General features: G+C 32.5%; 1 protein-coding gene, 1 long non-coding RNA gene and 1 pseudogene across 2 annotated transcripts; all 3 read right to left on the bottom strand.

Annotated features, from left to right (window-relative positions):
- Positions 1-31,487: 31,487 nt before the first annotated feature.
- Positions 31,488-37,387, bottom strand: LOC129308929 (G-type lectin S-receptor-like serine/threonine-protein kinase LECRK3; annotated as a pseudogene).
- On the bottom strand, positions 36,824-38,643 carry LOC129310064 (G-type lectin S-receptor-like serine/threonine-protein kinase RLK1). Its single transcript, XM_054951900.1, has 2 exons — positions 38,626-38,643; positions 36,824-38,389 (listed from the first exon to the last, which is right to left on the bottom strand). Exon 2 carries the CDS (start codon positions 38,380-38,382, stop codon positions 37,390-37,392), a length of 993 nt encoding a protein of 330 aa, XP_054807875.1. The 5' UTR covers positions 38,383-38,389; positions 38,626-38,643; the 3' UTR covers positions 36,824-37,389.
- Positions 38,644-46,923: 8,280 nt separating this feature from the next.
- On the bottom strand, positions 46,924-49,747 carry LOC129310004 (uncharacterized). The gene is made up of 2 exons (XR_008592989.1): positions 48,069-49,747; positions 46,924-47,967 (listed from the first exon to the last, which is right to left on the bottom strand). It is a non-coding gene; the product is annotated as an uncharacterized LOC129310004 (long non-coding RNA).
- Between the last annotated feature and the right edge of the window lie 22,342 nt (positions 49,748-72,089).

The following is a 72,089-nucleotide window of genomic DNA, read 5'->3' as shown; positions in this document are numbered from 1 at the left end:
AACACATCTGTAAACATATCCTCTAGCTCACAACATCATTTTCACAGCATACACACACATATAGACATACAGTGGGCTAGATCTCAAAATCACACATACACACACATTCACAAGTGATGCATAAGGGTTGGTTCTTATGGAAACTTATATACAAACCACTACTATTATACTTGATTTCATTACACCAGCTTACAATGGGCCTTTTAAAGGAATCTCTACTCAGCCTGTTTCCTTTTCTTTTGGTCTACCACTACTAAAACTGTGAAAAGTATAAATAACCATTGGTGAGATTAAAATCTTATTAACCAATATAGCTCATTCAATGTCTATTAGCACAAATAACTATATTAAAGTAATAAAAACCAAAGTATAGCATATTTATTTATCATAACATAGCTTAACTCATAACTTTCTCATATAAACCATTTTTCACACATTTTCACACACTAGCATGATCATTTATTCACCGATCCTTCAAAATTTGCTGACATGAGACCATAGACTCTATTAGGTCAATCACTCATTGACCTGAGCACGCTTTCGGTAGTAGAAACACTTGGCCAAAGGTAATCTATCCCACCTTCGGATTATGGTTTTCCTCATTTCACAGACTTATGATAGAGGTGTCGTTGACACGTAACCGTACCCTAATGGGCATTAGAGAGTTGCTAGACTGCCCAGATGTTCCATGGTAATAGTCCCAATATAATGTTGTACCGGATTACCCATGGTACCGGCCCGTATAATGCTGCATTGGATGTTCCATGATACTAGCCTGACCATATGGATTTGTTCACTTACATCCCCCCTACACACGCATTCACATATATTCTAGGTGAACTCTCACCCCATATGATCATGCTTGTTCACATTCACAACATATCAATTACTATTTTCATAATTTTCATTATATACTCATACATAAATATGTACATATACATATCAATCGAACCAATAACTTTCAAATTTTATTTCACAAATCGATTTTCATGCTAAAATTGTTTACAATACCAAATTATACACAAAACTCATAAAACAACAAATTCACCATTTCATATTTACTTCTACATAGTTATAATAGCTAAATTAATATAGCAAACTATATGGTTACCTCAATTTTTCTATCTAATAGAAAGGGTTACCCATGTTACACAACCCTATTCAAGTTCCTTTTGCTATTCAACTCGTTGCACACAATAATTTACATAATTTAGGCACCTAGAGTCAATGACCTCATCGACTAAAAGTGCCAACTACAGCAATTTAAACACCTAATCACTATCATCTCCCTTAATCACATTCATTCACGTGCATTACTACCAAATATCACTCACAATAAATATCAATTTCCTCACCACCAAATTCTTTTACTATTCTCTCTCTAGATTAGGTCAAATCAAACCTTAAACCTTTAAAATTTTATTGTTCTGACTTAAACCAATTACAAAGTAGTAGTTTAGTCCCAGAGGACCTTTCTATTATTATGGGGTAAGAATTATCTCCTTAAAATTTCCAACTTCAATTTCTCACTAATTTAAATTAAGAGAAAATACGGTAGAATTGGAGGTTAAGGCAGTACGAGACTTACCTAATAAATAACAGGTCAAAAACGTCGTCCTTTCACCCGAAAATCATTGCCCTAGCGGAGTTTGGCACCTTTTCCACACTTGACCCCTCTTCACCTGATCTCTCTTATGTTTTTCACGAGCTGGACAGATTCTCACTTATTAGAGTTTTGCACCATGCACCGTGGCGCATCCACCCTCAGCCATGGCGCGTGGCACAGTGAGGAAAATCCTCACTTTGCTCACCGCTCTTGTTCGCAATGTCATTCCTCCACTCATATATATTCATATAACATTCCAATGAGTCAATACAACATTTCACTATCCAAAATTATTAATTCATTCCTTAATCAGTCATTAAAGTAGGATTAGAAATTTGGGATGTTACAATTTCTCTAATCCCAGTCCCAATCCAAACCTTTCAATGCTTCTTACTGAATAAGGCTTTAAAATGCACTTGAGTTCATTGTTCCAATTCATGCTTGATTTGGCTAGATCTATGCATGTTTTGGCTATCCATAGTGCATGATAGGATTTAGTGGATTCAATTCAAACTTGAAATAGAATAAATCTTGCTCGAATTAGATTATAAAAGTTAGACAATACACTGTAAGTCATTTCACGTTTGAATAAAAAATGATTCACGTATGTTTTGGCAAGGAAGTGTAGGAAGTGTCTTAGAGATGCTTCTATGATCTAATTCAGGCTTGAGTGCAATTTGTTCTCATGCTTGAATTGTCAAATGTGTCAACTTGAGTTTGCCTTAGTGACATTTCACTCTTGAATCAGGGTGTGATTCACGCTTGAAATGTAAGATGCCTTTTTTGGGTTCAATCTAAATGTGTAGAGCTTTAGAATTGAACAAGCCAAATCAAGCTTGATTCAGTGTTTTCAAGCATGTTTTGTCTCATAGAGAAGCTAAGTGCTCTTGTTATCCATTTCACAGTTGGATGCATAGGTACCTACATGTGATTTGACTCATAAAAAGGCTAACTGCTTCTACCTTTCAAATCACGCTTAAGAGCATAATAGTTCCATACTTGAACTATCATGAGTGAACCAGAATCATTTAACTTAGAGCCATTCCATGTTTATTTTAGATCAATTCATGCTTCAATTGGCTTCTGACATTTCATTAAATTTGCAGGAAAAGTGGCTTTTTTCTAATATTCTTTAGTTCTACACACCTCTAAGGGCTATAATCTCTTCCTTAAGTGTTCCTAATGGTCTAAATTACCTAACAGTATAAATAAGACCTTATTTAAGTGAGTGAGCAACACATTCGTTGATTACTAAGGGTTTTTCATTGAATTCTTGCCTACGTTTTGTCAGTTTTATGAAACAACTCTCATAAGTTTATAAATTTTTTTTGTATCATATCTAATCTTTTTAGAAAGTCATTTTGTGAAAGGATTATTGTTTTTCCAAAAGTTGAAATCTTAGTAAGAGATTTTTCTAAGTGTATTGTAACAGCTTGCTGGTGTAGCAAGTGTTGTTGTTGAATTAAGATTGGTGTATTCTTAAGGACTAGATATAAGCAAGTGGCAAAGCTAAACTAGGATAAATCTTGTGTCTTGCTTTTCTTCCCAAAATTCAAAATTCATCAATTTCTAATTTGCACTTTATGTCTGCTTTCTTTAAGTTAGGAATAAGTCTAGTTACATGTTTGAACATCTAATTTACCTTACCTCTTAGGTGTCATCCTGATCTAGTATATTGGTGTATAAGACACCATTTATTTTGCTAGGCCACAATTATGTTTTTAATATTGATATTGCCAACATTAGGGAACTAACTTTGTAATATGAGCATGTGACTCTTTGTTTTTGATTAAACTCATATCCAGTTGTGATGATATAGTTTTAACATTCATGGCTATATTTTATTGTGATTAAATGCTTTAAAAAGAATTTTAGGGTAAACTATTAGATTATAGTAAATTATATTATTTTACTATATAACTGTGTTGAGTGGCTGTAACTCAAATGTAGGAGTCCTAAATGTATGTGCCAATATGTGGATTAAATTTTTTCTTTGGCATGTTTGTGATGTGGTCAAGTGTCTTACACTTTAGCTCTTGGCCTTGGATTTTGGTTTAAGAAGTGTAACGTTATTTGGAAGTGTGTGTTATCCCTAAATGGGATATCATGGATAAAATTCTTATATAGAGGAATTTTGTGTTGAACAAAAGCCATTAGCTATATTATTCAGAAAGCTTTGTGTGGATACTTGAATCATTTGAATCGGATATGTGTATGAAAAGTTATGCCCTTTCAATGTTTAATTGCACTATTTTTGATAAATATAGTGCTATGCACCTTGGCGAACGGCATAGAGGGGAGAATATCCACTCTAAGTCATGCACTGTGGCGCATGGCTAGTATCAAGGGAGTGTCACTTTATGTCTTCTACTACAGTGGATGATGTGTTGGCCGTGGCAGGTGGCTCCCTTTTTACAAAAATGCCTTAGTGCAGAAAACATGTGCTTCCTCTCCTTCATCATCCAAGCATTGAATGATTCTATAAGGTTTGTTTTTTTGTTGTTCTATCTCTAGTGCTCAAACTTGTTATCTTGTCCTATCTCTCTTGTATGGTCCACTCAATGGCATCTGTCCACATAAATAATAGGTTGAGCATATAAGAATCTTTTAGAAGACCATAGATGCTTACCAATGCCTTTTGTTTTTCGCTATAGGCTTTTTAATAGTTGAGTCTGACCCCATAATCCCTTTCCAAGCCTTTTCATACATCATAGGGCACCTTGTCAATGTTGAACCTTAACTCATCTACTATAATTCCTAAATTCATTTTGCATCTCTTACTATGCAGGACAACTAGGTTTTCTAGTGCAGTGTGGAGATGTTCTGGCTTAAATGACGTTATTTGTAGCAATGAATTTTCCTTACCCACCAGATTGGCTAAGATTTTCCAAGGACAATCCTCTACCTAACACTTTGCAATTATCCTCTTCTTATTGTTCTTCACCAAGCTGTAAGAAAAGTTGTGAGCTACATTATACTTGAACAACATATCTCTAAAGTCATCACCATGAGGAAATGTTTGCCCAATCGACATAAACAAATCCTTCCACTTCAAGCCATCCATCTTAGGTATTGGTGTAGGCAAACTATGTTCAACTAAGCTTTCTACATTGCAGGATCTTTGTGTGTCCTAAATGCATGAACTTGGTGGCACACTTTGCAAGGGAGAAGGAGTTTTTGTTGTTACCAAATTGGGAGGACTCAATAAATTTCCCTCTGCAGGTCCAACAACTCCAGTATGCTGTATTAACAAGTGTTGAAGGGAAATTAACAACTCAATGTATGTCAACTAATAATTTTGTTAATCTAAATTTTAAAATTACAGGAAAGCCAATTCATAACTTACTCTTGTTGGATGTCTAATTGCGGTATTTCTCCAACATACACATGATCATTAGTTTTGTTGTCCTCAATTAGTTGATCAACTCCAACATCATCTATAAGATCTCAGAATGTCTCTCCAACTAGAATCACTTTGTACTTCATGTTAAAATCCCTATATTCAAGATATAGCTCATTTGCTACCATACTTTTAAGTCCTTTGTATGTCACCTCTTTATTTATCCATTTTCCAACTACAACACCACCCACATAAATCATATTTCCCCTTACACTTTTAAATTCCCCCTCAAACAGAAGATGTAGTATAGTTCGTTCCCAGATGAACTAGCCATTTATCACTAGTCTCTGCACATGTACATGTTGAAATTGAAATTACTTAGCAACACTTTATAATTGGACATGTAAACAACTACAGTAGGCAAATTTACAACTCATACCACTGTTAATTTTACAAGTTAATAATTAAAGTAGGGAAATTTACAACACTTGGCAAATGAATAACAAAAACAAATATAGCGAAAAGGGGGTGATAATGATAGTGAAAAGAATCATATTTCATTATCATGGGGAAGAGAGGACAGATGCATGAAGAAGCCAAAGCAACTCATTCAATCAATTATGCAAGAGAATCAGAGAGGGATTTTTGAAGCCCATTATAGAAGAGAATCAGAGGTTAGAGAAGTTACTAGTTGATCATGATATTAGAGAAGGCAAAAGAGAGGGGGAAAGAGAGAGAGAGGGCCTTCCCGCATGATTTTGTCTCTTCCTTTGATTTTCCTTCACTATAGATTATGCATTTTGTTTTCTTTTTCAATAGTGACAATCAGATAATTTTAATTTGTATTTTAATTTCAATTCAATACCCTTTTACAGTGAATTTTCAGAGTTTTTAGGGCTCCCTTTTTAATAAAGTGTGATCAAGGGATCTAGAATGAGATTTTCCCTTTTAAAATCTCTCAACACCCATGCCAATCTAATATACCCCTCCCTTGTTGTGCTCAGCTTCTTCTTCTTCATGGTTCTAGTGGCGTGTGCGAGAGTGAGATTGAGAAAGAGAGATTTTTGGAGCTAGGCTCTATTATATGATATTTAGAGTATGATTTAAAGATTTCTAAAGTTAGGTAAATATCCAAAATATTTTTCTAATTACTTTCTTCCCTTTCGTTTTTGAATTTTTGATAGTGAAGATTTGAGGCTTTTTATAATTTCAAATTTGGGATTTTTTAGCCAATTTATTTTATTTTAAATATGTTAATGGAATTAGATTAAGTGTTTAATGAATTTAGATCTGTTCAAATGTTTGATTTTGAGGATTTGAGGTTAGGGTTTGTAAGAAAGTTGAGGTTTAATGTGGTTGATGATATTCTAATGCTTGGGTTATGTTTATATAAGTTGGAATTGAGATTTAATTGGTTTAGAATTTATTATTTGGACTCAAATTAGAACATGAGAATTTTAGAGGAACTCTAAGTAGTGTAAAAAGAGAGTTTTGATTTTTGAAGTTTATTATTATTTGGAACTCTAGTAATTTACCTAGAAATATTGGTTAAAACTTGATTATATGGTTGAATTACAAGTTTGGATGATTTTTCTATTTATAGGAGAATTAATGCTAATTTTTGGAGTATTTTTGGTATGAGCAATCTGAATATTGGTTAGTTAAGAAATTGTTTCAGTTAGGAACTTTAGGTAAAAGAATCTTACATTTAAAATTTCATGATTATTAGATTTGATTTGGGTTACCTTGAAGTACTTCAGATTTTTATTCAAAAAAGGACTTTTTGACATGACTAGGAAAATTGAAACTTGTAAGCAATGAAGCACCGATACGGGTATGAGTATTGGATACAATACGGCATGATACATGGATACGACAATTTTTAAAAATTTTAGGATACGAGTATGACTATATAAATAATTAAATATTAAATATTTATATACATATATATAAATAATTAAATAATTAAGCAATATCAAGTGACAAAAAATAATGATAAGCTTAAATTAATAAATATTAAAAAATTGTAAACTATTTCTTGCGTATTTTAACATGAGAAGAATTAATAGAAATTTAAAATAAACAAATAAAAATTATTTAAATTCAAGCTTGCAATTATTGTAATTGCAAAGACTATATAAGAAAGCCAATTTTTTTTTTAAATAGAATCATGAAAGGAAAAAAAAATTAGAGTTAATGGATGAAAAGGAGAAACCAAACTTTTTTTTTTTTGTTAATAGCTCTCCTATCGATCAAATCACTTTGTCTACATAATAACAAAGAATAGCAGCCAAGATCAAGACCTCTTGAGTTGCGACTGAGGAGGAGAGATAAAGAGCAACACAATGACTGAGGAAGACACTGAAACAGTGACTGAGGAGGCGGAGTTAGAGAGCGACAATGGCTTGGAGAGACAAAGCAACAGAGGAGAATATTACCTCGCTCGAGCTCGACAGAGAAGGAGGGAAGGACGGCGATCGACGATAGTGGAGGGTCGCTGGGTCAGAGCAGAGTGACACGAATCAGGTGAAGGACTTGGGAATGAAAGGGATCGGTCAGTGTTTGTGAAGTAGGGCATCCAGGGAAAAAAGGCCCGAAACTAGTTGCGTTTCATATCCTACCCGCATCGACCCGTGTCCTTCGACAGTCGCCCGTGTCCGCCCGTTCGCAAAAAAAGAAGGGACATGTTGCATCTGCGTACAGGACAAGTATTCGTGTTGGATACATATTCGACAAGGACATGGCGCTGATTTTGGCATGTCCGTGCTTCAGAGCTTGTAAGCCTTTTAGTAGTTTCTGGAAGTGATTTTGAAATAAATAAAAGATTATGAGATGTTTAGGATTTACAAATTCATTTGGTAGGCTTGAATTGAAATTTCAAAAGAATGATTGGGAATTTGAGTGAGATTCTAAAGATGAGTATATTGGGTATTGAGCCTTAAATTTAAGAATAGGAGATTTTGATGAAATGGTACCATTGGATGGTAAATTGGAGTTCTGATGGATTAGTTGAGCTTCAGATAAATTGAAATTAGATTGGAAAAAAAATTGACATTGACGTGAATTTTGAGGATTGAAATTAGAGTTAATTTAATTTAATCCTTTTAACTTTGTTTTAATTAATTGTGATATGAATTAGGTATATTTGCAATTGTAAGAGGTATTTGGCTCTTGAGAGCATTCAATGGTTGGTATTGTTTAGCTAAGGTAAGAGGTAACATTATATTATTCTTTCTTATACTGAAATATTTGTTGTTTTATTATTGTATAAATATATACACCCATGTGGAAATGTTTGTGCACATTGAGCACTTGTTGATTTTTTTATTATGAGGTCATGTTCGAAACCTTCTAGCATGCTTGTTGCTCTTTGAAATCATTAATATATATTATTTTGTTCCTTTTAATCATGCTAGAGATGATTGTACTATTGTTATTTAGAGACTATTGATTTGAGAATGACTGAAATCCTTTTCAAGCTTGATTGTGTATCTTTTGTTATGAATTGAAATGAATTTTATTGTTTTCAAGATTGGTTATTTTCAAATGATTTTTGGAACATGATGCAATGAGAAAATGAAGTGGTTGGTGATTGATGTGATGACTATATGTGAGGGGTTGAGACTTGATATTCTGATTGTCACGTGGTACGCCTCCAATATGTGCATAGTAGTTAGCTTTCCATGTAGTTTCCTATTGCCTTGGTTTGGCTCTTGGGACAATGGGAACCTTTTTATGGAGGGGAGTCCTACTCTGTTGGCAATGTACGTACCTTTAGTTGAGTGTATCTATAGTTTAAGCTCTAGTTAGCAGTAATAAGGTGTAAGGGGAAAACATAAGGGTGTGGATAGGATAAGCATCTCTTTTTTTAATTATTATTTGATGTGAATTATTTTGTTTATAGAAATCTAGCACTCCCTTATTTGAGAAATGGTTTATGAAAGGATTTGTGAAAATTAAGTATATGTATCTAAATATGGTTTGCGAAATGGTTTTTAATTGATATGTTGGTGTAGGTAGAATAATCAATTATTGTTGAGGCATTAGATCTTACATGTTACCTCTTACCATTTTAAGTAATATATCTTATAGAACTTCAAGGAAGGCACTGGGGAAACGAGCCATTAGCTCCTTATCTCTTTTTGGCATGTTATTTTTGTTTCATGTTTCTGTTGCCATGACCTAGTACTAAATTGTATAACTAATCTATTTTGGAAAATTTTGGGATTTTATTTGAATTGTAGAAACTATTTAAATTGGGGGTTTGTTGTTGGGTTGTGAATTTTTTGAGAATAAACTGTGAAATTGGAAATTTGGGCTAAGCCTATGATATTCAAATTGTTATATTCAGTTTAAAATTATGAATTGTTTTAGTTATTATTATGGAAAATTTTGGGCTTGTTTTGGACTGTTGGCTGGGTTTGAAATGCCCAAAGCCCAATGGTAATTATTATTGGTATCCCTGTTGTTTTTTTTTTGACAAATTTTTGAAAAAAAAAACATTGAAAATATTGATGAAAATATTGTTTTATTTGAAATTGTTGTGAAAATGTGTTGGAAACTTCAAGTGTTACACTTCCAAGCTTATCCTATACTTAAAGGTGAGAAAATGGGCAAGCCCAACCTTACAGGACCCATCCTTTAAGGGCTCAGGTCCTTGAACTTAGTTTTTCAAAAAATGATTAATTTTTGAAGCTTAGCCCTTATTTGAAGAGCTTAAGATGAGGCTTGTAAGCTTGTTTTATTTAAAAAATTTAATAAAATAAAAAATTTAATAAAATAAATAAACACAAATACATATATAGAATTTTAATCAAGTTTTAAAATGAAAACAGAAATTTTCAATCTAGATCAATCTTATCAAATCTGATAAGTACAAAAACTTATGTATCATATAATACAACATTAAGTAAAATCAAGAAATAGACCTTATAAAGTAATCCTGTTTAAGAAATTAATAAAAAATCTATCAATGTTGTATTAAAATAAATGACAAAAGAACCAACATTAATTATTTTGACAACACAATATTTGAAAAACCATCAATCTTTTTATTAACAAGGCTTGGAGGGTCATCTAAACCCAAGCTTTTTTTTTTTAGAGTTTATCAGGATTGGGCCTAAAAGCTAGGTTTCCTAAAAAACTATTAATTTTTCAAATCCGAACCTTTATTTAAACATGGCTTTTAAATTTGGCCGTTATTCCTGACTCTACCTATACCTCTTGTCTTGAACTCTATACCATGTCATTTACTTAATCAAAGTGAACAATAGATATAAGTTTTCACAAGCCTTCATTTCTTTATTTATTCAACATTTCAACCTATGTCACAATATAATAAAACAGTCAATTTAACCATAGTATGTGACAATTTAATTCAATTTATATAAGAATATTAAATCTAGGAATGCAAAGTGAAATGCAAAGCCAAGACATGAGTGGAGATACACACTTAGTTCCAAGTTAAAGGTAAGATCACACCCCTTAGAGAGACAACTTTAAAGTGTGCTTTTTTCAAATAAATCTCAACCTGCATTGAATCAAAGAAAACTAATTCTACCAATTATCTTGGCACTTTGAAAGACATAATTCCAATGCTCAATTGGAATGTTTGGAAAAATGTTCCTTTTATGCCTGTCGCACCCGGAAATGCGACGTGGACAGTGCGAGAACGGAGGTTCCAACCTTCGGGAAAAAGACTGGAGAAATGGGAGTCGCCACTAAGATTTTGAGGAAAATTTCGAAAAACCATTTAAAGGTGGATAAAAATGGTCTGCAAAAACAGGAAATAGGTTCGGGAGTCGGTTGAGTGTGGGGAAGGTGTTAGGCACCCCACAACACCCGTTCGTAAGAACGGTTACCTGAAGTTTGTTGTGCGATCTTAATATGGTTTTAAAATTATTTTAATTATCCCTTTTATATTCATGTGTTTGATATAAAAATGATAACAATTAAGCGAGAAATATTTATTTATTTACGGGGAGGACTTGACTCAGAATCTGACTCTGAGGCCTACGTACCCTGTGATGAGGATCAAAGTCCACGTAGTTCGGACTTAAAAGTTTGTTGGTAAAAATATTTTTTTTGAAGAGAAATTAATTAGAAATAATTCACCATTTTGCAAATAAAACAATTTCTGAAATTTTGATATGTGTGTTTTAATTTGCAAAAAGTAATTTAATTTTAATTATTTTCTCAATTTTTGAACTTTTGGAAAAGAAAAGGATTTAAATTTTTTTTATATTTTATGATTGAAAATTTAATTGTAGTTCTTGTAGAGCCTTATTGGCTCATACGATAGCGCAATCATTCTAAATATTTGCAGAGATTTTAAAATCTCTCACAATAAAAGAATTAAATTTATTTGATTGATTTAATATATAATTTATATATATATTTTAAAAAAATAAATCGCTATATCTACAAAGTCTTATTGACTCATACAATAATACGATTATCTTATGGAAATTTAAAAATCTCACATGATTAAAAAATAAATTGGTAAATATGATTACAATTTAAATGCATTAATTTGACTAATTAATTTTTCTAAATTGTGTATTATATCATTATTTTACAAAAATTATTTATTTATCATAAAAATTGAGAATCTCCATATCTGGGAGGACTTATTATCGCACACGATGATATGATTAATTTAAATCCCTATGAAGATTTTTAAAATCTCTCATGAGAGTTAAATATTTTATTGATTATAAAAGAGAATTAATTTTGATGATGAGTCTTTGGAACCCATATGATTATAAAAATTGATCCTCATACCTGTGAAATTTTATTGATCTTCATGATATATAATCATTTTAATTGTTTACGCAGATTCTTAAAATCTCACATAACAAATAGATAATAAAAAAAATATTTATATTTGCAATCGGTGCATAATATGAATTTAGCATTTAAAGGAATAGAAAAATAAACTATTTTGACATTACACTCCTCTTTTGATTTAGAGATATGTTCCTCAAGGTTTTGTTTTAAAATTCGTTTAATGCTCAAATATAAATTTCAAAAGAAAACAATGATAGTAGTGGTAATAGCATCCAACAATTAAAATTAACAAGATCCATATATTTCCATCAATCACCCAATTTATCTCCTCTAGAAATCAAAATCAAGGTGACGTCTCAACAATCAGATTTGGTTCATATGCTCTTTTATGTTATAAAAAGTATATTTTAGATATAATTTAACCTTAGTCTGATAAGAATATGAATTCTTTTAATTCTCCTTTTATATATTTTAACAAACATTCCATGGGAGATAATATTCACACAATAATATAAAGTTACTTTCTCTTTAAATATATTTTTATTATTTTTTTTAATATTCATTATCAATATTTAAACTTTTGAAGCTTCCAAATCTCCTTATTTCAACACAAGTAAATTCCCCTAAAAAAAATCAGTCCCATGACAGCATAAACAATGCAGAAACTCATGCACATATTTGTTGCAAGGAGAGAAGGGAGGAAGGGGTTTAACTCACCAGAAAAGAATACCTAAATAGACAAACGAAGGATGGGGATTGAATCCTCTTCATGCACTGCATAGACGGTCCGGAAGAAGGCAGAAAATCCTCTCGACCCATTGTGCTCTGGAAGAAGAAAATGCACTTCTCAGCACTCTCTGTTTCTCTTCTCATTCTCTCTCTCGTTCAAAGCTTCCCAATTTTCTGCTATGTTCTGCTTTTTGTGCTCTCTCCTTCCCCAGTTTTCTCATCCGTTTCCTCTTTCCTTTTCGTCTGTGCTTTCTCGTTCTGCTGTCCATCTCTGTTTCTACCTCTTGCCTCCTTTTCTACTTCGTCGTCCAGTATTTTTTCTCATCCGTTCTTGTGCTCTCGTTTTCTTCTTCTTTTTTTCTGTCTTGCTCTGTTTTTTTTCATTCTCGGTCTTCCTCTCTCAGTCTCTCTCTCTTCTCATTTTTCTTTCGTCTGTCTCCTCCTCCTTCTTCCTTTCTTTCCTCTAGTTTTTATCCTTGTCTCCAGTCTTCCCCTCCAATTGTCTCGGTCTCTTCCCTCTTCTCTTCGTCTCCAGTCCTTCTCCGTCTCTACTTCTCGTGATCTCTGTCTCTGTCCAAGCTTCTCGTGCTATTTTCTTCCCTCTTCCCTCCGTCTCTGTTTTCTCATGTATATCTCACTCGGTCCCCCATTTTTCTTCCAGTTTTCTCGTCTCTTTTAAAACAAAAACAGGGAAGAGCTTACTTGCGTTTGAGGAGAGCTTACGTGCTGTGCGTGTGTCTCCTTTCTGTGTGTATCAGCTGGCATGTCTCTGCTCTGTTTCTTTTTTTTTCTGTAGTGTGCATCTCTGTGTTTTCTTCAGCGTGTACGTCTGGTATCTCCCTCTGCATTTTTCTGCTGTATGGCCGAAAGCTCTCTCGTCTCTAACTTGTTCCACGTGACCAATACTTCTCCTTTTTCTTTGCTCTGCATTTTCGTTTTAATCTTTCTGCCTCTGTGACTCTGGTTGCTGTTCACGCGTTCTCTGTGCACGTTGGTTTAAGTCTTTTTGGCTGTGATGAAATTACAACCCCAGCCTTTAATTAATTAAATTTTTTTATTAATTTTTATTATTATTTCTTTGAAATTAGATTAAGAATATATTATTTATTTTTGAAAAATAGAAAAATTTAAGGAGAGAAATTTAAACATAGTTGGGTCTTAAAAAGTTAATTCCCACTATCTTTAAATGGTTGGGGTAATTGGAGAGAGATTTTTAAAGATTTAAGCAAGATTATTTTTTTTTAATTTTGGTGTATTATAATCCTAAAAAGGATTAAATTTTATTTTGTATTTATATATATATTGGTTATTTATTGTTAATTTTAAAAAAAATGCCCGGACAAAATACAGTGTTCACAATGCCTATACCTAAAATATCCTTAATAAAAGTTAATACCACATTTAGGCAAATACGCACAAGAGATGCTTAAAGACTCAATCAAATTCATAAACTATACCTTATATGCTATGAAATGTATGCAACTAATGAGGCTTATCACTTACCTTGATGATTCTTAGCTTAAAATGTCTTCTAGGGATGGAAATTAAAATAGTAAACCCTAGCATCACTTCTTCATTCTTCTAACGTGCTCCCTATTTCCTCTTTTTGATTTTCACTCGCAATTGTGTCTAATTAAATTAGATTTTACATCATCCGTTGTGACGCATTGTGTGTCTAATGTAATGGATTACATAGTGAGCCTAGTCCACATTTTTGCTCCTTCCCTTAGGCCTGGCTGTCCTAATACCCATTCTAGCCCAATCATGAGGTTGTCTAAATATTCAAAAGAGTCCATTAGTTATTCAAAAATATCATTAATATAATTAATGCCAATTTTATTGATTAACCCTTCATTATCTTATTAATCTAGAAATTTGGAATGTTACAAATTATCTATAAGTACCATATATTTATTCTACGATAATAGTTACATATTTTGCTAATGTTGCATTTGCTATAACTTCATAAGCAAAATGAAGTTCTTGTAGGTACACAAATGGATATTGAAATAAACATTTTGTATGGTTCTATGAAACCATTATATGATATATTTTGTTCAAACAAATTAAGCATGCAAATATAAGATATCATGATGATTTTTAAAATAATTTTTCTTATGTGATTTCCACAGTGTATAAAAAATAGAGTATATACTGACAATTCAATGTATTCATAAGATATGTTAGAAGAATATGTATGATGAAAATGCATCATGTATAATTTGGCTTAAAATAAGATTGCTTAAAAAAGTATTGGTAACAATCACATTTGATAAATTAGTATTCTATATTGAGATACAATAAAAAGATATTATTACTTGGCATAGGGCCAAATATGCACAAGGTAAGTTTGGACATAACCCCTATCCAATGCCTAGCTCAATGTGCAATTCAAGCCAGCCTAATGCTCGAGTGTTCTGGTTGTAAAGTTTTCACAAGCCTTCATTTCCTCTTAAATTGAATCTTGGCATAGGGAGTTAAATTGATATCATCAAAAGGGGGGGGGGTTGTAAAGTTCATATTGTTCTTTCTTTTACTCAACCAAGATTTTGTCTCACAAGATAATCTTGTAAGGTTTTTGATGACATAGCTTCTATATTATTTTGTAATCTTTTTCCTTCACCAGATTTTTGTTCCATTGGGTCTGTCCTAGTAAAGTTTAAATAAGGCAAAATATTTATTTATGGATATTCAAGGAAAAGTATTATGAATAATATTATAATTTAGTGTGGATGTCCATAACACCCAAGGGTTGTCTTTTAGAATTCTACACTTAAATTTAGATAACCTACAACACTAATGACCTTTTGAGAGTTTTCCATAATTAATGCATATAACCTCCAAATGTTATATATTCTACCATCATGTATATTTATTTTATGTTGTAACTCTAGTTATAAAATTGAAGGTCTTGAGGCTTGTAAATTTGGGGAATGTACTAAATGATTGTAAGCTTGATGAAGTGAATAAGAACTTATTATTTTCTCCCTATTTCTCTCTCTTGTCTTCTTCATCCCCCTCATCTTAATCTCTTGTAATTTTTTTATTTTTATAGCATCTCAACAATAATGTTTCACTGGCTATCATTATTACATCAAATTTGCTTTGTTTATGTTCTAAAACAATTCCATTAATTAAAGCAACTATTAATGCATAATACACCTACGATGCCTTAAAACAGTCAATACTTTGTTTTCATCAATTTTTTCACTGCCCCTGTGCAGAAAAAATGTTTTAAGCGAATTATAGTTGACTAAAGTTTACTTAAATTTTAGTCCTTATATCGTGTTTTATTTGCTTAGCTTATCTTATCATTATTATATACATTCAAAAGTTTCCTCTTGCTTGACACAATTAATTAACTTAACTTAAGATGCTTAAGTGTAATTTTTTAGGAAAATTCAGAAAAAAAATCTGATCAATACTGTTATTAAGAAATTAACTGTAATATTTTTCTGCGTACAATGAATCTAGTTCTTTTTTTAAGATTGTGAAATTTAATTTTAAATATTTCAAAAAAATTAATTTAAGATGAAATTAATGAAATAAATAATAATCAATAAATAGTAATTTGGATTTTTTATTTTTTGAATTGATTTGAAAAATTATGCACAAGCATTTGGTATTAAGTTTATTATTAGTATTAAATGAGAGGAAACTTTTGATTATGTTTGAAGGGTTAAAGAATGAAAAAGAAGCTTAATAAAAGCAAAAGATAAAAGTGAAGTTTGATATAAAATTAAGGCACTTAGGATATAATTCTGCCGATTCTGGTTTTAATCTTGGTTTATTTAGAACATATGTGGTCTGACAAAGAAGTCATCAAAGTGATCATATAGATATTTCATAATCGAATAGTGAGTGAGTGTGGGTGTATCATCATTATTGTGTTGACAAATCAAACATAAAATAATAAAAATAATAATATAGATATTATTTTACTTTAAATGAAAATTTATTATTAAAATTTATATATAATTAAATAGTTGATTACTCAAAGAAAATATCTCAACCAACGCAAAAATTGCATATATGTTCCTTGATTTAACTCATCATGGGAATATGGTTTGGCCCATAAGAAAAACATTTAATAAGAACACAAATATGACCAAATTTTCATTTTCACTTCGCCATGTTATTTCATTTACAGTCAAATTTTTCGCTACAGAGATCCCCAAAAGAATGTTAGCCAGAAGACTAAAAAGCCACAAATAAATGAGACCTTTACCCTCTGTTTGGATGGAAAGAAAAATTGAAAGAAAAAAAAATGAGAGGAAAGAAAATGGAGAGAAGAGAAAACTGGAAAAAAAATATTATCACTTCTTCTATTTGGATGAACAGGAGAAAATAGGAAGGAAAGAAAATGAATAGATATCATAATAACTATAATGCCCTTATATCAAAATATATCATGTTTCATGTAATTATATTTGTGAAAATAAATTGAAAGCAGAAATTATATTAAAATTAACATAATCAAATTAATTTAAAATCAAATTATTTGTTAAAAATATATTTTTATATTATATTTTAAAATCAAATAATTAAAATTAAATTAATGTAATTCTAGACACTTGATCTAGCCAATGGCTAAATTATTTAATTAAATAGTTAAATTAATGTAATTCATAACTATAAAAGTTAGAAATTATAAACAAAACTGTTTAATTAAAATTAAATTAATGTAATTAAGTAATCTCTTGAGAGTCAGAGTGCAAAATAAATAAGAGAAAGAGAGAGAGAGGATAGACGGTGGAAAAAAATTTTACTCCCAAAATTTCTCCACTTTGAGAGAGAAAAGTTGGAAGGAAAAAACAGTAGGTCCCACACCCTATTTTCCTCCCACTTTTTCTTTCCTCTCATTTTTTCTTCCCTATCCAAACAAGGAAAAATCTGTTTTCTCTCCTGTTTTCTCTCCATGTTTTCTTTCCTCTCATATTTTCTTTCCAACCAAACAGAGCATTAGAGTCACAATCAATGTTCTAATAACCAGAATGGGAATTGAACCATTTAAGGAATACTTCCTCCATTTAAAAATGTAAAGTATTTTTTGAGGAGTTAGATGTTTAAAAATGTAAGGCATTTTTAATTTTTTGAAGTGTAATCATTGTCTTTTTTTCAAAAATGCCCTCATTAATAATGACTTTATATTTATTGTAGGATGTTTACTAAGGATAAATATGAAAAGATAGGGTTAGTTGAAAAATAGATAACTATTTTATTGAGGAATGAGATTTAGTTAAAAATGTCTTACATTTTTAAATGGAGGGAGTAGTTCACTCAACCATGGTTGGGCCAACCTCAATCAAAATAAAATTTTTGAAAAACACAAAAACAAAATAACTTCAACAGTAATATTTATCCAAATATTGCCGTATATACTACTTTAATTTGTCCAAATATGTCCGGTAATATTTGTCCATGTCACTCTCATACATGCTAAATTAAACTAACACAATCTCATACTTGTCCAACTGAAAATATTATTTATTGTCTATTACAAATTACCAAAATCATCAAGTATATATGCAAATAAGTTGTCTAACTAAGCTAGTACAAATTTTCATAATTTACAAGAGCCACTAATAAATCATATATATAATAATAAAAATAACCCAAAGATCAATAAAAACAAAAACTAACATTGTTTTGCGTTATTGAAATTAAAAAAATAACCCATCGATTTTCCACCCGTTTTTGCTGGTTTTGATTGGTTCTACAATATTAGTTCACTTCTTGATAGAGCTGGTAATTAGACAGGCTATGCTTATTCAGGTCAGACTTAATTCGGGCCAGGCTTATTTGAATCATGCTTAAAATATCCTACCTATTCTAAAAAAACCCATACAGTCAAACCCGGCTCTAACACTTTTAGGCTTCGAGCTTATTTAGATTGGCCCTAATATCTAAAATTTTTTAAAAATATTTTTTTATTTTTTAAACCAATTTTAATTTTTAAATAATTTTGTTAGGTGTAAAATATTATTTTAAATTTAAAAGAATAAAATAAAAAAATAACTTATCAACTTTGCACCTAAGTAGCTCTATTACTATTTTGTTGTATTATGTGTAATTTATTTATGAATGTTTCATTTACTTATAAATTAATGCCTTAATTATTTAAATATTACTTTTATCATGGTCATAAATAAATATTTTAAATATTTTAATTAAGTTATATTATTTTAATTATGATCAAGTTAATTTTAATTCAATCACATTTAGACTATTAATTTAAAATTATTGCTTCGAATAGTTTAAAGTTTTTAATAACTTTCAGGTAAATTGTACTTTTTGTTTTTAAGAATATGAGAAAAATAAACACCATTATATTATATGAAAAAATTATTTAATTATGAGTAAAATAATATTTTTTGAATTATTTTTTATTATATGAAAAAATTATTTAATTATAAGTAAAATATTATTTTTTGAATTATTTTTCTTTAAATTTTTATATTATTTAATCCTTACATACAAGGAGTATTTACTCTAATTTATTCTTAATTTTTAACCAAGTTTAGTATAGATAATAATCAAACAATTATCTAATAATATTGTTCTATTTATTATATTTATCTAGTAATAGAGCTAAAAATTCATGCATGCACTAATTTTATTTTTAAAATTATTTTAAATTTTATGTTTACTTTAAAATTAATTATCTTATTTAACAAAAAATATAAAATATATTTTTTGGATACGCTAATGATATATATGATTCAAAACTTTTTTTAAAAAATTAGGTCTTAAGATATAAAAATAAATATAAAAATATATTTTAAATATTATTTTGAGATATTTTATTGATTAAAAATAATAAAAATATGAAAATATAAATATTTTAATTTTTTTTGAAAAATAACTATAGTAATGCATTCAAATATATGGTATTTTAGTATAAAATGACATAAAGTTTTAAAAATTAATTAATATTTATTATATTTTATATACATTTTTAAATATTTATTTTTTATTTTGGTATTCAGGCCAAGCCCAAACTTGATCGGGCTTGGCCTAAATTTTCTCAAACCTATTTGGACTGACTTGAATATTAAAAATTATTTTTTTTGCTCAGCCCTAAATTTTTTGAGTTAATCCATCGAGCTTAGCTCAAATTACTTGCTCTACTTTTTGACCAATTTTGAGGAATTTTGAAACAAACATATTTCTAGTTTCTAGTTTGATCGATTGATTCAGCTGATTCAGTTCAATTCTAATAATACTAGTCACAATCCATTTGACAAGAGACATTTTCTTATGAATTATACAAGAAATAGCTTCACTTAATTAAGTGTTAAACTTTTATATTAGTAATAATGCATGACTATTTCAAATCCTTAAAATTATGAGCAAGGATCATTTTCAGATTAAAGAAAAACCTGAATGAAATTTTAGAGATTATTTTCATTTTCTTGACTTAAAAATATGAAATAATCAATATAAAAATTAGTGAAGTATGAAATCACTTTTCAAATTATTTTTTTGACCAATCATTTTTTAGATTATTTAAATTAGCTAATTTTCTTCAAAAAAAAATTTTGTTTTGTGAGAATGAAGTGTAGAAAGAAGAATGATATATACAAATGCACATGCGCATGCTCTATAAGCACTATTTGAATTTGGAGGCATTCCCTACCCCCGGTGAGCTTCTAAAATTTGAGTCATCTAAACTTTTCTCTTCGATCAAAGAAATAAACAAGATGAAGCACCCTATGTTACAATAAACATCAAATTAAGGAAGCAATGCCGTAATTGATATTTTCTTTTGAAAAAAAAAGGGAAAGATGAGCATACTTGTTGAGTCTAAAGCAGAAAATTACATAATAATCTTAATTTTAAACTTAAAGTAACACTAAATTAAAATCTCTCTATGAAATAGAAATTCGCTAGGTGACCATAAATTCCACATTACATTATTTGATTTGATAGTATGAAAATGTTGTGTAGAAAAAAACATGAAAAGAAAAAAAAATGGAAATAGTGTGTCGTGTAATTTTTTCCATTTTCTCATTGATTAAGGACCACAATTTTATTTTGGTTGCATTAACTTTTTTGTACTCATAAGCTATAGAGAGTAACCATAAGCTATGAACTCCTGATTATTGGATTTGATTTTTAATATTGTATTGTTGGGTTTAGGTAGATCTAATTCATGATGTGGACACAAATCAATGTGAATGATTGAACGTTGTCCCTTAAAAGAAGTTGACAGAAAGAACGAGAAAAAAATTGCGTGTTGTATAATTTCTTCTATCATCAAATTGATGAGCAGTGACCACATTTAAATTATCATTGCATTATTTTGATTTGTGGTTGGTAAAAATGAAAATTGTGATTTTATCTACAACAAGTTTGAGATATTTACAAGCTATTTTGTTTGAAATGGAGTGTAACTTTAAGATTTACTCACTAGTCAAGAATACGTTATATCTGCAAATAAAAAGTGGATAGATATAATCAATTAAAGTTTGATGAGTGGAGGGATATGTGTTTTTTTTAAGGGAAATTTTCATGAAACACACTATTTTTAACACCAACAAAAAAATAGTAATAAAAAAATTAATAACACTAATTTTTTTCTCTATAAATCCACTTAATAAATTATATTGTGGAGAGAGATCAATATATATTGATTCAATTGACAGGAGATCTTGAAAAGTAGCTACAATTCTTTACCATTGTAGTGATACAAATCACTTTTAACTATTTTTCTTAATCCATGTGAAGTAGTTAAATGCTTTCTATATTTTGGTAATTCCTGTTTGTTTGTTACAAATACCGGCACTAATATAGATAATAATGAACATTGATTAAAATATGGATAATAAACTGTATGACTAATTGAAGACTCTTTTGGTATGCTTACATGAGCATAGTTGTTTAAGTTAATAAAAACGTGATTTGATTATCACATATTTGATGTATTTATAAGTGACGCCACACCACATACATACATGTTGGACGATTTATAAATGCTTTCTCTATAATCTTATTCTTCATAATGATCAGAAGAAAAGTTATAATATGAAGGTTGGATGTCGAGATGAGGCACGACTACTCAGATTATTTTTGCACAAGTATTGGTCTGAATCTACTGATATTGTGATGACCTTACATGATCATCCCATGAGATAAGAGCTATTTTATTATGTGTAGATATCAAACCTTTACTCAATCAAATGCTGTATATAAATCACTTTTTAAGAAAAAATTGTGATGCTTTCTATGAATTACTTTGCATTATTCATCATTTTACGTTCTTCATCTGGTAAAAATATTACGTTCTTCCTATTTTACTTTTTTTTTTCTCACAATTTTCTTAGTAGGGTAAAACATTATGCTATATATGAGAGAGAAAATTAGAAATTTTTTTATTAATAGTAAAATATTTAACAAGGATAAATTAAAAAAACTTTTCCTTTTTAAACAACATCAATAATTTAATTACCACATCTTAATTCTAGTGAGGTAATTTGTATGTAGCAAGGAAAAGAGTATGTAATTAGTACTTTGGGACCCTTGAAACTTCTAACTTTATCGTGTTGCAATAATTGTTTCTTTTTACTATTGATGCGTCCTGCATGTCTTGTTCCAATAGTTTTTTTTTATTTGTTTTCTTTTTTGTGGACCTTGTGTGCAATAATAATTGGTTGTGGCGGAAATTAAAGCAGCTTTTGAAAATGAGTACGCGCAACTCTTTTGAATTTTGATGGTGTTTTTGGCTCTATTAAAATCGTTTGCAGTTTGCTTACAAGTTTTTGAGATTTTCTCATAAGCAAAGTATGTCATATACTTTTGACCCAAAAAAAGTACGACATATGCCAACAAATGAAAGTTGATAGCTAAATATAGACAATTAAAGTTTACAAACTTTCAAGGCCTCCTCAAAAATCAAGTATGCCATATGCGTGTTGGCTTAAAAAATATATATATATGCCATATACATGAGGTTGATTTATTATAATTTACATGGCACTAAAGGACACAAAACAATATAAAAGATTGAATATGTTGTCCCCTAAAATTAAAGAAGTTGATACAAGGAATGAGAAAGAAATTTGTGTATTGTATAATTCACTACTAAAAAAAAAAATTTTTGGTGGTGACTTTTAACGGTAGTAAAAATAGTCGCTGTCAAAAGTTTACTTTTGAAGATGATAATTAAAAGTTTTTGTTAAAAGTAGACTAATGTCGCTTTTAAAATTCATTTTCAAAAGTAAATTTTTTGTGGTGACTTTTAAATATCGTTGCTAAAAATAGACCTTTGGCAGCAACTTTTAATTATTGCTGCTAAAAATAAATTTTAGAGATAATAAACTATCTTTGCCAAAAGTATTTTTATAAAAAAATAATTAAAAAATTAAAATAATTGATGTGATTATTTTTAGTCCAAAAGTATTTTTATAAAAAATAATTAAAAAATAAAAGTAATTTATATAATTACTTTTAGCGGCAACATTTTATGCCGCCAAAGTATTTTCATAAAAAAATTAATAAATTAAAAATAATTTATATAATTACTTTTAGCGGTGACAAACACTTGCCGCCAAAAGTATTTTCATAAAAAATAATTAAAAAATTAAAAAATAATTTTATAAAAATGAATTTATGTAAATACTTTTAGCGGCAAAATTTATTGCCACCAATGGTATCTATATATAGAATGAGAAATAAATAACATTGGAATGTTAAAGTTATATATAAGTACTTATTTACATACATATACATAAATAGCACAAGAATGTTAAAGTTTTATAGATGCTATAATATGAAAATGGAATTGCAAACTATTGGACATAATGTGCACTTGATGCTTGGCTTGGTATACAATATGCTGAGCTCTACTTTTCACTACCACATGATTACTTAAATAAGATGCTCCATATTTGACGGCTATTTAAAATAAGCAACAAATAAAATAGATGAAGAATACTTGATGGTTTTTTGAATTATAGATGACGTTATGTATAAACTTATTAAAATGCACAAGATTTACACTGATAATGCAATTAGCTCAAAACAATGACATATAACCTAGTTGGCAAGTTAACAATGTTGAGTACACATAAATCAACATAAGGAGGCAAATGGTAGGATTTATAATATAATCCTATGCCTCAATACGTTTTCCTTGATCTGGATTAAATGAGCTAGGCCCTAAAAATATTGAAGAATGAGAGGTGAGTACAACTACTCAATAACCAAGATCCATCTCATCTATATAGTTACATATCGATTAAATACAATTGCAAATGGAAATAAACTCACATAGATATCACATATGATAAATATAGCCACAACCACAACAATAACAATCATGTGACCGAGCATAAAACACATGTCATCATGTATATATATCAATTATGCACAACCTGAGGTCATAAAAATAACAACCATGAGCCTTAACATATGTTGGACCACAATAATAACAACTATATAACCGAATTTAAATGCATGATCAATACCAATTTTATCCTCTTGTTACCTCTGATATGAAACCGGTGGCTATCAATGGCTATATCCTTAACTCAGATTAATTTAGCCTTCCACTTGTGAGAAGCTGCCAAGCTAGGTTAATTCACTCTCTTGTGTACCACAGTTTCCCCTAATAATAATAGCCATGGGTTATCATACCCCTAATCTAGCCTCTTCATGAATTGGTGGAGATTAATTAGGTTCGAGTCTCTTATAGAAAAAGTGAGGCATTCCTGAATCAACCATGGGATAAAAGTTACCTCCTAATTCCAATATTCAGTGCCAAGGCAAGCTTCCGATTCCAACAATAAGTTGTTAGTACCATGTGAGTTTACCAATCTAGTCCTCTCCCTAGGTGAGCTCCCGCCAATGATCATGCCATGCACATCTTGACACTTAATGTCATTTTAACACAATTATGCATACCTTGACACTTAATGTCATTTTAACACAATTTATGCACATATTCTTACTCATATATTCATCACACTCCATATATCAAATATCACATTTTCCTTTATTTTACAATGTCACGCCATCAATCATAATCATTAATCACAAATATGCAACATGCATGAGGTTCTCCATTTCCAAAACTAAACTCATCACATTGCCAACATTGCATCAATAATTTTCACAAATCAATTAAGTTTTAAATCATTAATTTCAACAATTTTTTAATTAACATACAACTATATAAAATAGATTCCTTCAGTTACCTCAAACCTTTAAGAGATCAAAGGTTTGCCTCTCAATTTAACCACTTTCAAAGCTTCTAACTTAGCTTAAATGGTGTCAAATGAGTTACTCTACACTCATACCACAAGAATATCATTATTACTCCACTTTTGATAATTTTCACTACTGAAACTTCACATTCTCCATTTTTACCAAAATCATAAATTCACTACCCATTATATCCAATGGGTTAACTAGATTCCATTAACTCACATGATCATTATTGAGTCATTAGACCATCATTAATAATCAACAAACACTCCCAACAACCCTAGTTATTGCTAATTTTGGATATTAATGGCTCCCAATCACTAACCACTTATAAAATCATTAATGTAAGGTTTAAATACTCTAAAAAACTTCCATTATATCCAGTTTAATCAATAGGTTCAGACCCATAACTCATATAGATAAAACATTATCATTAACACTCAAACCTTAACTTAACTCCTCACAAAAATGGAAGAGAAGGGAAGAGGAAAGCATAATACACTTACCTCGGGTAATAGAAGGCTTCAAGTTATCACCAATGGTCTCTATTGTTATGCTCTAGTAGAGTAATGGGCATGCCTTTTGATTTCTTTTACTTTTCTCTTCTCGTTTTTCATGTAGGCATGAACTGATTTAACTAAATTTTTGGTTGTGCGTCATGGTGCACGTAGCCTCCCATTGCAACTCATGCCACAGAGAGGCTCTTCCTTGTTGTTCTACCTCTGTGCAATGAAGCAGATGTTCCTCACGCCTTGGCAGGTGGCACAGAGGACCTTTCTTCAATTTTTCTCCACTTATGATGCCTAGGTAGCCTAACTTTACTTTTGAACCCGTATTTAGGACTGAAATCAAAATTAAACACATTTATTAAACCTTTCTAGCCACACACCTTGTCAATAAACTTAATTACCCTCATTAGGCTCAATTAGCTGAGTTTAGCTTTCCAAGATGTTACAGCGATGTTAGAGACTATGCTCCTTAGCATTTGTGAGATGTGACATTAGAGTAACGACACCCTAATTGAGTGTGTGATAGGGGGAATCTATTGTTTGAAAGTAGGACAAAACACATGTGGCTTGGTAGTTCTACCATAGAAGGTGAGCTAGGATTAGTTTATACAGAATTGGTCTAATGTGTAGCCTACAAATTCAATCAAATGTAAATGTGAAGGTATGATTAGATAGTATGATCATGCATGTGATGATGAGTAATTAATGGTATGTATATGCATTAGTATGTGATTAAAAATAATAAGGTTTTAATTACTTTTTTATGGTTTTACTTTTTAACATATAGTTTTGGATTATTTTGATTATTGGAACATCTATCTCACGCTATGGTTACTATTTTATAGGTTTAGATGCTGGTAGTAGCAAAAAGAAAGGCTCGGGCTAGGAGTAGTGAGACTATGGTATTGCCCCTTTTGAGTTTGTGTAATAAATTTGTATTGTTGTATATATCAATGTTTGTAAGTTTCTATAAGAATGCATACATATTATTTTAGTTGCAATTGTAAATTTGTATGTTCGTATATTAGCCTTGAAATGTAAAAATATGTGAAATGTGATAGTGAGGGCTGAGATACTAATATAAGTACATGATTTTTTGTTTTGGAATGGTTGTAATGTGTGGAATTGGCCTGTGACTGATTATGTATACACATGGCCTTATTTTGATGTGAATGAGGGCGTTCAAGTGGCCAAATTTGGATATAATTGTGTTTTGTTATTATAATTTCTCAATTAGGTGAAAAATTTTTCGTTGGATGTGATCAAGGTCTTAGCAGTGGCCAATGACACAATGTGGTGATTTGAGACACTCGGGTAAGGGAAAATGACAGAAAGTGGTCATTTTGCATCCAGGATTCCAATTTTCAAATGAAATGTTAGATTGAAGTGAAACTTATATCATTAGTTAAATTATGGAATAAGTTACATGTGGGCTCTTGAATCACTCCAATCGGACCTTGTATGTAGAAATGGCACACATCAAAAATTCATCTCAAACAAACTGTCATGACAGAAGATTTTGTCATATGCGCCGTTGTGCATTTGTCCATGCCGCAGTGCATAGTACAGAATAAAAAATGAAGGCTTTGTGTCATATGCAACACCATATGGCAAATAGCTGTGGCATATGGTTCCTTTTGGATGAATTTTGCTCTTGTTTTCTAGTTTATAGTGTTTATGCATTCTTAGACGCTTTCCTAGTGCATGAATACTTATATTTTGAAGTTTTAACATGTTTTCAAAAGATTTTTGGGATCCTAATCATTTTAAAAAAAATATTTTCTGTATTTTTATTTATGAATTTTAGGTAATTTAGGAGTTTAAGGACTCCTAATTTTAGGTAATTTAGAAGATCACTTTCACTGGTCACAACCTTGTTCCATTGGATGGCTAACCGCAATTAATGGTTAAACATCAATTCTCACTCCACTTTGAAAAATCATACATAGATCCAAAATCATAGTCATAAGTACATGAAAGAAATTTGAAGCAACCGATTCCAAAAGTATAAAGTTCAATATATTTGAAATTATTCACTTTTTAAAATTTCAAATGTTTGTGTGGTCCAATTCATCCGTGACTATTCTTCACTTCTCAAAATTTCAAACGCATATGGTTCAATTCATTTGACTGTTCATCAATTCCTAAAATTTCAAAGGCAGGTGGTCTAATTCATTTATGATTACTATTCATCACTTCTTAAATATGTCTAGTTTCTCGAAGCATTATTAATTAAATTGAATGGTTTTTTCACTCATGAAAAAATGTGATGTTGCAAGGGTGTGTAAATAAAGTTTGGGGTCCAATTCTTTGGTCACTTGTCACTCCCATAAGTTGCCATTTTATATTAATTTTCTTCTCAAAACATTACTATTGCTAGTATTGTTCAATATATAGCCGGGGGTCACATAATTTGGGCTAGAATTGATAACTAAGCCCTAATTTTTATGAAAGAAAATGTGATTTATTTATATATTTATTGGCTTAGTAATATTTTAACAATAGTTTCATAAAATATTACATGTTAACCATTTAAATTTAATCTAATAGTTTGAGACGTGAAGATGAGATAGAGGGGAAAAAAGAATCGGAGAAGATTTTCCTCCTTCAGTATGTGTGACAACCATAAAAGGATACAAGAGAAGCAACAATATAGAGAAAGTTAGTCATTTTAACAAATTTGGTGCATTAAAAATATAACTTCAATGTGCTTTGAACATTTCAATTCTCACTTCATAGCACCGAATTAATTGTAATTGTCACTAATAAATGAAAGAATTAGAATCTACAAATTCCAAAGGTCTTGTAGTCCATGGCTTGTCATTTCTCAAATTTCCGCGTTATGAATTTTCCTAGCCCATCGAAGCATTGCTAAATGAATTACGTGGGCAATTATTTGAAAAATTAATCATACTATTGTTACATACTAATTGTTGTAATAAAATAAACACAAATCTTTTTTTTTTGAAAGAAAATACTCAATGAGAGAAGTTTCATTTTCTTTGTGGAAAGTGGGGCAAAACTATCCCAGACTTTGGGCATAAGTTCTCAATTCAATAGGTAAACCGAGGTCCAAAAAATTAATAATAGAGGGGGAAAATGAAGTCAGTTTCATAGCTTTTTCACAGAAGAAAACTAACTCCAACAATGGTTGAGTTGTCAATTTTATTTTAAAAATTTAAATACCCTTTTTGTCACTTCAGACTTCACATATTGTCAGTAAGAAAAATATAGTGATAAGTTATTGCTTGCATGCTTAATTCAAAAATGATATGAATGCAATTAAGTAAAACCTACCTTTTTATTTTCTGCCAACGAAAGTAAAACCTATTGATGTTAAAGGCATGTGGTCAAATAAATTGTACCCCTTTAATTTTTGTAAGTCATTTTTATCAACTTCATCAATACTAATGCAAAAAGTATGATGAATAAAAGTGTGTAGAATTTTAAATATGCTCCTATATAATAAATTTAAAAAGTGATTACATGTTATTTTTTCTCATAAAGGATAATTTTGAAAATACTTTTAAATATTACCTAAAAAGCTACACCATGACTTATAAATGAGATCAAATAAATTTTTTAAAATGTGCTTTATAAATAAGACTGGAGGGAGTAATTTATACTAACATGGGAATAACTGTCTGGTCTTAAATGATAAAATGTGAAGAGATATATATATATATATATATACACCTAAATTTTTCTTGGGGTAAATAAATTATAATATGTTATAAAAAATCATACTATTGTTACATACTAATTGTATTGTTGTTTATTTTAAATCTTTTTCTTTGAAAAAACACTTAATGAGAAAAGTTTCATATTCTTTGTGGAAAGTCGGACAATACTATCTCAAGCTTTGGGCATGTCGGGGGTGTAAAAAGAGAGGTAAACGTGGGTCCAAAAATTAATAATATAGGAAAAAAAAAATGAAGCTGTCAATTTCATAGCTGTCATAGAAGAAAAATAACTCCAACAATAGTTGAGCTGTCAATTCTATTTCAGAAATTTAATTACCTTTTTTGTCACTTGAGATCATATATCGTCACTGAGTATAGCTATACTGAAAAGTTATTGGCTGAATATTCAATTCTCACTCCACTTTAAAAAAATCATTTCACCAAAGTATGTACTGATAAATAAAGGATATGAACAAAAGTAAAAGCTACTAATTTTAAATGTACGTGGTCCAAAATAATTTGTAATTTATACTAACATTAAGTCCAATCTACAATGACAGAATGTGAAGATACACACACACCCCCTTTATTTCTTGAGGCACATAGATTTTAATATATTATGATAAATCATACTATTGTTACATGCTAATTGTTGTATTAAAATAAATACAAATATTTTTCTTTGCAAAGAAATACTTAGTGAGAAAAGCTTCATATTCTTTGTGGAAAGTGGGACAATACCATCCCAAACTTTGGGCATAAGTTCTCGAGTCAACAGATAAACGTGAGTCCACAAAATTAATAATATAGGGGGGAAATGAGTTGCTAATCTCATAGCTTTATCATAGAAAAATACTAACTCCAAAAATGGTTGCGCTGTCAATTCTATTTTAAAAATTTAATTACCCTTTTTGTCGCTTAAGACTTCACATATTGTCGCTAAGGAACTGAAAAGTTATTTCTTGAATATTCGATTCTCATTCCACTTCAAAAAAAAAAAAAATCATAGCACCAAAGTAATATGCTCACACAAATAAATTATATGAACGAAAGTAAAAGCTACTAAATTTTAAAGTTATGCAGTCCAAAATAAATTGTAATTTATACTAACATCAAGATAATTGTCAATCTTGAATGACAGAATGTGAATATATATATATATATATATAGACACACACACACCCGATTTTTTCTTAGGGTATATAAATTATAATATATTATAACAATTCATACTATCGCTACATTCTAATTGTTGTAAAAAAATAAACACAAATCTTGTTCTTTGAAAAAACACTTAATGAGAAAAATTTCATATTCTTTCTGGAAAGTTGGACAATACTATCCCAAACTTTGGGCATAAGTTCTCAAGTCAACAGTTGGTTCAAAAAGTTAATAATATATGGAAAAATGAAGTTGAAAGTTTCATAGCTTTGTCGTAGAAGCAAACAAACTCCAACACTGGTTAAGGTGTCAATTATTTCCTCCAATAAAAAAAATATTTTTAATTGAATCTCACCTCTTAATAAAGTAATTACTTACTTTTCAACTAACCCTATCTTCTTATATTTACCCCTATTAAACACCTTACAATAAAAATAAAGTCACTCATCAATAAAGGCAATTTAAAAAAAAATAATGATTACACTTCAAAAAACTAAAAATATCCTATATTTTTTAACATCTAATTTCTTAAAAAATGTCTTACATTTTGAACGGAGGGAGAATATTTTAAAAATTTAATTATCTTTTTTTTGGTCGCTTGAGATCATATGTTGTTACTGTGGAAAGATATATCGATGAATTATTGCTTGAATGTTCAATTCTCACTCCACTTAAAAAGAAAAAAAAAATATCACGTCATCAAAGTATTGAACTGACAAATAAGTGATATGAACAAAAGAAATTTTGGTCGAAGATATGATCAAAATTAAAAGCTACTAATTTTAAAGGTATGTGGTCCAAAATAATTTGTACTCTCTCTGTTAAAAAAATATAAGGTATTTTTAACCGAATCTCACCTCTTAATAAAATAGTTATCTACTTTCAAATTAACCCTATCTGTTTATATTTACCCATATTAAATACCTTACAATAATTATAAAGTCATTCATTAATAGGGACACTTCTGAAAAAAAAACAATGATTACACCTCTAAAGTCTAAAAATACCTTACATTTTAAACATTCAAGTCCTCAAAAAATGATTTACATTTTTGAACTGAGAGAGTAATTTATACTAACATCATTATCTTGAATGACAGAATGTGAATATGTATATATATATATATACACACACCTCATTTTTTTCTTGGGTATATACATTTTAATATATTATAACAAAAATAATTTAAGTAATTAAACTAATGATTTTTAATATAATTTGAATTGAATATATATATATATATACATATATATTAGTGTTATATAAGAGTACTATATATATACAGTCAAGATGATTTTAGTTTCCACCTTATCGCATTTGGAAAATGTTTTTTAATTAATTTATACATAAATATACATTACCAAAAAGGTAGAGAATGATATTAAAAGGGTAGCTAATTTCATATCATTTCTTTTTTAAAAGGAAAAATAACATCAATAGCATCGAGTTTCTATATTCAAAAACAGACTGATATTGATGAGAAATTGAGACATAACATCAACTTTATATTATTTTATTTGTATAGCTACACAGAAACGCATAACAATTAAAACGAAGCAAATTCTTCAAGCAAAGCAGATGGACAAGGAGGAATAGCTACCTCAGTAACTCCTTCAAGCATCAACACCACACTCTTCATTGACGGTCGAAGAAATGGTTCATCTTGAATACACCACAATCCCACTTTCACCATATTCTCCAGCAATGTCTGGTCCACTTCTTCCCCAAGAGTCAGCTTGTTTAACTCTCGCCGAACAAAACACTTATACACCCAATTGGACAAAATAATTTGCTCTGGATTTGATATGTTAACCACCATGTTTCTTCTACAAAATACTATTTCCAAAAGCATTATTCCATAGCCGTAAATATCTGCTTTCACTGTTATTGGAATGGCTTTATCCCATTCTGGAGCCACATATCCTCTTGTTCCTCGGACTTGAGTGAAAGTCCTTGTTTGATCCGGTATTAGAAGTTTTGCAAGACCAAAATCTGATATTTTAGCTGTCCAAAACTCATCCATCAATATATTTTGAGGCTTTATGTCGCAGTGAACGATAGGAGCTTCACATTCTTCATGGAGATACAATAACCCTTTTGCAACATCTAGTGCTATTCTTCTTCTCTGATCCCAATCTGGATGTAAAGTGTTGTCCCCAAAGATGAAATTTCCAAGGGTACCATTGCTCATGAACTCATAAACTAGAAGCCTTTTGGATCCCTCAGCACAATATCCCAACAAGCGAACTAAGTTTCTATGGTGGGTTTTTCCAATAGCTTGCATTTCCGCTTGAAATTCTCTCTCTCCTTCTTCAATTAACTTCTCTAGTCTTTACACAGCAATTATCTTTCTTCCTTTGTGTAAAATTCCTTTGTAAACACATCCAAAGGAACCCTTACCCAACTCTTGTCTAAAACCATTTGTTGCTTTTCTCGACTCATTGTATGAAAATACCCTCAGAGTAACCCCTTCATTCAATCCAAAATCTCCCATCTCCAGCAATCTTTTGTAACTTAAAACTCCAATCTTGTAAATTAGAAGGCTAGAGGTTGCAATGGCAAAACACAAAATAATAGCAAACCCTAAGATGATAATAAAAATAAACACAATGGCTTTTTTACTTGTACTTGTGATGGGTTTTGGTTCAGGTGGCGGCGTGTCGTTGCTTTTAAGGCTTCTAAGTCCCACCTTTAAGTATAATACGGATGACCCTTGCATATTTCTTATGACATATCTTAATGGAAGCTCTTGTTTCTTACAACGCCTCTTTTCGGCGTCATAAAGTGCAGCTCCACACTAGCAGTCCTTCAAGCAAGAAGATTGGCATTCATCTCGGACATGAACAGGCTCCTCGGCATAAGGAATACCACTCAAGGTTACCCAAATTAATCATCTTATACAAGGCTTCACTTTCTTTTCCATCTTGACACTCTGGCTCTAAAAAGTTCCTTCTGCAGCCAAGATTCTCTTTACTTGGATCTATAAAGTCATTTCCGGGGAGACACTCGCAGTAGGGTTGATTGTCATTATAGGTGCAATAGCTATTGAACCCACAGAACGTCTTCACGTTGCACAGATTATCCGGTGCTGACCACAAATTTTTAACTTGACGCTTGCCACTTTTATCATCAAAATGAGCATAGAGTCGAAAAATTCCATCAGGATCAACAGTTGCTCGATAAATAATAGTGTTGGAAGAAGGATGGGAACTATCCAAAGCTAGCCAATCATCTGATTTCCAAATTGCAACCCTGTTGGAATTATTGCCATCTATGATTCGCAGAGGTTCAGGACCTGTGTTGTTGAGAAAAAGATAATAATAATTGACTTTAGTGTCATCATAATAAGAATCCGAGGCCCAGTAGGCATCTGATGTTCTGCTAGCTGAATATGCTGGATACAAAACTAGGTTTCCATCCTTCTGCATCAAGAGCTGAAATCTTCCTGATGATTGGTTAGTATCGGATGAGCTAGAGAGCAATTGATCCCCATGATGTAGGCTTTGACCCCCTAACATGGTATCAGTAGGGTGATTGAAACTCTGCCAAAGCATGTTAGAGTTTTTGTCGTGCAGTACAAAGTTACCAGTATCAAGCATGGAGGCAAAGGAAACAGTTGTTTGATTGTCGCTATAAGCAACAAGCTTGTTTTGCCTTTGATCTGTTTGCAAGAGAAGCACACCGTTCATAGTTAGTTGAAGCCTTGCATTTGAAGATACAGGAGGATCATCGCGATGGGCAGTCCATACAATTTGTTTCTTCGCACCAGTAAGCCAAATTCCGACTTTGAAGCCATAGCCAGCTTGTGGATAAAAGCCAAATGCAAATCGACCGGATTGTGAAGGCCATGAAGTGGGATGAATATTTGGGAAAAGAGTGGAGTTCAGTGTTATCCCTCAGCGAATACTGTTTCAGCTCTTCCAAATATAAAACATGCCAACAGCAAAAAGGGGATGTTTGATGCGATGGCCGCCATAGCTAATAATCCACTAAAGAGAAGATTGATACAGGCGGCCATAACTATTGCTCTCTCTGGTCTTTGTACTCTTTCAAAGAAAATGATAATGCCTTGGTAGTCACGACTTCACACTTCACAGAATTATTTTGTTTTAATTTCTTGATTTGACTTGACTTGTCGAAGTTTCATAGAAATACAAGGTCCATTAATATGGGCAGACCGTGCATGTTACCGTGAGACTTTAAGAAAAATTACATGTAAATTGGTTTTTGGTATTCTCCCCACTATTTCTTGGTATTTTATTTTGGTATATTTAATATTTTGACTCAAGCATAATTAACTCAAACTTAAATTTCCACTATATTTTTGTTTCTTGTTTTAATGAACCCATTAGGTAATTCTTTGTTTCATTTTTTATTACTTTGACATTTTAAGTCAGTCTGATAAAATTATTTATTTTAAAGTTCTTTATTTTCTTCCAATTAAATTACTACATGCAGGCGGCCACAACTACTGCTCTCTCTCTCTCTCTCTCTCTCGCTCTCTCTCGTCTTTGTACTCTTTCAAAGAAAATGATAATTCCGTGCTAGTCACGACTTCACACTCCACAGAATTATTTTGTTTTAATTTATGTACTTGACTTGACTTTTCAATGTATCGTACTTTAAGAAAATTACATGTAAATTAGTTTTTGATTTTGTCCCCACTATTTCTTGCATTTTATTTTGGTATATCTAATATTTTGACTTAAGCATAATTAACTCAAACTTAAATTTCCACTAGATTTTTCTTTCCTGTGTTAATGAACCCATTATGTAATTCTTTGTTTCATTTTTTATTACTTTGATATTTTTAGTTGAGTCTAATAAAATTATTTTTTTTTTATGTTCTTTATGTTCTTCCAACTAAATTGCTAGATGCACAAGGTTTGAAATTTGAACTTCCAACCATTTACTTTAATAACAAGAGCTTTTACCTGTACTCACATGAATTTTAGTTGGTTTGAACTTCATTATTTTAAATAGAGCCATACTTTCATGAAATAAGATTTATAGAACATTTGCATAAATGATATTTTAACTTCAATTCAGTAACCCGGTCAAGAATAAGATCTCAAACCAATTTTGTTTATATATTAAGGTTTATATGTTAATTATTATTTTTTGCATTGATAATTAAAATTATTTGTAATCTTCTTAGTCAACTATAGTGATTTAAATTACCAGATATTTAAGGGAGAGATAACATTGCTTTGATTTTAATACATGGAGGCTGATATTGTGTCGTCACCCATTATTTGAGGGTGTAAAATGCACCTAAAAAAAGTTGAGAGGCACATCATTGTTTTAAGAATCAGATCATATGGTCAAATCAATTGGATTGTCGATTAGAGTTGTTAACAGATCAGTTTAGATTAAAAATTTATTTTCATGGTTAAGCTGGATTTGATTAGAGCTGAGCTATCAGTGAGCTAAAAAGCAAAGTTGATCTAGAAACTGAAACAATTTTAAAAAGTTAGATGAGTCTAAACCTAATTAATGTAAAAAATTAAATTAAAAAATCATAACAATTTAAAAATTAGACCCCACTAAAAACCTGCTTCATTTTTGGACCCATCATTTATAGATATATGTAGTATGATTTGGACCATTTTCTTAAGATGTTGACAAGTACAAATACTTTTAAGCTTACTCATATTTAATTTAACCAAGATTCACCTTGTATGGCCTTTGGGTTTGTTGGACCATGTATGAGGCTTAGAAGAGCCATTACACCACTTTGGGATCAAATTGTTAGGCTTAACTTAGAGTTGCCATTTTGGGCAATTCAACATGGCAGGTGGCGTTATGTGTAATGATGGACGAAGTGATTTTTAAATTTGCATATTAGTGTTTCTAGAAGGAGAAATGAACGGGGTTTGAGAGAGAGGTTGAGAGGGAACAATAACTCTCTACTAGGGCTTTAATAGTGTTTATTAAGCAATTTAAATAAGTTAATAAAAGTTAGAAATATGACTGTTTATAGCTAATATTATTAATGGAGGACTTATGCCTTAGCTGTATTAATAGCTAATTAGTGATGATTATTCATTAATGGTATTTGTTAAGCCTCATCTATGGATTAACTACTTTTGAGGCATTTGGGATTATCGAAGGCTTTCTTGGAATCCAAGTTGTACTCTTGGGGTGGTAACTTAAGAGTTGATGAGGTAACCGGGAGTTTAATTCTATTAGATAATTGTTGTCAGCAATTATGAGTTATTTGTTAAATGCAAGCAAGTTTATATTAATGATTGAGGATTTTGTTGCTATAATAAGAATCATCAATGATGAATTTAGTTTCATGATTGAGTTGTAATTTGTGCTCAAGTGAATGCTTGACATTAGATAAGTATGAATATATGATTATGGTATGAGAGTACATATTGATTATGTCTTCTTGACTTGATAGTATATACTTGATTATGAGATAAGTTAATCAAGTTTTGCATTTATGATATGTCATTAAATAATACAAGCATTTCACATGAGTGTGATAGGACATTAACGGTAGGGCAAAAACTGATGAATTTTTCAAATGTTAGGGGGGAAAATGACCTAAATTAAAATTAAATTTAGGGCACTTGTGCACCCAAAGTGAAAAGTTTGAGGGCAAAAATAACCTGTAACTAACACTGCCAATTGATCATACTAAAAGGACTACTGAAAACAACAAAATAAAACTAAAGGGACTAAAAACAAAACACAATTAAAGTATAGAGAAACCTATTGTATTTTCCCAATACATTATTAGCATAAGATAGTAGATGTATAAAGTAACATGCATTTGTGGTTGTGGATGTACAAGAATAATATATGTATATATATATATATATATATTGCAATAGCATGCTTAGCTAGGATACATAGATAGGGTAAATACAAACTGGAATGAGAATGGACAATTACATGGATTGATTAATATTCTTATGCAATAAGCTCCATATAATATTGAAGATTATCAAACAAGGGGGGTTGGTGATGGAGGAATTGGGATACGTTTTTATCCCTTCCAACATCAATATCACATTCTTCATTGAAGGACGTAAAGATAAGTCCTCCTGGACACACCACAACCCCACCTTCACCATTCTTTCCATTGTGTTCCATTCCACATCTTCATCTACTACTAGTTTGCTCAATCCCCTCTCACAAAGCAATTATGTACCCAGCTTGAAAGCATTATCTCCTCAGTGGAGGAAGCATGTAAATCTATACTCTGTCTGCAACATATGATCTCTAGCAATACTTTGCCATAACTATAGATGTCGACTTTTACAGATGTTGATGCAGCTTTCTGCCATTCAGGTGCCATGTAACTGCTTGTTATTTGATTTCCATCTGTAGCTCTGGAATGTTCTGGCATTACTAGCCTTGCAAGTCCAAAATCAGATAATTTTGCAGTCCACATTTCATCCATAAGTATATTATGTGGCTTAATATTGCAATGGACAATACAACTTCACACTCCTCATGGAGATACAAAATGGCTCTTGCTACATCCAATGCAATCTTGACTCTTTGTCCCCATGACAAGCGCATTTCAGCTTTGAATAAAAAATCTGCTAATGACCCATTGCTCATATATTCATAGACAAGAAGCTTGTTTGAACCCTCAATGCAATAACCAATGAGCTTAACAAGATTTCTATGATGAGTTCGGCCAATTGCAGTTATTTCAGCTTGAAACTCCCTCTCCCCTTCATCAACAACTACATCTAATTTCTTCACGGCAATCCTTTTGTTACATCCGCATATTGCACCCTTATAAACTATTCCAAAAGATCCTCTACCAATCTCTTCTTCAAAGTTTCCTGTTAAGTTCACCAATTCATCAAAGGAAAATGTTCGTAAACAACAATCCTCATTAAACCTCATCAGATTGGCACTTTCAGAAAGCTTTGTGTATGAATAGACTTGATGCTTGTAGAAAAAGAAAATAGACATCGCAAACACTAAGGAAATGAATGAAATGGAACCCAAAGTCAGGAGTAGAGTTAAAATAAGACTTTTCTTGTCATCAATGTGAAATTTCCTTTCAAATGAGATAGGGTAGTCCGTAGTGGTTTTATTTCTTAAAGGCGTCTTGAAGATGGCAGTGCCTGAAGCGTTCTGAACATTATGTCTGCCATATTGAAGCGGGAGCTTATATTTCTCACAACTGCCATTCTTATATAGCGCCGCCCCACAATTGCAATCTTCCAGGCAAGACATTTCACAAGCTTCCCTTTCTGATGGCATAACCAAATATGGAGAAGTTCTCCATTGCAACTTTGTCATGTAAGTAACGTTGTAGAGCACCTGTGGATCTGAACTGGTTTCACAGATGTCATTGTTGATTTGTTTGCAGTCCAAGAACATGTTACTGCTACTTTAGAACTGCATGAATCCAGGATAACATTGGCATACAGATGTGCTGCCGTTGGTGGAGCAATAACTGTTGAAGCCACAAAAACCATTCACTTCACATTGATCAGACAAGGCCCCCCATAGGGTAGTCCGTAGTGGTTTTATTTCTTAAAGGCGTCTTGAAGATGGCAGTGCCTGAAGCGTTCTGAACATTATGTCTGCCATATTGAAGCGGGAGCTTATATTTCTCACAACTGCCATTCTTATATAGCGCCGCCCCACAATTGCAATCTTCCAGGCAAGACATTTCACAAGCTTCCCTTTCTGATGGCATAACCAAATATGGAGAAGTTCTCCATTGCAACTTTGTCATGTAAGTAACGTTGTAGAGCACCTGTGGATCTGAACTGGTTTCACAGATGTCATTGTTGATTTGTTTGCAGTCCAAGAACATGTTACTGCTACTTTAGAACTGCATGAATCCAGGATAACATTGGCATACAGATGTGCTGCCGTTGGTGGAGCAATAACTGTTGAAGCCACAAAAACCATTCACTTCACATTGATCAGACAAGGCCCCCCACATAACTTGCATGGTTGGACTAGCATTCTTCTGAAATTGGTGGACATACATTCTAAAATTCCCATCTACATCAAGTGTTGCTCGGTAGACTGAGGTTGTGGTCTTTCTAAGATGGGTACCATTGGCCAGAACATGAATGGAAGAAACATTCTCACCATCCCATATTTCAAGAAATCCTGTAACATTCAAACTAACCCTATAGTCCAAATTGTCAGGAATATCTATGAACAAGTAAATGTAAGACTCCTCTGAGTCTGCTGATCTGTTTCGAGGGTAGGCAAAAAGACTTTTGTTGCCCATATGGAGTGCGAAATATCCACTTGAGTGGTCTGAGTTGGACAAAGCAGAGACCAATTCATAATCTCTAAGTAGATTCTGACCTCCTAATATGGTGTGGGTGGGGAAATCAAAGCTTTGCCAGATAACACTTTGATTTTTATCGTACAGCACGAAATTCCCAGAATCAAGCATAGACGCTGAATCTGCAGGCTCTGGCACATACTCATGAGTAAGTAACACATCCTCTTTCTTGCTTTGAAGCAGCATCAGGCCGTCTTTGGTTAATTTGATGATAGAATCAGAGGATATTGGTGGATTGTCACGGTTAGCCATCCAAACGGTGGTGTTTTGAGGCTCACCCTTTGAGCCATATCCCAACGGCAAAGCCGTCACCTTGTGGATAAAAGCCGAAGGTAAATAGACCAGAGGCTGACATCCACCAGGTAGAGTTTCTTGGAGAGATCGATGAGCCCAAACTTATGACGGTGGAATGATTTTGTGTTGAGCTATAAATTGGTTTGTAAATAGCACTGCAACAAGAAGAGAGTAATGGAAGCCATGGGAATATGCATTATGGCCAATCTGCAAGAAGGGATCAGAGACGAAAGTAGATGGATGGATTACAACTCAGAAGAGAAACAAATGAAAGGAAAATTGTTTGTCCTCTGGAAATTTGGTTTTCGTTAAAATAAAAAGAAAAATAAGAAAAGCAAGGCGTCAAAGTAACGGTAGGGCATAGGGAGGCATGACTTGCTCCATGAATTACGGGTGCTTGGAGTAGTCAAGGACGTGGAGACAATTTAAATTAAAAATAAAAAAAAACCGTGCAAGTAAATTGAATTTCTGCGAAGAAAGATGAGTCAACAATCAATGGGTAGAGTCAGTGGTCCCACACCGAGCAGAAGAAGGAAAATTATATTAAACAAAAGATAAATTTGGGCAAATGCAAGATGTTTTGGAGCACCAATTCCTACAAGTTGTCGCAAGGTAGGCCTAAAAAATGTTAAAAACGATTTTGGGCTCATCTTTGCAGCGACACCCAAATAGCTTTTTTTTTTCTTATTTTTATATTAGATATATATAATATAGGTTGGTTCAATGAATTTGTACACATTCTTTTTCTTTGACAATTTTGTGGTTCAGTGAATTCTGAAATTTTCAAACAAGATGTTTACCGGAAAAAGAAAAATCAAAGATATCCTTGCCAAGTATTCTGCCCAAAGGAATGTGGGTTTTATCTAGAGATTTCATTAATTCCCTTCGCAAAGCATATGCTTTTTAAAGTTATAGTATTAAGTAAAGATGGAAACTAAAACAATTCTTATCAATTTTATGTAAATAACATTTTCTTCGTTCTAACAGGATAATCAAAAGTGACTTGTATTAATGATTGAATAAAGTATTTAGAATTTTCAATACAAAAATATTTGTTATGGGTCTATCCAGAATTAATTTTTACAACAATTTTTACATACATTCAATCAAGTGTACTGCAGGTGTCTCCTTCATATTTACAAGGAGATTTAGAGAGAAACAATTCATTAACACCCCAAAAGTCTTTAATCATGCAATTTGTAGATTTTATGAGAGTTAGAGGATCCGGATGAACATTTTGAAAAATATAAGCACATCTCAGTTTACATATATTCCAACCAAAAAAAAAAAAAAGCTATATAAGCCATCATTTAATCCATGTCTTCTCCATCACATCATAATAGTCTCTCAAACCACATCATAAAATTGTGTACAGCATTTGAGTTTTTCAGGATACATAAAAGACAATCAAACCGGATCGGTTTGACCAAACCACAAGTGAGAAGCATATGTTCAATAGATTCAACATCAATATTGCAAGTAGGACACAGAGGGCTAGATAGCGAGACTGACATATTCATTTATAAAGCTTCATTGCAAGTCACAGTTTGAAAGAAAAGTCTTCATATAAAAAATTTCACCTTTGAAACACTATCAGCTTCAAAATCTATGGTATAGAATAGGAACTAGCCAACACCACCGGTTTTTTCATCTTTTTTGTCCAAGTTCGTTCTGTAGTTACAAACTTGAAACTTGACTTATTGAAATGTCTCCCAAACACATCTCCTCTCAAATATTATAAATAAAAAAAAAAGGGATTTTGCCAAACATCCTATGACAACTTAGATTTTATGCTTTGTATTCATCCGCCACTAGGGTACAAATTTTTTCTGCCTGTTTTGTCTGGATAGGGCAAAAAATTGATTTTTTAGCCCATAATTGATTTTTTGCCCTAAATTATCCAAGCACCACAAAATGTTATTAATTGATCAACAGGCTTGGAATCGCATTTTTCCATAATCTGGATTTGGCAGCTTCTGAAATGAATTTTTCCATTCTAAATTAAATGATTAATATTAATATAATTTACACTTTTATAATTAATCAGATATATAATTTAAATAATATATTTTACTTATTAAATAAAATTTAAAAAATTTAATAATATGAGATACAAATTTATCAATAATTTAATTTTAAAAAATAATGTCTTTTATGGTAATTTGGACAACTAAAGTTAATTCTGACTCAATTATCTAAGCATATTCAATTATGTCAAAATCAACTTTAAAAAAAACAATATCTAAATAGATTGCAAGATAATTAATTATAATTAAAATTAATCATATTAATTAATTATTTTTATAATCAATTATATTCAATTGAAATTCAAACAGGCTCTTTATGCATTCTAGTATGGCCCAATTGTCTCTCCTTCATGGAGTTTCTATGGCCTTGTACTCAAATAAATATAATTTTTTTTCTTAATTCACAAAAGTTCAAACTCTCAACTTTATTTAAAAATGAATGAAAATATTGGACATTTTGGACAATTATAGTTTGATTTAATGTTAACATATATCCGTGACCAAATTCATGTCAATTGGTTGAATTTGACAATTATTTTATTGTTGTTTTAAAAAATTATTTCCGATTCTTCATCATCATTTTGAAGATAGAAACATTCATTTGTGGCTTAGACCGGTTTATTCATGAATGAACTTCATAATTTTATGAATGTGGTCAAATAAATATATAAATTTTTTTTTTTGGCATAAAGCAAAATATATATTAAAGTTAAGAAACGGATACAATGTCTGAGGGAATATTTGGAGCATACTTCAAATATCCCTTTGTAATATACATAATCTACAAGATAAAGTACTATGACCTAGAATGATTGGAATATAAGATGACTTAGATACCAAAATAATCAGCGAAAAAGATATCGAAGATGATATCCTAGGCTAATTATTGATGAACATTGAGCCATATTGAACCATCTGCAGAAATTGTTGTATGTTGTTCCTTATCTTCATCTTCGACTCCCTGGAATATAAGGTATAATTATTGAATATAATATGCAGATGAGTCCTCCTGGCATTCTTGGATTTTCCAATTGAACAACATATTTTCCATGATTTCGAGCTTCGAAGAATATCTCTCTTGAAATTTCTCGTATAAACTTGAGCTTGTGGGTGTTGATAACTTGTTTGAGGATGAAGAGGAACTTCAAACATATTACAATTGAGGAAATAAGAACAGTTCCTTTATGCCATTAAAAGGGCTTCTGCTGGCATGATATTCAAATTTTGAAAGCATTTTTGGTTCCTACATCTCCATATAGAGTCAATGATGAAAAAAAGGCAACACAGAATTATATGACAGTTGATCCTTTTCCTGTATGAAAGAAAAAATTCATTGTTTAATCCATTCAAATAAAGATTGAGTTGGATCTGCAGATGTTCTTAAATTTAAAGGAGATCCAAACCATATTGCCCTAGCAAAAGGATAGAGCAGGAAAATATGATCCAATGATTCATCAGAACCTTGACAGAAACAACAAATTTTAGTAATATTTATGCGGTGAATCAAAAGACATTTTGTTGTTGGCAAAGATTTTCAAATGATTTTCCAAATTTGTAATTTTATTTTAGGAGACAATGTTATTTTCCAGAAGAATTTCCATGAAAAACCAGGATTAAAAGAGGGATCTCAATTAGCCAGTTATAATCCTCCTTTACAGTATAATTACCATTAGAGTTAATAAACCATACCAAAGAATCCTTTTGATTAGTAAAAGATAATGGTGTTTGCAAAATTTGTGAAGCTTTATAGTAGGGTGATGTGAAGAAAAAAGTAGTTGTCTATTCCAAATAAACTAGGGCGCAGTATAAGATCTTCCATTCTTTCAACAAGAGAAGGAAAATCTGACTGCTGCAAAGGCCATGAAAGCTGACTTTTCAAAGAAATGGATTTTCCATTACCTACTATCCATTTCAAATTTTGCAAAACCATTTCACTCGCTGCCAAAAAAATTTTCCAAACCGGAGAAGCACTAGCCTTATTTAACAGAAACTATCCTGAAGATATTTAATACAAAAGACTTTACTTAGCAGAGGATTTGGTTTCTCTATTATTCTCCAAGTGGTTTTAGCAAGAAGCGTCTGGTTAAATAAATTAATATCTCTTATGATCATACCTCCTCTATGTTTGGGACAACAAATTTCAGGCCATTTTAATAGATGAAAAGCTATAGAATCACTACCATGATCCCCAAAAAAAATTGACAATTTTCATTGTAAGCTTGTTAGAAAAAGATTTTGGAAGGCGATAAAAAGACAAAGGATAAATCAAGATATAATTTAAAGTTGATTCTATCAGTGTTAGTCTCCTGCTTGTGATAACAATCTGGCTTTCCATAATTGAAGTCTATTATCCAATTTTTTTCTCCAAATCATGAATTTTTTTTTTTTAGAATTATTGTAATTATCCACTTTGACTCCTAAATACTTACCCAACTAATTTTTTAATTTAACCCCAATGGAATGAGCCGACAACTTTTTTTGTTTAAAAGGAATAGGACTAAAAACTAGACATGATTTTGCATAGTTTATTTGTTGTCCCGATATTTCACCATATATATGCAAAATTGCTTTCATAATTCTACAATCTTCCTCAGAAGCCTTACAAAAAAAGTAGAGTGTCATCAGCATACATAAGATGAGTAATAGGTACATTATTACCTGAAATTTTTAATCCATGCGACCACCCAAATTGTTCTGCTTATGATATCATACAAGATAAAACATTAGCACAAAGGAGGAAGAGATAAGGTGATAAAGGATCACCTTGTCTAATTCCCTATTGGGAAAAATAGGAGTTGAATGATTTTCTTTGATTAACATTTGATAGGACACAGTGGAAATGCATTGCATGATAAACTTAATGAAATGAGAACGAAAGTTCATAATTTCTAAAACTTTTTGCAAAAATTCCCAAGATACCGTATCATGCAATGTCGACTTTGAAAGCACACCAGGCATGTTTTGTTTTACGAAAAGATTTAATTTTGCGCATACATTGAAGCTAACATGATATTGAGCCCATTTGTTTTAGCTTATTTCATGAAAACATTATTTATTTTTTAAAAAAATCTATTTTATGATGTTTGTTTATATTTTGAAAATAATCAGAATCCAAACAAAAAGTAAATTTTTGATTATTTTCAAAAGTTTAAACAAACATCATAAAAATTTATAAAATAATTTTTTTTAAAAAAAGTAAGAGTAGTTTCTGAAAATAATCTAATGCGGTAGATGTGAGAGTGTTTGAAAGAGGCGAGATATACGAAGATATCATAAAATTTAAAAATAACTAACTAATAATCACTTTTTTATATTATATCCAAACATAAAATAATGTCTTTTTTTTATAAAATCTATATAAAATAAATCTCTTTTTAAAAAATCTCTAAACTACATAAAAATCATTTATTTTTAATCTTAAACAAAGGGGCTCATTATCATTAATTAATCTTCCTTTCAAAAAAGCACTTTGATTTGGAGAAATAAACTCTTCTAAAACCTCCTTAAGCCTATTACAAAGGATTTTGAAAATGATTTTATATAAAACATTAGGCTTATAAAACGAAAATATTTAAAGTTAAAGGTATTCGGAGAATTACATTTCAGAATCAAAGTAATAAAAGTACGGTTTAATTCTTTTAATAAAAAACCAGAATGAAAAAAAGATAGCACCAAGTTTACAATGTCCTTCTTAAGAAAACCCTAAAAATGTTGAAAAAAGCTAGCATTATAACCAACAGGACCAGGTGAACTATTAGACTTAAGCTGGCAAACAACTTTTTCAATTTCTTCCACAGTACAAGGCTGTGATAAATATTCAGATTTATCCTCTGAAAGCATTGATAAACCAAAAAAAGGTAAAGTTTGAGAGTGCTTCCAATTGAATATCTTGAATTGAGAAAATCCAAGAACCGTTGGCATCCTCAATTTGTGTGATTTTACTATTAGTTCTGCGGCTGTTGACAACTGTATGGAAAAACTTGATATTTCTATCTCCTTGCAAAGGCCAAGTTCAGACAAGATTTTTGTGCCCAAAGAGTTTCTTCACAATCATACTAAAATTCTAATTCATATTTTAAAAGCCTGAAATTATCAGAATTTCCTGATATGCCATCATTCAGACAAAGATGAAGATCTTTTTCTAATTGATCAATACGGTTCGAAATTTTACCAATGGAAAATTTATTCCAATTTAAAAGACAAGCTTTTAACAATTTAAGTTTTTGAACAAGTTGAAAAGCCACATAACCTGTTAAAGAAGAGGTCCAGATTTTGAAAATTTGAGATTCACATTCTCTGAAGTTCAACCAAAAATTTTCAAATCTAAAGATTATTTTGAAGCAAATGTTGCACTCAGTTTGAAATAATAGGGGAGCATGATCTGAAATCGACATGGGTAAAATCTGAGAATTTGAATTAGGAAAAACATTAAACCAAGAAGCATTGGAAAAAGCCTTATCAAGTCTTTCTTTAACAAAATTATTACACATAGGGTTATTACACCAGGTAGACCAACCATTTGAAGGAAGGGTATCAATTAAGCCACAAGTATTAATGAGATTTGAAAAATTTAAAACACCTTGAGTAGTAAAATCCATTTTGCATTTATTTGAAAATAGAGTTGGAAATTTGAGTGGGCCAAGCCTATTCAAGCCCAGCCTGAATAGACCCAAACTTGAATAATGAAAGCCTAAACAGCTAAACTCGACCCAAATTTTTTCGAGTTTTAGGCAACCTAAATATCCAAATTTTATTTTAAAAATTATTTTAAATTAATTTTTTACTTTAAAATTAATTATTTTATTTAATAAAAATATAAAATATTTTTTTAATAGTTAAATTATGTATGAGACTCAAATATATGGTATTTTAATATAAAATAACCTAAAACTTAAATAATTAATCAATATTTATTATATTTTATATATTTTTTAAAAAAATAAATTTTTTTATCTGGGTATTCAGGCTGACCCCAATAGACCCTGAATATAAAAAAAGAATATTTTTTTCAGCCCAACCCTCAATTTTTGGGAGTTAGCCTGTGAGGCTTGCCCCAAATTATAAGCTTTATTGAAAAGTCAGAAATTTGATTAAAATCACCTGTAAGAACCCAAGGTTCACATATTAAACATGCAGTTTTTTAAAATCCGCTCCCATAAGAGTTTACGATAAACTAAAGTAGGAAAACCATAAATGAAAGTGACAAGAAAAGTATAACTACCATAACAACATCTAACGTGAAGCCAATGAGGGGAAATATCAAGAAAAGAACAAGACATCGGCGAAGAGTAAGCCAAACACAAACCTCCACTGCAACCCATAGAATCCACATATTTTACATTATCAAAAGTCAGAGAACTTGACCGTTTAGCAACCTTAGTAGAAGAAAGTTTAGTTTCCATCAAAAACAAAAGGTCTGGGTTATATTTACAAACCAAAGTTTTTAAACGTCGAACTGCCGTGGGCTTACCATATCCACGACAATTCCACGACATTACCTTCATTCTTCCAGACGGAGTTTTTTTTTGGCACAAACTCGGTAAAACCACAGAGAATGTTTTGTAGAATCCTCCAAAATGTCAATCTCCAGTTGCAGTGAATTAAAAGGTCTCTTCATACCACCTGATGTTTCATTTCTGGAGGATGATGCTGAAAGCCAGATTTTAACTGCAGCAGCAGAAGCAGCGCTTCCAACTCTTGTAATTTGTGGATACCCTTGAACACTGCTTCCTTGGTTTGGTTGATTTTGAGTATTTGTACCTGGAAACTATCGAGTTAGACTAAAATCTCAATTCCAAAAATCAGGTGGATCATCACTCACATTAGGAAGAGTCAGTTCTATGACAGAAGAGGAACGACACAAAGGAACGATTCTGGCAAAAGTAGCTGTTGTGAAGTTATAAACCAAAAGCGGCTGGAACAAAGAAGGTAAGAGATTCGAACATCAGCATTTAGGGAATTAAGGATAACTTAGGCCCAATTGTTGGGCCATGGATCAGGTGAGGGAGATGATCCAATTTCAGAATACCCAAAGTGGGCCAAAGCTTGATAGACCCAATCAACCCAAGAAAATTCAAGCAGTAATTGCACTGTTGGATTAGTCTCAATCCATGGGTTTTCAAAGACTGTATAATGGGAGCACTCATTTTAGCCTCAACAAAATTGTAAGTTGGCCCACTACAATTGCAATTCTATCTATTCCTCCGTCTCTCCAAGACTGAACCACTTCTTGGATCCTAGGCGGCTCTATCCTTGAAAAAGTTCTATTTTCCGTCCTATTTTGATTGTTCAAGACCTGAGTCAAATCTTCAGATCACTGCCCCGCGACATGATCTGCAAACGTGTCGAATTCAGGAATTGGGGCAATAAGCACAAAACCAGATTGAGATAAATTTTCTTGATTTGCTAAAGCTTCTGAATGTAAATGTTCATACAAAGCTTGCTGTGATTGCATGAACTCTCCACGTATCCCCCGTTCAGACAGAGCAGCATTCGGTGTGTTATCATCATTTCTCTCAATCCGTACCTATTTAGAAAATGCCTGAAGCGGTGAAATCACTTGAGTGCCTTCAGGAGATCTTAATCTTGTTGACTCTTTCTGGAAATTATCTCGAGAAATCATCCCCAAAGGATTAAAATTCAAATCAACAGTAGGATTAACATCATCCACGCGTATTTGATCCATAATTTCCACCTGAGAAGTTTGATGTTGATCTTTTTCTTCTGTCTCTTTCGAAGAGTTTGCATTATCTCTTTCAATCTGCATATGATCTTTATCTTCTCTGAACTTTGTTCTCCATTCCAAATACACATCATCATCATCATCAACGTCATCAGAATCAGACTCTGTCCAGGAAGGATGATCTGAATTTGAAGCAGAATGAGAACTCTGAGCCGTAGAAGCTGGTGGTACTTGAAGTTTACCAATAGGAATTGGGTGGGCCTTCTTGCTCACTGTGTAATAACCTCCATGCTCATTATCCACCCAAGTAACAACAGTGGTACCTCGAGAACAAGATTTTTTTTTTATAAAAAGCTATATTATCTCTGGACACCATGGGAAAATGAAAATAATCTTCACAGAAATCTGTCCCAAAACGTGCAGTGAGACAGGCTTTATGTATCATCAGGGTATGTTCAATCAAAGCTTCATCCCATTTGCAATCTCTCTCAATATGACCAGGACAACCACAAGAACAGCATATTCGAAATATATTTCATATTTAAACTGAATCCATCTTTCCTCTTTGTCCACCAGCAACTCATTATCACCATCAAGTTCAATTAGACATCCCATAAGTAGAGGAATGGCAGGGTCAATAGTTGCTCTAAAACGTAAAAAACGGATATTCTGCAATCCTCGCTCATTTACTTCATATTCTTCAAATTCAACAACCACATTATCTAAAATCCGAGCAACCTTTGCAGAAAAATATTCTAGCAGTAATCCCCAAGCTTGAACCCATACCTTAAATTTGGGAACAGGGGCTCTTTCCAGAACCACATTTGATTGAAACTTTTCTACAATCAAAACTGAATTTTCCACCGCCCATGGACTATGTTTGATGACGTGTTTTTGCTCTTTAAAATTATCAAAATGAATCTGGAAACGATTTCTGCTACTTCCTTCAATACTTACCTAACCTTGAAGCTCCCATGCATTACCAAAAATTAGGCGAATGCGCTCTGGTTTCATCACTTTCTTATCTAAAATGTAGCCATAAGCACAAGAACGAAGGCAGGATTGACGTTCTCGAGTCAACCTTGAACCCAAACGAATAATCGGTCCCCGTCGTGGAAGACGAAATCATAAATCTCCACCTCATGGAGAATTTGAAGGATTGAAGCCTGAAGAGTAGCTTTCATGCCCAGATTCACTTTCCTCTTCCCATGCAAACTCACGATTTTGTTGCTGACGATGAAACATCTCGTAGATGAGACAATTGCAAAATTTAACGATAAAGCTGAAAAGAAGACAGAACTCTATAAAGATAACAACTTTAAGGGCGCAAAATGCAAGAAAGGCTATAGGAGTGTGGTAGATGGTTAACATTCAAAGAAAAGGAGAACTAAGAAATAGGGAAAGAAAGGGAAGGAAGCTCGATAGACGAGAGCGTTTTCGTTTCTCTATTCAAATAAATATATGAAGTTAAATTACCTACTTGTGATGTGCTGACTGTTAACATATATCCAGGGCAATATTCATTCGAAGATAAATATTTAAAATTATAATCATTAGAATAATTTAAGTCCTCGATGCAATGATAATATTATTTTAGATTTTAGCTACACAAGTCTATGAAAGGTGTTGAATATTATCCAGAATTATCATATGCTAAATGTGAATAAAAAGAAAACTTCTAAATTAAGCTTTGACAATTCAGTTTTTCAGGTATTTTTTTATACACTATTTTTCGGCTATTTTGAACTGAAGATTTAATATTTGTTGGATTATTATCTTTATGAACATTGTGTGTAACTCATGCCGAAAACTGATGTATTTAGATTTTTTTCCGCCCAATAACTTTAAATACATTTAATATAATATTTAATATATAATAATCCATTTTATCAATTAAATAATTTTTTTAATTAAAAAAGGCAAGCAAAATCTTGATTAGAAAATAAAACTAAACAGTGTGAAAAAATAAATCTCTATCATTCATAACAGTAGAAGCACATTTAGGAAGAATAACATCATAACAGGAGATTAAAAAAGGAGCTGTAGTGAGCATTTCGGGCCAGCATAGCATATCAGCACAGGCAATCCCTTCTCTGTGAGAGTGATGAAGCTCAAAGTCAAGGAGAAAGATCAGAGATGATCGAATGTCTTGAATTATCGACCATAACGGATGATCAGGATTGCCGTCTCGAAATATGAGATTCACAGCTTCTAAGGAATCAATGAACATGCGAACAGATGAAAGTTGTTTCTGAAGGCATATTTGAATACCAACTGCAATTGAGCGAAGTTCAGCTTCAGTACAAGAGACATAACCCAATTTCTGTTTAAAACCAAGGATCCAGTCGCCTAAGGAATTCCTTATGACACCACCACAAGCACTGAGATGATTATCTAACACTGACGCATCCACATCGAATCTAAGTTTATCATTTGGAGGAGGGATCCACTTGGTTTTAGATCTATGATGAATTTGGAGAAACTGGTTCTTGAAATTGTTGATTTGACTTTCTTCCATTAGTTTGTGAAGACACAAATGTCTGATGTTTGAGAGGTTGACTCTGTAGTTGTCGAAAATGGCTTTATACCTGGTCCATAAGAGCCAGCATACGGTACTGAATACTTTGATCCAAGGCCAGTTCGAGAAACAGTTGGTGTTATTCCTTTCCTGAAGATTTCTGCTTATCCACTCTTGCAAGCTACCAGAAAAAAATGTAGAATTGATTTTAGCATTAAGAATAACATTCCACACCTCTCTAACAATTTTGCAGTCTCTCAATATGTGTAAAGTGTTTTCCTCTCTGACACACAAATTGTAGCACAATGGAATCATTGGTAAGGTGTCTATGTCCTCTCAATATGTCTTGGAAAGCTTGTCAAAGGAAAATCTTGGTTTCTCCAGCAAGGGACTTTTCCATATAGTCCTCCATATTTGATGATTAGTAGTTTTGGAAGGCCGATTAATGAAACGATATGTAGCTTGAACAAAAAAAGTGCCATCAGATGAGTTTCGCCAGACATAAATGTCCTGACCTTGATCAATCCCAATTCTGACCGAGTTGATAGAATCTATTATAACGGGAGGTAGGAGGTTTTGAAAGTGCTGAAGATCCCATGAACCGTTTCCCAGAATGAAGTCTTTAACCAGAGCATTAGGATTGAAAATTTTACAGTTGAAATTAACAGAATTGTTAAGAGGTTCATCCAATGGGGTCCAAGTATCCCACCAAAAGTTAGTGTTTGAGCCATTTCTGATCTTCTTGCTAACACCTAGTATGAAGTGATCCCAAAATTTCTTAATACTTGCCCAAGTGGTGGAGGCTTGTCTGTTGTTCTTCATCGAGCTTGTAGTAACTACATTCCATCCATATTTGCCCTTAAGACATTGCACCCTTAAACTATTGGGCTTAGTGAGCATGCCCCAGCAAAGCTTAAAGATGAAGGCTAGATTTTAGGTCTAAAGATCTTTAATACCAAGGCCACCCTCTTGTTTATCCTTGATGATTTGTGCCCAAGCAACAAGATGGATTTTTTTAGAGTTCTCCTGTTCATTTCATACTCACATTACGAAGGGATACGAGTCCGAACTCCTTCAAGGAAGAGGGTCGATCCCCTTTAGGCAATAAGACAATATTTGCATGATTAATATCCCTCATCTTGGACAGATCACAAAAGATTTCTTTAACAAGACTGCAAATGTGGTTGCCAATAATATCCCATTGGGTTTGGAAGAAGTGTGGTTGGAGACCATCAGGACCTAGGGCCTTAAAGGCACCTATAGAAAATTCCACATTTTTTATTTCAACCTCTGTAACATCTTGTTGAATCATTGACAGTGATTCGAGACTGAGAAGAGGGAATGAGGCGGGAGAATCAAAGTTGTACAGGTTTTCATCTCTTCTTTACAAATCTTTATAAAATTCAAAGGCCATATTTCTCAAAAGATTCTGATTATGTATCCATTCCTTGTGGTCATTAAGAAGAGATTCAATGTGATCCTTATTATGCCTAAAATTTACAAAGAAATGAAAGAATTTGGTGTTTCTGTCGCCAAAGTAAAGCTAATTCTGCCTTGACTTTTGCCACCAAATTAACTCCTCTTGTGCAACTAGCTTATTATACTTTTTCCACAAGGATTTTTCTAGTTTGAAAAGACCATTCCTATCATTGATTCTTCTTGATGCATGAATTCCTTCAAGCCGATGAAGGATTTGACTTTCTTTGTGTGGAATATTGCCTAAGCAACGCTCATTCCATATGGAAGCTTCAGAAGAAAAGGTTGAAACGCCCTCAAGCCAACTATTATCGAACCAAGCTTTTTCAATAAGGTTCTAAAAGTCATTCTCTACAACCTAAGCCACGTTATATCTAAAATGCTTCTTGTGTCTAGGTGGAGGATGACACGTAGAATCCAAAATCAGAGTAACTCTATGGTCAGATTTGTACTTGAGAAGGTAAGAGGTCTTAACAGTGGGGAATGTAGAAGACCGAGTATTATTGCAGAAAGACCAATTCAATCTCTCCTTAATACCTGTACATTCCCATGTGAATATATCACCGATTATTGGAAGATCAATAAGATTGCAATTAAATATGTAGTCATTAAAATCTTGCATGGAAGTCCAATCAATATGTGAACCTCCGCTCTTATCATTAGGGGAAAGATAGGCATTAAAGTCCCTGATGAGGAGCCAAGGTTCAGCAGTGGTAGAAGTAATGGTCGAGATAAAGTTCCAGAGTTGTCTTCTTTTTATGTATGAGGTTTCACCATAAATGAATGACACAAAAGAAACTTTCTGTGAAGACCTATCAGTAATTTTGCAGTAAAGTTATTGAGTATTGGAGGATACATAATCAACCTGAACTTTGTTATCATTCCACAAATACCTCCAGCAAAGCCAGAAGCTTCAATCCGAAGCCAGTTCAAGAATCCTAATTTACGAATCACAGAGTTAGCCTTATTGCTACTAATACGAGTTTTAATAAGATAAAAGATATCAACATGATATTTAAAGGCAATGTCTTTGAAGATACGAGAGAAATTCCTTCCCCCAGCACCTTTACAATTCCAGCTTGCTATAATCATTAAACACACAAGAAGAAAGAGGATCTAGGAAACTTACTGATTCCCAGTAATACATGTATGGATAATTGAAGCAAGGGGCTTCAAACCATCATGATCCATTGGGATGTCTCTTCTATAGAAGTCTGGACTGGTTTTGAGGACAAATTAGGTAGATGCAGAGGGTGAGCCTTGGCCAAATCTTTAATAGTACTTATGAGCCTAGCTTTTTGAGTTAACTCTTTGCTGGGTTTATCTCTACATGTGGGTCTAGCAAATACTTGATTGACATTAGGAATGGACTTGGGTTGTGAATGGATTGTAGTGCGGCCCATAGAAGATTTTTTTCCTTCAACAATTAAATGTTCACAGTGGCTGTGTTTCTATGGGGTTTTCTTTGGACTTGTGTGTAAAGGCCCAATTCGTGAAGAAGAGGATTCTTTCTGGGTTGTTGATGGCGCCTTTTCTTTTAAGACAACCCTGTTGTCTTCTTTCCCATGGTGACGGGAGGGTCAAGGGTGCTTTGGGAGAAGAGTCTAAGGAGGTCAGGTTGACAGAAGGTACCTTTATCTCATTGATAAGTGTCACATCAGGGATAAGTGTATCTACAACCCCCAAGTCTATTTCATCTGGGTTTACAGGAACCAGTTTCGTGCAACGAGTGACTTGAGAATCATCATTGGCAGCTTCTTGAGGTCTGCTAATACTACATAGCGAGACATATTTCTGGGGTTACCACTTTTCCTCGTTGATTTGGAGTTGCTTCCCTGGTCACTCTGAGCATGACGTGATTTTGTGTGTCTCGAGAAATGAAATTTTTCTACTGTAGGATCAAGCATCCAGGACCCAAAGCGATTGCCGCTAGTCATCAGAGAATGTAACATTGAGCTGTTCATAGTATTATGTTCAGCATGAACAGATTCTTGATTATGCTCACCTTCATGCGAGGACATATTTCTCCAAGGACATGCCTCCTTCCTATGTCCATATCTGCCACAGTGGAAGAAAATCAGACCAATTCCTTCGTATTCCACATTGAAAAGTATGTTTCCAAAGATGACCCAGGCACAAGCTTCTTCTGCAGATCGATCTCCACACAGACTCTGGCAAAATGACCCCTATCATTATCTCTATCAGCCTGAGCAATTTCTGAGACTATATTCAAGTCTACCTTGATAGGTTTCCCTAACCGTTCCCTGAATCTTATCAGAAAATGTGGATTATAACCATGCATGGGAATGTTAGGAATCCTTGTCTATACGACCATTCTTCGCAGGGCGTTGTTCATAAGATCAAAGTATGGAGTCCATTTCTGTATAGCGACACAATGTTCCTTCCAAGTGTCTTTATCAGTAAAGCGCACCATAAAATAATTATTAGGAAGGTTAACCAAGTTGAAGGTCAAGAATCCCCATACATGAGATAGTGAACTTTTAAGATTTCTGGATATCATTTTCTTCCTAAAGATCGTAAATACCAAAGCATCATTCCACGGTAGACACCATTCCTGAAATTCTTCATTAGTGAAGGGAATGGAGGGATAAATCTTTGCTAGCTTTTTAATCTCTTCGGTAGGTTCTGGAAGTGCCCACATTTTTTCTGAGTCACCGAGAAGAAGATCATCATCCACTGGGGATATAGCACCATTCACGACACCATTGAAGCCTAAAAGAGAAGCTTTATAAGAAAAGCTAGGATTCAACAGAATGTTAGCATCTTTCATCTGACTTGGCTCGTTCTCTTTGGCCCCTGTTTTACTAGGGAGAGCTGGAAATTCTTCCACCTGATCAATAGCTTCAGCCATATCATTGTCCGCTTTAGTCACCATATCCGTAAAAGGAGTTCTAGTATTTTTCATACCCATCTTACCGCCTTCTCGAGCAAGATCATCAGTAGGATGATCCAGTGGTTGTTTTTAGAGCCCGTTGCTGTTGATTTCCATGGACCAACCTCAGCACACGTCCCAAGAGAGAGAGCTATCTGTTTGCTTCTAAACTCCTACCAGTTTCACACAAATTAATTAAATAATTATTAATTAGGTGGGAGATAATAAAAGGCTATCATTAGGAAATAAAAAAAATGATGAAACTTGTGCAGAAATGTCAGTTGATCATATTTCAATGTTTGAACTCTCAATGAGATTCAGGTAAAAAAGAAAAAAAAGGCTCTCGAGATGAGACACAAAACTTATCAAAGATCAAAAATTTTTTCCATTTGTTTTTTTAAAAAAATATTAATTAAAAATCATTAGAGAAAATTTATACCAATAAAGGATTACTTATTATCAAAACTTGAATAGATACTTGTCAATTTGAGATAGTCTTTCATCAACAAGTATCCGTTCAGGTTTTAACAATAACTTATTCTAAATTAATAATAATTCATTTTAATTTTTTTCATTCAGATTTTAATAACAGCTAATTCTTGATTGATATAAATTTTCTACAATGATCCTTTATTACTATTTTTTCTTTCTTTTTATAGTATTTAAGGCCTGACTTAGATAACCTCCTTGATTTTGGACATTTAAGATCAAACGTAATAAGAAAAATGAAAAAGGAAACAAAGAAATCACCTTTTGGTTGACTTAAATTTTGATCTCTGATCAAATGGACAAGTCTAGCTTAGTCTTGAACTTCCTCAATGGGTTGTAACATCCCAAAATTAATGGGTCACCCTAATAGTCCATAAATGGATTAGATCTAGAACTCATTACCAATTGGTAATGCAATTTTTTTTTTTGGTGGCTTGTGTTTGATTTTTCTTACGCAAGGTAAAGATATTCTTTTTCTTCCCCATTTTCTTATGCTATCCAGACATGGAGAAAATCTATATGTTGTTTTGCTTTTTATTTTCAACTAAATTTTTTAATATGTTACTTCCTTAATCTTAATTAATCTTAGTCTCTAATTTTTTAATATTTTATTTCCTTGGTCTTAAATTAATCTCAGCCTCTCTAAGTTATTTTGTTAATTAATCATGGTGCTGAATGTAATCCTCAAACATTTCATCTCCAATTCTATTCTTATCATACTCCAACCGTTCCTTTACATGTGTGGTAATAAAATAGTTTAAATATTAAGAAAAGCTACTAAATTTAAAATTCTTTGTGAAAATTGAGACAATATTGTCTCAAACTTCATGCAAGTCCTTGGGTTAATGAGTTTACGTCAACTTAAACGTGGGTCCAAGAAAAGGAATATGAAAATCAGTTTCATAAGTCACAACCTTGTTCTTTTCTTTTTTTTTTCTTTTTTTTTTGTTTGGATAATAAAAGACATCTAACTAGAGGCCATGAGTATAGTGATGGACGTCCTTATTTAAGACATGCAAAAATGGAGAAACCTAATAGCAAGGGAACTAATCATTCCCACGAATATGTCCTTCACGGGGCTCCAACATGGGCAGGTCGGCTAGATTTCCTCTTTTCTTTTTCTCTTCCTTTATTTTAATTTTCAGTCCATATATATATATATATATATATTTCTTTACTTCTACTAGATAGCTGCTAATCCCAATAAATGGTTGAACATTCAATTCTCGCTCCATTTTGGAAAATCATATAGAAATCCAAATTAAAATAGTAGCCATAAATAAATGAAAGAAACTTGAAGTAACAGATTCCAAAAGTATGCGGTTCAATTTATTTGTAACTTTGGTTGCCTAACACCGGTATCTTCTGTCATGCTCACAGGCTTCTGAATAACAAGGATCTTTCACAATGAAGACTCTCAATTGTGATATTAGTGTTGGATAGGTTGTCACTTAAGGGGGTGAATTGGGTGATATTAAATTTTTCTAATGAACTTTAAGAGTGAGGAAAATAGATGCAAGGGAAAAAGAGATTTGACATAAAAGATTTATCCTAGTTCAGATCAAATCTTGCCCTACATCCAATCCTCAAGATCACCTTTAAGATTTTCAACTAAACTTACAAGTTTCAATGGGTGTTTACAACTTTAGTACAACTCACAAGACTTGACTAGTCTTGATTCAACAACAAACCTTGCTACAGTCAGCAAATTGTTACAAATCAATTGAAAAACTCCTTTTCAAAATTTTAGCTTGTTAACAAAGTAAAGAACTTTCAAACATGAACTCTCTTGAAAGAGTAGAATAAGTACATTTGAAAGCCTATAAACTTATGAGAGTTATTTTACAAAATTTATCAAGAATGATAAATATATGAATGCAATACTTTAATGCACAATTTAAATCCTTTTAGAATGCTCAAAAAGTGAATAATTCACTCAAAGATCAAAATTCTTGTTCTAGACTTGAATTTTATCACATATAGTTTTGGCAGTTAACTAACCGTTGAAACACTATTTGTAGCCATTGATGACATTCCTTGCATGTAACTATGAGATTCATGTGTGAAATAGAACTAACCAAGTTTCAGACATGCATATGTGACAATTCAAACATGAACATTATGGTGACTTTTAACAGTCCTCACCCTACCCCAGTGGGAGTCTTTTGGATTGGGCCAACTCACATCACTACAACAGAAGCTAGCTTTCCCCAAGGTGGTGCTCATGTGTGAAATGGCTACTTACAAAAACTAAGCCATTCTGTAAAACATATCACGCGTGGTTCTCATGTGCATTCAAGCATGGGTTACATAATTGAAAAGTCTTAGAACAATAAGTGACAAATCATACAAGTTTACAAGGTAAAACATGCTTGAAATGGCTTAAGACTAACTTAGGCTAAATGTGTTCAAGACACTAAGTGATAAAACACACATGAATACATTCCATTTCAAGCGTGAAATGACACTTCACAATATGCATGGGAATACGAGGTGACAATTCAAGCGTGCATACACAAGGTTAACTTGTGTGAATTAGAACACAGAAGCTTTATCAAGGCACCACATAAACACAAGTGATAAATCACACGTGGATCACTACTGACTTAGGAGTGAAACGTCAGTTAGTGTGCCTAAGGTGACAAATCACGTGTAGGACCATACCGAATCACGCATGAATCATTAGACAGTGAAAAGCTCAACTTCTATAATCCAAAATAAACTTGAATTGACTAAGACAAGTCCTAATATGTACAAATAAGACTTATGAGCCTAAGATGATGCATTCACTTTAAAAATTGATAATATATGATTAAGCTCTCTCAAAGTTTTCACATTAAATTTAAGAGAAAATAAATAACTTATTCTATAATTCTTCTTCTTCTCTTGATTCTTCATGCTTTTAAGGTTTTGTCTTCATTCATGAATCTTTATGCATCTCCACACATGACACACACACACACCCTCTTTTCTTAGTTTTGTAATCATCAAAATATATGATTCAACAATTGGCTAGCTTGTTAATTTTTCAATTATAATATAGGTTGGTTTGGACTCTTTGATTCATTGAAGGCTCAATAGATTTACACACATTCTTTTTCTTTGACATTTTTGTGGCTCACTGAATTCTAAAATTTTCAAGTAAGGCATTTACCCCCAAAAAAAAAATCAAAGGTAGCTGATATCCATGCTAAGTATTTTGCTAAAGGAATATGGGTTTTATCTAGAGATTTTATTAATTCCCTTCACAAAGCATATGCTTTTTAAAGTTATAGTATTAGGTAAAGATGGCACTATTACAGGATAGGCTTTTAACAGCAAGTAAAAAATACTTTTAACAGCAGTTCTATGTCCGCTGTTGTTTCAGGGGATGTTAAATGTATGTGAATTTCAACATAGGTTGTATAACCGCTGTTAAAAAAAACTTTCAACAACGGACATAGACCTGCTGTTGAAAGTTTCTTGTTGAAGTTTTTTTTAAAGTAAGACTTTTAACATTAGTTCACGTCATAACCGATGTTGAAAGTTCACTTTTAACACCGGTTATGGCATTAACCGGTGTTAAAAGTTGTTTAAAAAAATTATCATGTTTTTACTTGTTTCTCCAATTCCTGAAAATGAAAATATTCTATACAATTTATTGCCAGCCAGCCAATTCAAGTACATATAAATAATTTAAATTTCAATACAATTCTATAGAAATTACACAAAACTCAAATTGTCTAATACAATTTCCTAAAAAACTACCTAAACCTCACATACCATCCATAAAATTTTGTGCCCAACGTATGAGGATATCGTCAACCTCTTCCTCAAAAAAATGGATCCACCATATCAAACATCTATATTAAAATATAAAATTGCAATTAAAATATTAACCAATTAATTTAAGTAACAATAAAATTAGCTTTTAAAAAATATAGTTACCTCATTTGTAAATTCAGTCATTCCTAATATGATGATATTGAGCATGTGTCTCATCACATATACGCCACACAAACTACTCTTCAATGGTTGCCCACGACTCTATATAAAAACATATATATATATATATATATAAACAATTGGGAATCGATAATAAATATTGACAATTGAATATGTTAATAAAGTGTTAAGTCTTCTCATATTTCCATTTCTTTTAAATCTAATCTTGCATTCATACCATCCTTCATCTTTCCTAGCACGTTTAAAAGTATTTCAATAATACTATCACATACGTTTTTTTTCCACATGCATAACATCAATACAATACCTCACTTCAAGAAAGCACCAACATGAAAGATCAAAGAAGATGGACCTTTTTTTCCATATATTTTTGGCACTTATATTCTTTTGAGTCTTACTAAGAATAACATTGATGTCTTTCACTCGTTCATAGATTTGCTCCCCAGTTAAAGCATCCGGAGCATGAAGGTGCTTTTTGTGGTCATGAAAAGCTTTCTTTAATTTACGATAAGGGTGATCTCGTCTAAGAAATCTACGATGGCTAAGATAGACTGTCTTCCTTCCATGTTGAAGTTGATAATAGCATATGCCTTCTTCACAAATTGGACATGCTTTATGACCCTTGACACTGTACCCAGACAAATTCTCATATGCAATAAAGTCATTTATAGTGCAAAAGATCATAGCATGTAACTTGAAATTTTTCTTTTGATTTATATCAAATACATCCATACCTACCTCTCATAGCTCTTTCAAGTCTTCAATCAAAGGTCTTAAATAAGTATCAATATCATTTCTAAGTTATTTTGGTCCTGAAATTAACATGGATAGCATGATATACTTTCGTTTCATGCATAACCGAGGGGATAGGTTATAAATCACCAAAAGAATAGGCCATGATCTATGTATATTACTAAGGCTACCATAAGGATTTATTGCATTAGTAGAAAGTCCAAGCCTCAGGTTCCTTGGTTCATTGCCAAATTTAGAAAACAATTGATCAATTTTCTTCCACTGAGGAGAATCGGCTGGATGTCAAAATTTTCCATCGGAAATCCTTTCATTTGCACTCAAGTTCTTCGCATCATTAGTATTCACAAATAAGCGCTTGAACCTTGGTATAATTAAAAGATACCACAAGACCTTTCTAGGAGTCCCCTTCTCTTTGTACTTTGGTGCCTCACATTTTGGACACTTCTCATCCCCTTCAAGCTCTTCTCTATACAACATACAATCATTAGGACATGCTTGTATCTTTTTAAAAGTTATACCCATTGAGCACAAGATCTTCTTAACATCATAATAATGATTTGGTAGTACATTTCCTTTTGAAAGCATTATTTGGAGTAACTCTAGCAACCATGTAAAACTCTGATCACTCCACCCAGCTCTTACCTTTAACGTAACTAATTTTAACACCCCAGATAACAAACTGAAATTAGTACACCCTGGATATAAAGGCTTCTCTACATCAGTGCACAAGTCATCATACACATGTGCTCGTTCAAAAGCCTCTTCCCCAACATTATGGATCATGTCCTCTAACTAATCTTTATCCATATCTACTTCATCACCAAGATCATTACCAACTTTCACATATTGAGACGTACCACTACAGTTTTCTAATCGTTCACTATGCTAAATCCATACCGTATAATTCTTGCAAATCCCATCGCAAATCAAGTGTTCTCTTATTTCAGCAACACTAAGTCTCCTCTCATTCAAACAATTTACACGAGGACAATAGAACTTTTCACTATTGTCAACAACATTTTTCTTAGCAAATTCCACAAACTCCTTCACACCATTATCATACACATCACTTGTTCATCTAGCATTCATCCAACTATGATCCATATGTTACTACCTAGAGGACAATAAAACTAATGTGTATGTTATCATCTTCAAACTATTTCAAAAAAAGCAAATTCCTAATTAATCTATGATTTTAATTAATTTAAGGAAAATACTAGATTTAAAAAAAATTTAACAGAGTCTCTCCTTAAAATTGGATCTCCTAAAAATTTTATAATAGAAAATTTATAATTTTACACAAAATAAATAATCATATGCAACACCTAAGGTCTTATAAAGCCACTAACATCACTTCTTGCAACAATTAATATCAATAAAATTTTGAAATATTTTTTCTAAACATTAGATATCCAACAACAACAACAATTCTACGTAAAAATAATAATAAAAGTAATTTAACAATAACTATTTAAACAATAATTAAAAGTAAAATTATAATTAAATAATAATTTAAAAAAGTACTCAAAGCAATGGAGTAATGGAACAATAGAGGAGGGTGGATGAGACCACTGAAGGGACTGAGAGGGTGAGGAGAGGGGAGTGGGGGTGGGGGCCGAGCGAAAGGGGGCGATGAGGTAGGGGGTCTTGGGGGGGGCCGAGAGGAGGGGACGGGGGGCGATAGGGTAGGGGGTCTTGGGGGGTGGGGCGACCAGGGGGAGGACTTTTAGGGGGAGGGGCCAAGGGGGGCGACGGGTGGGTTGACTTGGGGAGGGGAGGGGGGCTGCCAAGAGGGGAGAGGGGAGTGACAGACTGTGAGGGAGAGGGGAGTGGTGGCATAGTAAGGTAAAGAAGGAAGAGGTATGGTGAAAGAGAAAGAAGATGAATAATTAGGAGGGAGAGTGGGGGGCGAGTTTATTATTAAAAAAATTTGAATAATTTTCAACAGCGGATGGTAGACCACCCGCTATTGAAAGTGCCACATTTTTTATTTTTTTTTTAATAGGCACTTTCAACAGCGGGTGGATTCCACCCGCTGTTGAAAATGTTTGTTTTTTTTTTTTTAATTTTTTTATGGAACTTTCAACAACGGATGCCCTCTACCCAATGTTAAAAGTTCAATTTTTTTTTGTTTTTTATATTATATTTTCAACAGCGGGTAGCCACCCATTATTGAAAGTTGAATAATTTTATTTTTTATTTTTAAATGCATATTTCCAACAATGGGTATAAGGCACCCATTGTTGAAAGTGGAGTTTCAATAGTAGGTTTACTTCATTCGTTGTTGAAAGTTATTTAAAATTATAAAAATACCACCGCCTTTACTTTCAACAAGGGGTACACATTAACCTATGTTAAAAGTTCTCTGTAAAATTTAAATTCTGCACTAGTATGGGAACTAAAACAATTCCTATCAATTTTATGTAAATAACATCTTCATTCTAACAGGATAATCAAAAGTGACTTGTATTAACAATTGGATAAAGTATTTCGGATCTTTAATACAAAAATATTTGTTATGGGTTGTGAATGTTTAAAAATTAAACAATTAAATCATGTATCTAGAATTAATCTTTACAACACTAGTAGGTTGAATCCAGTGTACTGTAGGTGTCTCGTTCATATATACATGGAGATTTAGAAAGAAACAATTCATTAGCATCCCAAAACAATTCATTAGCATCCCAAAAGTCTTTAATCATGCAATTTGTAGATTCTATGAGGGTCCGGATGAACATTTTGGAAAAAATAAGCACATCTCAGTTTTCATATATTCCAAAAAAGAAAAACGCTATATAAGCCATCATTTAATCCATGTCATCTCTATCACATCATAATAGTCCCTCACACCACATCATAAAATTGTGTACAGCATTTGAGTGTTTCAGAATACCCAAAGGACAATCAAACCGGATTGGTTTGACCAAACCATAAGTGAGAAGCATATGTGCAATAGATTGAACATCAATATTGCAAATTCATTTACACAAAGCTTCATTGCAAGCTAGAGTTTGAGAGAAAAGTCTTCATATAAAAGATTTCACCTTTGAAACTGTCAGCTTCAAAATCACAGCCCAAGGAGGCTCACTCACTTAAAAGAGAAACTAGTCAACACCACTGGTTTTTTCAGCTTTTTGTCCAAGTTCGTTCCATAGTTACAAACTTGAAACTTGACTTCTTGAAATTTCTCCAAAATACATCTCCTCTCAAATATTATCAAGAAAATCAATGATTTTGCCAAACATTAGGGTGCAAAGATATGACCTAATTGTGTCTCCTTCATGCATTTTCCATGGCCTTGTACTCAAATAAATGTGATTTTTTTTTCTAATTCACAAAAGTTCAAACCCTCAACTTTATTTAAAAATGAATGAAAATATTGGACCTTTTGGATAATTATAGTTTGAAGTAATGTTAACATCCGTGCGTTGCACGGAGTTGAAAGGTTACCCTACAAATTCATGTTAATTGGTTGACAATTTTTTTTATTGTTGTTTGAAAAAAAGATTATGCCCAATTCTTCATCATCATTTTGAAGATAGAAACATTCATTTGTGGCTGAGACCGGTTTATTCATGAATGAACTTCATAATTTTACGAATGTGGTCAAATAAATTTATAGAGTTAAAATTACCTACTTGTGATACGCTGATTGTTTATATATATCCGAGGAAATATTCATTCGAAGATTTATATTTAAAATTATAATCGTTAGAATAATTTAAGTCCTTGATGCAATGATAATATTGTTTTAGATTTTGGCTACATAAGTCCATGAAAGTTATTGAATATTATCCAGAATTATAATGTGTAAATGTGAATAAAAAAACTGCTAATTAAATAAAGCTTTAACAATTCAGTTTTTCAGATATTTTTTCATACACGGTTTTTCAGATATTTTGAACAGAAGATTTAATATTTGTTGGATTATTATCTTCATGAAGATTTCTGTGTAACTTATACCGAAAACTGATCTATTTAGAATTTTTTTCCGTCCAATAACTTTAAATACATTTAATATAATATTTAATATATAATAATTCATTTTATTAATTAAATAATTGTTAATTACGTGAGTGACAGTAAAAGGCAATCATGAGGAAATAAAAAAAAATGACGAAACTTGTGCAGAAATGTCAGTTGAGCATATTTCGATGTTTGAACTCCGGTAGAGATCGAGAACTCAATAGAGATCAAAGTTTTTTCCTTTTTTTTTTTGGTAAAATTTTGGGCCTTGCATAGACGATCTCCTTGATTTTGGACCCTTAAGATCAAACGTTAAAAAGGAAACAAAGAAATCACCCTTTGATTGGTTTTTCCATTTTTTTTTTTGATTGGATTGGTTTTTGACTTTTGTTCCCGAATCAAAGGGATTAGTCCAACTCAGTCTTGAACAACCTAATTGGCTTGTAACATCCTGAAATGGGTCACACTAATGGTCCATAAATGGATTGGATCTAGAACTCATTGTCATGCAGCTTTTCCTTTCCTTTTTTTTTTTTTTGTGGCCTGTGTTTGTTTTTCATTACGCAAGCTAAACAAACTAATTCCTGAATATATTCTTTTTCTTCCCCATTTTTCTTATGCTATCCAAACAGGGAGAAAATCTGTGTGTTGTTTTGCTTCTTATTTTCAACTAAAATTTTTTAATATGTTATTTCCTTAATCTTAATTAATCTCAGTCCTAAATTTTTAATATTTTATTTTCTTACTCTTAAATTAATCTCAGCCTTTATAAGATATTTTGTTAATTAATCATGGTGCTGAATGTAATCCTCAAACGTTTCATCTCCAATTCTATTTTTATCATACTCCAACCATTTCTTTTCATGTGTGGTAATAAAATAGTTTAAATATTAAGAAAAGCTACAAAATTTAAATTTCTGTGGAAATTGAGACAATTTTATCTCAAACTTCATCAAGCAAGTCCTTGGGTTGATGAGTTTACGTCAACCTCAACGTGGGTCCATAAAAAGGAATATGAAAATCAGTTTCACAAGTCACAACCTTGTTACTCCCTCCGTTTAAAAATATAAAATATTTTTTGAGAGGTTGGATGTTTAAAAATATAAGGTATTTTTAGTCTTTTAAGATGTAATCATTGCCTTTTCTTTAAAAATGCCCTTATTGATAATGACTTTATATTTATTGTAGGGTGTTTAATAGAGGTAAATATGAAAAGAAAAAGTTAGTTGAAAAGTAAGTAACTACTTTATTAAGGGGTAAAATTTAATTAAAAATATTTTATATTTTTAAATGAAGGGAGTATTTTGTTTGTTTGTTTTTTTGGATAAAAAGAGAGACATCTAACTAGAGTCCATGAGTATAGTGACGGGTATCCTTATTTAAAACATGTAGAAATCTAATAGCAGGGGAAGTAACCACTCCCACAAACATGTCCTTCACGTGGCTCCAACATGGGCAGGTCGGCTCCATTTTCTGTTTTCCTTTTCTCTTCCTTTATTTTATTTTTCAGTCCATATATATATATATATTTCTTTATTTCTATTGGATATAGCTGCTAATCCCAATTAATGGTTGAACATTCAATTCTCGATCCATTTTGAAAAATCATATACAGATCCAAATTAAAATAGTAGCCACAAATAAATGAAAGAAACTTGAAGTAACAGATTTCAAAAATATGTTGCTCAATTTATTTGTAACATTGGCCGCTTAACTCCAGTATCTTCTGTCATGCTCATAGGCTTTTGAATAACAAAGATCTTTCACAATGAAGACTCTCAATTATATTAGCTAGCTTATTAATTTTTCAGTTTCTCCCATGCTCATTTTATTATTTTATATTTCTATGTGTTATAATTCTAATATTGTTCTTAGGCCTATTCTATTGTATATTTTTTTTAATATATCGATCTGATTATAAAAAAAATTATTTAGAAATTAATTTGATTAATTTTTTTTATCTATAACAACATTTTGTTGTCGGTGTATAGGAATGGGATGGGTTTGAGTATTAGAATAATATTTAAAAACTAGATTGGGCGATGAACCAAAAAGGTTAGCACGTTATAGTTCATGTGGCTTAATTAGTCATATTAATGGTAGAACTATTGACATAATAATTAAATAAAAATAATATTTACATACGTAAATATATACATATAACATTACAATCATCATTCCTGGTTTACAAATTATTTACTCAAGATTTTACTATAATAATTCAAAAATTGACATTAATATTTTTAAATTGAATAAAAAAATTTATTACTAAAATAAGAGTAAAAACAAAAAAGAAAAGTTCAAAATAGTTTAACATAACTGTTCTAAGTTTTGAATTTTTGTCGAATTTTTAAAACTCATTGGCTAACCCAGCCAACTACTAAAACAATGGGTTAAATGATTGAATCAAATTACTTTTTTCACCAGGTGATGGTCTAATTGTTTGGATAGATTCATGTCTCAAAACATTAATTTAAGCCTACAATTAGTATTTGCAAAAATATATACAAGGCATGTTTGGCTAAGGTCTCGCGTATTTCCACTTCTAGTAGGGAGTTCATGAGAAATTGAGGAAGAATATGTTCATAGCCTTGGGCTCCTCTGTGTAAAACGAAAAACTAAGAAGTGAAGTTGCCTCTATTCTTCCATTTATATTCTGTTTGTTGCAAATTAAAATAGCTTATTTGTCATTTAATTGTATTTTTAAAATTCATTTAATCGTTGATTTCATAACTAAATAAACTCAAAATAAAAGTATCAATTAAAGTAAAAGTACAAAAAAAAAAGTTTGTTTTGATGAAACATTCCCCCTCTCCAATCTTGTCTATGTATGAAAAGTAGAGGTGCGTCTTTATTTTGATGCTGGCTAGCTAGCCTTTGGCATTCTCGCCTTTTCTCTGGAATTTTCGATAATTGAGATCTACTGACGTTTATATTTTTATTAAAAATCCAAATGGGCTTCGTGCTACTATATAGAATTTAATTTAATATTAATATTATCAATGGATGATATTGGTAAATACTGATTAATATACCCTCGTTTAATTGTCCTATTTTTGTATTGATCCGCAAATTTCACATTTTGTTTCTTCCCATTTTTCTTCCTTCTGCTTGGTGGGACCCCGGCCGACTCTACCCACTATGACTCATCTTTTCTTCGCAGAAATTTAATTTATGTCGATGCAAGGGGCAAGTCAATGCTTCACGACATCACGTCGATGTCTTACCTTTTTTTATTTTTTATTTTTAACGTAAATCAATTTCCAGAGGACCTACCATATTTTCCTTTGTTTCTCTTCTGATGTAATCCATCCATCTACTTTCGTCCCTGGTCCCTTCTCAGTTCTCGCAGCTTTACGATGCATATTCCCATGGCCTCTTCCATTACTCTGTTCTTGCTGTTTGCAGTGCTATTTGCAAACCAAGTTACAGCTCAACAAAATCGTCCTGCCATCATAAGTTTGGGCTCATCGATCTCTCCAAAAACCTCTACTTCGTGGGTGTCAGCCTCTGGTCTCTTTACCTTCGGCTTTTATCGACAAGGTAATGGCTTTGCCGTTGGTATATGGCTTAAGGGTGAACCTCAAAACACAACTGTTTGGATGGCTAACCGTGACGATCCACCTGTGTCCTCTGATTCTATAATCAAATTAACCAAAGAAGGTCTGATGCTGCTTCGAAGCAAGGAAGAAAATGAATTACTCGCTAAAGATGTGTCAATGCCGCCTATAGCTTCAGCATCTATGCTTGGTTCTGGGAATTTTGTGATGTACGCTAAAAATCATAGTGTTGTCTGGCAAAGCTTTGATTCCCCAACCCACACCATTTTAGGAGGTCAGAATTTATCTTGTCAACTGCTCTCTGCCTTGTTCAATTCAGATCACTCAAGTGGATATTTTGCTCTGCTCATGTCGTATTCTGGAAATCTTTCTGCCTACCCAATAAACGTATCAGCATATGCAGATGAATCGGATTATTACTGGTCCACAAATATTGCTGACAATTTTTGGGGAACGAAAAGTCCATATGATACGCAGGCAAAACTTAGTTTGAATCCTGCGGGCTCTCTTGAAATATGGGATGTCAATCATAGGCCTGTGCAAGATGCCCATATGCCCGTAATGCCCGACCCGACCCGAGTTAAATATGCCTGACCCGAGCCCTAAACAATGTGCCCAGCACTGATTGAGCATGGTCGGGCTGAGCCCGAAATTCGGGTTGGGCAGGGTTTAGGGTTAAGGTATCCAACCAATTGACCCTGCCCGACCCGAGGTATATATATATATTTTAATAAAAATATTAATATATTATGTAATTTGTTAAATTGGTGAGGGGCATGAATGGAAATGAAAATATTATAACCCTAAGTCTCAATTCTCTCACTCGGTCACTCCCATTTTCAATAGATTCAGATTGAGAACAAATAGTGCAGCCGGTGCTCGCAGTCACAGCCGAACTTCCCTAACCCTACCTTGCTCGCCTGCTCGGTGCTCACAGCCTTGCTCGCCTGCTCGGTGCTCGGTGCTCACAGCCTTACTCGCCTGCTCGGTGCTCGGTGCTCACAGCCTTGCTCACCTGCTCGGTGCTCGGTGCTCACAGCCTTGCTCGCCTGCTCGGTGCTCGGTGCTCACAGCCTTGCTCGCCTGCTCACAGCTGCATACTCGATTACTCGCACAGCCACTGAATCTGATTTCATCTCCAGCGTTACTCTCCATTCTGCTATCTCGATCGTATTCCGACGTCGCTCTCTGTCCCTCTCTCTCAATCGCATCTCCGGCATCGCTCTCTGTCCCTTGATCTTTTCGAGCTTCCTTCGTCTGGCATTGGCAACTTCAGAGTTCAGAGCTTCCTCTATCTTGGACTCGGGTTAGCAGCTTTAGAGTTCAGAATCATTCGTCTCATCGCACTCGAGTTCATCAATTGATTCAACTCGTCTCCTCAAGGCTTAGGTAAATGGTCTCTTCTCTTCATACCTGTTCTTCTCTTTCACTCTCTCTGTTCGAAGCTGTTCTCTTTCACTCTCTCTATTCGAAGCTCAAGTATCATTGCTGCTGGATTGTTTCTTTTCTTTGTGAGATCTCTGTTTTTATTTTGTTTTGATTAAATTGAAAATGATTTTAATTTTTCTGCTGGTTTTTTAATGGTTCATCGATATGCTGGCCTACTCTTGTGCTGGTTCTGTTTTTAGTTTAATGAAATTATTTGTTAGGCCACAAAAATGGAAGAACAAAATTCTGCTTCTACTCCTTCACATGTAGCACACGACAGTCCTGGTTCCACTCCCACGGGTCCCAATGCTAACCTTACTCCATTCACACCTATGACTATACCCTCTCCCCAAGATGAAAGTGGGACTAATCCTGATTCGATTGCACCTCTTCCAATGCCTTCATCTTCATTACCTCCTCTACCTCCTATTAGTACCACTGCAAAAGCCCCTCAGGAAGCAGAGTGTAAGGGTCAAAAGAGAAAAGAACCTGAAAAGAGGACACCAAAATCATCACAAGTTTGGGAATTTTTTTTTAGATTGCCATTAGAAGAGACAAATGGGGAGTATAGAGCGGCTTGCAAATATTGCCACACCACATATGCCTGTGACCCAATTAAGCATGGGACAAATTCCTTGAAAAGGCACATACCTAAATGTCCCAAGAACCCACACAAAGCCACAACAGACAATAAGCAATCAATGCTGAATTATGTGTCACAAGGAGGGGCAAGCATGCAAGGACAAGGAAGAGGCTTGATTCCTCACACATATAATGAGAAGAGATGTCGAAGAGCACTTGCTGAATTTATAATTACAGATGAGCAGCCTTTTAGGATTGTTGAGAAGGAAGGATTTAGAAAATTGATGCATGAATTAGAACCCAGATTTCCAATTCCTACAAGAACAACTGTGACAAGGGATTGTTGGCAGTTATTTCTTGGAGAAATGAAGCTGTTAAAGAAGGCTTTAAAGAAGTGTGCTCATCGTGTTTGTATTACTACCGACTGCTGGACATCCAATCAAAACTTCAACTACATGTGTGTGACTGCACATTTTATTGACCCTGAGTGGAAACTTCATAAGAGAATTCTGAATTTTTGTGTGATTGAAAATCACAGAGGTGAAACAATAGGAAAGACAATTGAGAAGTGTTTGTTAGATTGGGAAATTGACAAGGTATTCACAATAACTATGGATAATGCAACAGCTAATGACACAGCTTTAGCATACTTAAAGAGGAGGATTAAGGCTTGGAAGGGGTTAGTATGTGATGGCGAGTACTTACAATTGAGGTGCTGTGCTCATGTGTTGAATTTGGTGGTGAATGAAGGCTTGAAGGAGTTAAAGGAGAGCTTTGATTCCATTAGAAATGCTGTAAGGTATGTTCGTTCCTCTCCTTCTAGGTTTCTTAAATTTAAAAGTTGGGCTGATGGAGAGAAATTGGACACTAAAAGCCTTGTATGCTTAGATGTTTCTACACGATGGAATTCTACTTATTTGATGCTTGAATCTGCTTTGAAGTTTGAAAAAGTGTTTGAAAGAATGCATGATGAAGATGATGAATATCGTGCTCACTTTAAAATTAACGAGGAGGATGAGCGTATCTCTAAGCGTGACCCAATCGGCCGTTTATGTAGACGTGAATATCCTAAGGAAAGGGATTGGAGTAGAGCCCGTATCTTCCTCAAGTTTTTGAAGGTTTTTTATGATATCACATTGATGTTTTCTTCTACATTGAATGTGACATCTAACACATGCTTCCATCAAATTGCACGTGTGCAGAATTTGTTGCAAAAAAATATATTGAATGCTGATCCTCTCCTTGGGGACATGAGCCTTAGCATGCAAACAAAATATGAGAAGTATTGGGCTCAAACTGATAATATGAATCCTTTATTGATGGTTGCTGTAATTTTAGACCCTCGATACAAATTGGCTTATGTGAATCATGTTTTTGAGCAGCTTTACATTGATTCAGATGTATGTGCAGCTATGAAAATGAGGGTGAAAGATTGCTTGTATCATTTGTATAATGAGTATTCAGCTGGAGTAAGTTTGGAATCAAGTATCCCCTCTTCATCTACACCATCAGGGGTGATTTCATTAGAGGATGACTCTTTAGATGATGATAATGACCCTGGTGTTCTATGGCTGGAGTCACAAAAGCAGAAGACTTCCAATGATGATCAGACAGAGTTGGACAAATATCTTGCAGCTAATCTTGAGATCGTTTCTGGTTCTGGTACAGTGTTTGATATCTTGTCATGGTGGAAGGCAAATGCATCTACATATAAAATTCTTTCTCTTATGGCCAGAGATGTGTTGGCTATTCCAGTGTCAACGGTCGCATCTGAATCTGCTTTTAGCACCGGAGGGCGAGTAGTTGATCAATATAAGAGTTCACTATCTCCTCGAATGACTGAAGCACTGATTTGTGCTCAAAACTGGCTCTTACCTGGAACATCTCTCACTGAACTTGCTAATAAGTTGCGTGAATTTGACAACTTTGAAGAGACAGATCATGTTGTTCAATCTGGTAATATTTTTAATTTAATTTGATTTTTTTTCTGTATTTTTCTGTGCTATGAATATTGATTTTAGCTATTGTACAGTGTTGGACATATTTTTAATTTGATTTCTTTTTCCTTTAGAAGTAACTACTGTCATTGAAGGAGATCACTATGATACTATGACTGTGGATGGTTGAAAGAGGGACAAAGATTGTTGCTTGAATGCTCAATAT

Source organism: Prosopis cineraria, unplaced genomic scaffold, assembly GCF_029017545.1.
Source record: "Prosopis cineraria cultivar Desert tree isolate PC_DT_omini unplaced genomic scaffold, ASM2901754v1 PC4, whole genome shotgun sequence".
In the NCBI taxonomy this organism is placed as follows: Eukaryota; Viridiplantae; Streptophyta; class Magnoliopsida; order Fabales; family Fabaceae; genus Prosopis; species Prosopis cineraria.
Note: the sequence above shows the minus strand (reverse complement) of the source record. Positions and strands in the feature narration are given on the sequence as shown.

Coding starts and splice junctions, on each gene's coding strand:
- LOC129310064 (XM_054951900.1), bottom strand. CDS start 38,382: ATGTTCTTGGACTGCAAACAAATCAACAATGACATCTGTGAAACCAGT.